General features: G+C 32.5%; 1 protein-coding gene and 1 long non-coding RNA gene across 2 annotated transcripts in view; one reads left to right on the forward strand and one right to left on the reverse strand.

The window, feature by feature from the left end:
* Nucleotides 1-29,938: 29,938 nt before the first annotated feature.
* LOC140442933 (uncharacterized) lies at nucleotides 29,939-33,292 on the reverse strand. The gene is made up of 2 exons (XR_011951177.1): nucleotides 33,097-33,292; nucleotides 29,939-30,195 (listed from the first exon to the last, which is right to left on the reverse strand). It is a non-coding gene; the product is annotated as an uncharacterized lncRNA (long non-coding RNA).
* Nucleotides 33,293-52,608: 19,316 nt separating this feature from the next.
* The window catches only part of LOC140444201 (juvenile hormone esterase-like), a 24,444-nt gene continuing 4,963 nt past the window's right edge, over nucleotides 52,609-72,089 (forward strand). The window contains exons 1-8 of the mRNA XM_072535933.1: nucleotides 52,609-52,680; nucleotides 53,767-53,907; nucleotides 59,493-59,624; nucleotides 60,815-60,968; nucleotides 62,518-62,703; nucleotides 64,222-64,421; nucleotides 68,290-68,431; nucleotides 71,962-72,089. The exon at nucleotides 71,962-72,089 is cut by the window's right edge and continues 42 nt beyond it. Coding sequence (XP_072392034.1) covers nucleotides 52,627-52,680; nucleotides 53,767-53,907; nucleotides 59,493-59,624; nucleotides 60,815-60,968; nucleotides 62,518-62,703; nucleotides 64,222-64,421; nucleotides 68,290-68,431; nucleotides 71,962-72,089 — 1,137 coding nt within the window. The 5' untranslated portion in view covers nucleotides 52,609-52,626. The remainder of the gene's footprint in view (nucleotides 52,681-53,766; nucleotides 53,908-59,492; nucleotides 59,625-60,814; nucleotides 60,969-62,517; nucleotides 62,704-64,221; nucleotides 64,422-68,289; nucleotides 68,432-71,961) is intronic.

Genomic DNA, 72,089 nt, shown 5'->3' on the forward strand with positions numbered 1-72,089 from the left:
TATATTTTATATTCGGGATACTTGCTTATAATTTTTTGTTAAAAATATTTTAAATAAATTATTTAAAATCCGAGATTACACAATCTTGCATTTTGTTTTGGTCCCCTAGATTTTGTTTATGTGTGTATTATAAATTATTCATATAACTTCAGAAATTATCCCCAATATTAAACAAGATTGTCTCTGTCGGCTCAATTACTGCCAAGAGGCAGGTGGATGGATTTGAGTACTTATCTTAAGCAAAAATCAATTTTTGTTGTACAAATAAACATTTTTTTTTTAATTTTCTGACAGCAGTAAAATGTATTTTGTAATAAATAAATTACATATATATAGATATATATATATATATATATATATATATATATATATATATATATATATATATATATATATATATATATAAATATACTTCTTGTTTTATAAATTAATTTAATTCAAAAATTAAATAATTGTTTGGCTACCCTGTAGAAATAATTATATTAATGCTTATATCGCTAAATAGAGAATTGACTAACCTTTCAACTGAGCTAGTATACCATCCCAATTATCATTAAAAAAAAATAATTTGTTCCATAATTGTGCTCCTCTCTTTATTATTACTTTTTAGAAATACACTTTTTATTTGGAATCACCTGTAGTACATAAAAAGTTATTTTTAAAGTTAGGAGACGAAACCATTGTTCGGTTACTTGTTGTTGTTTATAACTCTTGGGAGTTATACAGGTACTTATATGACTTTGACATTGTGCAAAAGTTGTTGAAAGGCATCTTAATATTCCCGTTTTTGCGTATCCCCAAATGATTTTAAAGTTGTTGGCTAACTGCTGGGATTTCCTCGAACTTGACCGAACTCCCGGTGGGGATAAAAGTTTGGCGGATCACTTGTTTTCGGCGTATTGAAAAAAGTTTAGCCTTTTCCCCGTTTTACCATACATCAACCTCATATCAATATAAGAGGGTTTGCGGGTTTGGAACTTTTGTCGTTTATAATTGATTATTTCTGACAATATTCGATCACTAATTTAAGAAGTTGCTTTAAAGTTTCTGCAAAAATACATAAATATGAAGTAATGAGATAAAGGTAAAGGTAAAGGTAAAGAGCCGAAAAAAATAATAAATGATTATTATTCCTTATTCCTTACAAATAGAGTATTAAAGGGGGGGGAATATAACCAAAAGTCGTTTTGACTTTATGAGTTACATACTGATCAATAACGAAATTTTAAATTAGAATTATGGCAAGAATTGACAATTATATAGAGTATTAAGAAAACTCGGACTATGCCTCCTTATTTGCAATTAGATGGATTGTTTTCGACAGACATAATGGAATTTACTTTGATCAAATAAAAGGCATATATCGAGCACAGTTTAATTTCATCTTGCCCAAGTACTTTCGATCCCTAGATCATCTTCAGGGGCATCTGAAATAAGCCAAGAAACTCTAGTTTCAGAACATTTGAAAAGACCAAATTCTTCAAGTTTTGGTCAACACTTATTATCCAGTAAACACAATTTTAACATCAACACTGGTTCATCTATTTTACATGACATTAGTAGAAAGAAAAACTATATGGAGTTGAATTTATTGGAAGATTTGGAGATTACAAGGGAAACAAATGGAAACTCTTACTGTCTTAATACTCAAATTAATTTAAATTGTACTAAATTTAAACCTATTTTTAAAAACTTTATTACAGCTTCACCTCGTAGGGGACCCAGCTCGACTGTTTAGACTTCCTGCACTGAGCACATCCATAAGAATTTTATAGTTCTACCATTGACTGTGGGTTCAACTGAACTACTTGGATTACACACCATTTATATACTTTGCTTTCAATTTTGATTTTTAATTTTAGTATTTTAATTACATAGTCAGATTTCTTCCTTTCTACATTACAGATAGTGTTTGGTAGACCATTTTATTGTAGTCAACTACCCACTGTCTAATATATTGTTTAGTCTTTTTCTTGCATTCTTACTTTACGTCGACTTCAGTTGCTCTCAAACTAACACCCTAATTATTATAGACAGGTTTGAGTGTGAGATCTGGATTATTCAATCTACTTAAAAAATATTCTATATAATTTTATATTTCATCAGTGACCTCCTATAGAAGTGTCAGTTGGACTTTTGGTCAATACTTAGTTTCATAGAATTTTTAAAAGGTGCAGATCACATATCTATGATTGTGACTGCTCATCCAAGCTGTCATTTGTCACATGTCACCCCAACATTTCCGTTAGATCGGGAGCCATTCTGTATCCGGCTTCGGCACGCAATGTAGCTTTTCTTTAATAATTTTAAAGTGTTTGTTTGTCCTTTTGTAGTGTAGTGTAATGTACAATTATATGTTTATGGCATTTTGTTCTTGTCAGATAGGCCGCAATTGACGAAGTAAGTCTATATACGTTAATCACATAAAAACTCTTTATCAACCATAAACTTCGAGTTTTTATCGAAGTTAATCAATTTCTTTAGTTGTAAAAAAAACGTTTCTTGGCTTATTTCAGATGCCCTGAAGATGATCTAGGAATCGAAAGTACTTGGGCAAGATTAAATTAAACTGTGCTCGATATATGCCTTTTATTTGATCAAAGTTCATTTATTCGAGCATTCAACCTTATATTTATTTATAATGGAATTTGTTTTCAATACCTTAAGATGTTCATCGTTAATAATCAAAAAGATTGAAATAATAGAATTCCTTAATTCCAGCTAGCCTATAGAAGTTTCGAACACAAAACGACCTTTTATTCTTCATGACTGGAAGAGAAATAAAGCTTCCTTACGATCTTGCTTTTAAAATATTGACTCCTTGCAAAGAATAACGTTCATTCCTGACGTAAATTAAAATTTTGAAAGAAAAATGGAAAAGTCTACGAATTTGCTCTCAAAACTTTAAAGCTTCAAGGCCAGGTTTGACATGCATGCTACCAGAACAACTTTCGCAAGAGGTGATCCAGTATAGTTTTCAACGTAAGAAAGGACTTTGTACGAAACTTTAATGAAACTGGAACAGTCCTTATACCATCCTGCATAAAATGAACGATCTAATGTACCTCATGCAGTTTTCGGCTAGAAGTAAATCCAAGCTAGTTCATGTTCTTTAACCTGTTGGCTTTAGTAGGTCTCTAATAGACCAGTTATTCGAGGCAAATAATAACTATAAAGGAATAAGCAGTGTTACGACACTGCTAATAAATAAGAATTAAAAATCTAGAATGTTCTAGACGTCATCGAAATGTCCACAAATTTCTTGTAATGCTTGGAACGTCATAAAATGTATATAAACAGGTATATAACAGTTTTTGAATAGTTCTCTAATTCAGTAACTGTTGCTATATTCTATTCTCTTGAGCTAGATAGCATTTTATTATAAAATCAAAAATGTCCACGAAACACTAAAGGGTCGTTCAAAAAATTAAAGCGATCCGTAAGCATTTCTTCATGAGAAATGCATCTTAATACTAAGAGATTCAGGTAGCTGACACAATGGGTTCGAGGGTTAATATAAAACGAAAACGAAGGATTTGGTGATGAAGAATTTGGAAGCATTTAATTGTTCTTAGATATTCTCTTTTGCCACAAACAATATAATCTTTGTCAATAATCAAAGCTCTTTTATTACATTTAACTTACGAAAAACCTATTTACTTAAGACACCTCCACAATTTTGTTCACCCAAAAACCAGTCTGTCGTCTTCTGTAATACTATTCCAAATCTTGTCGATGGTAGGTATTTCTTTATGTAAATAAAAAGAATGAACTTTACGAAGTATGGGAGTTTTAAAGAAGTCATCAGTTTCCATTAGTTGCTTTCTGATGGCTTTTATGACTCGTCACTTCCACCAGCTTTCTGTTCTTATAAAAATCGATAAATTGTTGATTCCTTAACTCCTTTCATAACTAAACTACAACCAACGATTTCCGAACAGTAATGTTTGGAGTTTTGTGAACTAACGCATTATGCACATTTAATATAATACTTTTATCTCGTTAGGAATAGAAACTTCTACTGACTAGTTTCTGTGGATAAAAAGTTGAAATGTTTGCCATCGTGGAATATAAATTTCACAATAATATCCCCAATACAAATGACGTAAAATAACTATTTTACAAATTATACCAAAAACCTGATTGTAATTACCGATTACACATAAATATCAAAACCCACTGACTTTAAATCAAAGACTTTTTCATTTTTCTACCAGAATGTACCTATAGATTTTGTACCTTTAAAAATCTGGATTAACCCAGATAATCCTGACATAAGAAATAGTATTAAAACTGCAATTTTTTGTTATTAATATGTTTTATTTGGAACACTTGAATACATTACTGTAATAATATTGCAAAAAATCGCAATGTACACAAAAAAAAATTAGCGTCCTACATCTAGGACGTCAGGATCAAGCACTACCATTTGTGTGGTAACTCACAAAGCAGCGTCCATGGATACCAACATCACATTTTTGACATCTTGTAGTTGTTTTTTTATGGCAGTAGCGACATCTAGTTTGTTTTTCTTGATCAATCACATAATGATGCATTCCATCGAAACGAGAATCGGCATTTTCTCTTCGACTTGGCCGTCCACAAGAAGATGAAGTCGCTTTTGTATAAAGCTGAAGAAGTGAAGTTGCAATGCGTCGTCGAAAAGCTAATTGATCCAAAGTGCCCTGATTGCTTCGATGTAGTTGCCAAGCATTCTTTATAGCCAAATCGATAGAGTGAGTAAACAAACAGAAGTACCACTTTTTTCCTCTAATACCAGTTCTATATAAACTTACGTTTTGATCGCATCGATCTACGCCGCCCATATTTCGATTATATAATTTTACCATAAATGGTTGAGGAACAAGTATCGTTTTTTTTTCTTGTCGCGAATATCGCTTTACTTGATGAATAGGATTCGTACCAACTGCGTTCGAGCAGAGCGATACAACACTATTATCGTGCCAGCTGACAATTGTCAATTTCTTATTACCGTCAAACTTAGCATCGTACGAACCTCTTTTGTCTTTTTGTAACTCCTTTGCCGATTTCAGCGGATTTTTTGGTATTCTGTTACTTCTTATGGTTCCTGTTCCTCTGATATTTTTTTCTGTCAGCATTTCAAATAAAGGCATTGTACTAAAAAAATTATCAAAAAATAAATGAAATTTTTTCAGCTCCCACTTTGATCTAAGAATGTCAACATAACTGAGTACCACACCTACACCGACACCAAAATCCTTGTATTTAGGCGATACGTGTGTTGATGCTCTCTGGTATGGCTCAAACCACGTTACGTACCCATTTTTGTTACATCCAACCCAAAGTTTATATCCCCATCTTATCGGTTTACCCTTTATAAACTGTTTACAGCCGTGACGCCCGAAATAAGGAACCATGGCTTTATCAACACTGTGGTTGTCTTCTAAAACTGCATGTTTTAAAAAATTTTGATTTAGTAACCTAAAGAGAGGTCTAACTTTACTGAATTTATCAGAATGATCCAAATTATTATTATCGGCTATATGCAGAACGCTCATTATAAAATCAAACCTATCCCTAGCAAGTGTCCCAGAAACTAAGGAATTACAGACGTCTCTATCCTTTTCCCAATACATCTTCTTCCTTGGGTATTGAGCATAACCACTAAGAATAAGAATTCCTACGAATGCTTTGATTTCTTCGATACATATAGGCTTATTTTTCTTATTTTTTATACTTGCATATCTATTGGATTCGACAACCAGTAAATCAAAAATTTCTTCATCGAACAACTTCATGAACCAGTCTATGGGAGTATCTTCTGTATCAATATTGAGATCATTATCCTTTGACCAATCAAGTATTTCTGCTTCCTCTGAGGTGGTTGCTACTTCAGACCAGTGGTATTGCCGTTGAATTTTCAAAACTTTCTCAGATTTAACAGAATTTGATAATGGAATATCATCATCCGTTTCGAAAGTGATGTAAAATACTATGTGATTCCTTTAAAATTACCAATGTTTTTTGACTTTTAGTTCATTCTACTTATGAACATTATCAAAATGAATCATTTTTATATATTTTAAATATTATTAAAAAATTAAACTTTTAACAAAATTTTCCGTTTTTGGATTCGTGAATTATTCTCCGCCTATGGTTTATGGAGGACAATGATATACGTTAGAGGATTCGTGCTATCATTTTTGAGAGGACAATGTACAACAAGTATTGTAATACCGTTTGCTATTTTATTAAAAGTGATTTTAAGGAAGTTTAACAATAATCTTCCCCTATTAATAACTACCAGTAGTTAATGCAGAGTTATGATTTTTCCAAATAATAATTTAAAAAAAATTAATTTTAATACCTTTAAAAAATTGTTAAAAGGGAATAAAAGTTAGTACAATATGCTGATTTTAATTTAGGTTGAAATTATATGCAAACCACAGCAATGAGTGTCCGAGATTAGCCGCTTACACAAGTACATATCTTTCTAAACAAATAAAGGGAATTCTAAATTAAATCCAAAAGCCCTTCCCTCATTCTATTCACTTGGGGCCAGGTGTAGCTCTGTACAATAAATGACTGATCCTCAGGCAATTTCCGGAAAAATAGGGCAAGTGTCAGTAAGACGACACAAGCACAAAAACGTAACATTTCCACGTTGGATTTCTTTGAAGTGCCGCTGTAATGTAAATTTGAATGTGTGGAAACCCGGCGATATTGCAAAGCTGAAACTCTCGTACGAGTCGCTGTGAAGTGGCTTTTTACATATATAACAAAACGGTAATGTTCGCTCTATCTGACAAGGTGGTGGTGAAAAGTGGAATTAGTGTCCATTAGGAATATGAGGTTTTTTTTATTTCCACGACTGTTGGAAGGCATAGACTGCATGTAATCTTTTAACGCTCTCTACAAACAGCCAATATTTTTGTTTTATTTGGAATTATACGTATTTAGTTCTTTCGGTGTTTGCAATAATAAAACGGTTTTCATTCAAAACAACGAAATAATTTTTCTAATTATAAGTGATACTCGGATTATGAGAATTTAACTTTTATGTTTTTATTTTTTTGCCTAAAATTTATGATTTTTAGTAAAAATATTTTCAATAACCTTTTTTGAAAGAGATATAGGTTTAGCTATTGCTTTACAGAAAAAAACTTCTATCTTTTCACGTTAAAACGACGTTTGATAGAAGTCTTATAGGATTTACAGTATTCGTGATACGATTTTTTGAATTTTTATACTCACACCATTTTTGGATCATTTTCCTTATTTTTTTATAAACGTTGTTCTATAACTTTTTTCTACACAGTGAAAGGTATATATTAGTCCACTGAATAAAAAAATAATAAGTTTTAAAATGGTCTACCGTTGAAGGATCTAGGACTAATTTTAAGCAAAATACGGTTCTTCAAAATCTACTTTTAACGATAGTATACAAAGCTGCTCCACAGATTTATTAAAAAGCATTTATTCCGATGACATTAAATCTTGTATTCAGTATACAGTGGGTATTCAGCTAGGAGTCTCAATGACTCCACTTCACCGTTAAGGTAAGTTTTGTAATTGTTATAAAATTAAAGATTTTTGTATAAAACACTGTTATTTTTAGATGAATTTGATTCCTAGTACATCAAAAAATGTTAATCCTTTAGACTTTAGATTTGAAATATAGAGATATTACTGAAATACGAGCTTTGATTGTGCTTACTAATATATACCGCAATCTATAAATCTAATGATGAAGATATTGACGATATATTTATCGTTAATATGAGATTTTTAGGACTGTTATAAGCGGAAAACGATTAAGTGTTTTGATAAATTGCTTAAGGTTTGATGATGCCACATCTAGGAATGAAAGACTGAAAGAAACACCTGCAGCTCATATTATTGACATTTTTGAAAATTGTCAAGGTGTATTTACCATTGGGGAAAATGCGATGTTAATAGGGTTTAGGGACCGTATTAAAAACAATGAATGAAGAGTGGGAAAAGCCCTGGACCTAACATGCTTCCTATAGAAATCCTAAAAATTCTAGATGAGAAGCACATTGATGTTTTAGTGACACTCTTGAACCAAATTTATAGTTCAGGTGTATAGCCCAAAGAGTGGTTAACGTCGATTTTTATTTATCTCCCCAAATAAAGGTAAATGGAGTTCGCATTAACAACATTAGATATGCGAACGACACTGTGATCTTAGCCGAAAATATTAAAGATCTTAAGAGACGTGACCAGAATAGCAAAGTATAGAAAAGAGTACGGTCTAACAATGAACGTCAAGAAGATGAAAGTTATTAGAATATCGAAAACTCAAAGAAATAACGAGAATCTTCTAATAAACGAAACCAACGTCGAACAAGTGGTCAAATATGCATATCTGGGAACAATGATTAACTCCACAAATGATTATATTCAGGAGATCAAAATTAGAATAGAAAAGGCTAGAGCAAATTTCAACAAAATGAGAAGAGTGATATGTACAAGAGATTTAAAATTGGAACTAAGAGTTAGGTTGGCGAGGTGAGATGTTTTTTCGACTTTGTTGTATGGAATGGAATCTTGGACCTTGAATGCGACATCAATGAAAAAACTGGAATCATTCGAGCTATGGGTGTATAGAAGAATTCTGAAAATATCGTGGACAGAACACATCACAAACTAAGAGGTTCTGAGAAGGATGAATAAAGAAATAGAAATTTTAAATATAATTAAAACAAGAAAATTTGAATATCTCGGACATATTACACGTGGAGAGAAATACACCTTGCTCCAACTGATTATGCAGGGAAAGATCCAAGGAAAAAGAAGCATAGGAAGGTTCGGATAGAATTGGTCTTTCAAATTCAGAAAAAAATTAACCAAACCCACACAATCGGTAATTCGTCTACCAAAACCTCTTTTTGACAGTAATAGGAACATTGCTTCAGATAATTAGTTTTCTTCTCTTCAGCTAGTTAAAAAAGGTACAGTCCAGAGGCCTTACCTATGTCGGAATCACGAGAAAATCAAAAAGGAAAAAGCCTGCAGAATTTAAGGCAAACAAACAAAAAATTGGTTTTCGATTATATGAATTTTTAATACATGAAACGCTAGTTTCACATATTCCCAAGAGAAACAAGGCTGAAATCCCCGTTTCCTCTAACAAACCTGAAATAATATCATTCTCTAATTCAGCAAAAGAAGCCGTTGATGCATCATTTACAGCTCATGAAGGAGAACTCGACGTTGGTCAATAACAATTTTTTATTAAATATTGGACATAAGTTGTGTCAATGCATTTGTCATGTTTAATTGTTTCTAAAATAATGAATATACATCTCAAATCGAATTCATGAAGGCATTAGTGAAAAGCCTGAGAGAACCTTTTATGAGGAAACAATTTGAAAATCGCAGGATTTTCGATTCGGAAATTTTGTCATTTATGCCCATCTATACTTCATAAAAAGACATTTTACTTATGCTGTAATTGTAAAAACTTTATATGTATATTATGTAGTAAGAAAATATGTACAAAATGTGCTTCAAAATAGTCGTAACGGAAATAAATATCGTTTAAAATTAGTGTAGTTCACCTGTTGTCAGAATTTTGTTACTGAATAAATTTGTTTATTTTTTGGATAAAAACTAATGATTAGTATTTCCTTAAACCTCATATAAATTCTAATTTTCGCAAAAAAATTCTTTTTATTTTAATTGTTGAAATTTTTACTTGAACCTGATCTATGTTTTAAACTTCGTAAAAAGAACACTTTTTTTTTAATTGGTGAAATTGTGGTGGCTTGTTATAATAAGAAGAAATTTCAGTGCTATGGTAAAATAAAGGTATTTTAATAACTTTTTTTTATACAATACTTATAGCGAATGAAGTTCTTTCAGTTGTAACTTACTTCAGTGAAATTTTTTCAAATACCTAAATCTGTTTTTTAAAGCTGTCCTTGGGACTCCACATAAAGCTCAATGTAACTGAAATTGCACCTTACCAGTTATGGATTAATATAATAATGTATTTTGTATGTAAAAATTAAAGATAATGCGTTTCTTCTGTCTAGGAATTTACTACTTTCTAAATTCAACTACCACCAAAAACAAAAAATGTATAGGCCAAACCTTCAAAATACTCACGTCCAATAAATTCTTAATGAATCATAAGGTTGTAACTTTTTACAAAGTATGTCAAATCAAATCTAAAAGTAAAAAGGAGGTACTTAAAAATCAATTAGTAGAAAACCAGTTCCGTCTTCTTCACACAAACGAATTATAATCACAGTACAGTACTTCTGGTGGGATGATACTATTAGTACCGCCTTTAATATTGTTTTTGTGTATTACTAAGGTATAGGTAAAACAAACACTCCTGACCATGGAGCTGCGCGAAGGCGGAGTCAAATTCACGTAAAGGCAGAAAGGTTCTATTGTAAGTAGAATTATACAGTGCACAGTACAATGCGTTTTGGATGGAAGTGGGGACTAAACCAAATTTCGTCTACTGCGCCGTGGTCAGGAGTGCTTGCACTATCTCTAAATTCAACAAGATATGGACGATGAAAAGAAATGCTTGCTGGAAACAGGCGTTTGTTTAGGACCGGACTAGTAAATTAAAGATACAATATAAAACAGACAAGATACAGATTAAAGTACACTAAACTTTTTTTTATATAATACTTATATACCTATAAGCGAATAAAGTTCATACAGTTTTCAAATTCATAAATCTTTTCTTTTTATTATTATTTTTTAAAAAGGAGTCCGTGGAACTCCACATCACGCTCAATGTAACTGAAATTGCACCACAGCGATTACGGGTTAAAAAACCAAAATATTAGTAATCAGTTATTCAAGGGTTCGGGGCAGGAAAGTGGGTAATTAAGAATGAAGTGCAAGTAAAGTGATGATACATGCTAATATTTGTGCAATAAATTATCAAAACTAAATTTAGGCTAGAAAAAAAGTTGTTAATTTGCTTCAGCACTAAACAAGTAATAAAAATCATTTATTTTGGGACTACACTCGCGACATATGGAGAGCTGAAGCGAATTGATAGGTCTTCTTCTTCTTCTTCTTCCTCTTTATAACAATTCTGCTTGTTCTTTGGCAGATTAAGACATGTATGGAAGGTTGTCCCTCCATCTTTTGCACGGTCTTCCGATACTTCCTCTGCCAATTAGTGACTTATCTCTTGCTATTTTGAAAACACGGATCTTCTTCATTCTGCTTATGTAGTTATTCCATTCCTTTTTTCTATTTTGTGTCCATTTATTTAGACACTGAACGTAACATTTTCTTCTAATAGCTTTACTTCTCTTGCCATCTCTCAGTGTGTTTCATGTAATTCTTTTCAGTACTCTCATTTCTAATGTTTCCAGTAGCCTTTGCGTTGTGGGTGTTTATTTCCATTACTTGTTTAATACTAATGTCATCAATTTCTATTTTACATCTGATTGTCATATTAAATTCGTTTGCTCTTATGTTAAATCTGTGGACCAGTCTTTGCAGACTATCTTCCTCTTGGGCTATCAATATTGCGTCGTCTGCCTAACAGAGTATTTTGATTTTTTAGTTTCCCATTCTGTATCCTCTTCCTTTGTATTCTGTGGTATTTCTTTTGTTTAGTGACAGGAGCTCTTCTCGTTGTTTCAGCATATTCTTCGATTCTGCACTTATTTTGGATTTTTTGTTGTTATGGCGGGTTGCTACTTCTGAGCTAGCATTCAATAGTTCTTTTGTTATAACTGAGTTAATTTTTACCTCTGCGAGACCAATTATGTCCCACTTTAGGTCCTTTATTTCTTCTTCTAGCTCATAGATTTTTTCATCTCTATTTAAGGACCTTACATTGAGTGTTGCTATATTCAAGTTTGTTGTTTTTAGCGATTTCTTGCTTCTCCCAGATTCCATGAAGCTGTCCCTTTTTATAAAGGAGTGGGACTTGCCAATACTGTATGATCTACCCACCAGGGGACTTATTCCTATCGTTTTAGAATTCGCCATCATTTTGGGGAGGTTATTAGCCTTAAAACACCGCGCTGGCCGGACGTGTTGGTGAGTGTGTATTCAGCCGTCCATTCTGGATCAGACGCTGTTCGTAGCCGTCCACTCTGGATCAGACGCTACAGTTTGTGATCTTATACTATCCCTAAAATCAAGGGTTGCCAGCTCCGCCATCTTCGCCGTATCGAAAGTATTCTTCGTCGCCTTGGGTGCCGTTCTGGACTTCATCCGTGACCCTGGACAAGGGTATACACAGAATACAAAGAACTTAATCGAGCCATACGAAAACAGATAAAAGACGATATTAAAAAACATCAACAAGAACATGTAGAAAGAGTGATAGAGAAAAATTAAAGTCTGAAATATACCAAACCGAAATTAGGAAAGAAAAATATTATAACTATGAAAAATCAACAAGGTCAACTAGAAACAAGCAAAGCTCAGATATCAAACATAGTTGAAAACTTCTATACTGAGTTATACCGCTCAAGAAACGATCCCCCCGACTCTTCAAAGCAAAATCTGAAAAGACAAATAACAAACGTAAATTCTGAAGTAATGCCCGAAATAAGCGAAGTAGAAATAGAAAATGCAATTAAAGAACTGAAAAGAAATAAAGCACCGGGTAGTGATGGAATTCTGGCAGAAATGTTGAAAGAAGGAGGAGAAGAAGTCATCAGGTACCTAAAAATACTTTTTAATAAATGCCTATTTAAAGGAAACATACCAAGGGAATGGAATACGGCTAACACAATATTAATACACAAAAAAGGGGACAATACAGATCTGAAAAATTATCGTCCAATATCACTACTATTACAACTTTATAAAACATTCACAAAAATAATTACAAATAGATTGACAACAAAGTTCGATGTATATCAACCAGTAGAGCAAGCCGGATTTAGAAAAGGGTTCAGTCCATGTGACCATCTTCACACACTAAAGGTCCTAATAGAAAAAGTTAACGAATACAATTTACCAATCTGTTTAGCATTTATAGACTACGAGAAAGCTTTTGACAGCATAGAATTATGGGCTATTGAGGAAGCACTGGTCAACAGCAGAATAGATTCTAGATATAGGATATTAATACATAATATATACCAACACGCTGAAATGGTAGTCACGATGGATAACGGAATGAAAACGAGGCCAATAAAAATCAACCGAGGAGTAAGACAGGGAGACACCATATCTCCAAAACTATTTACTGCCGCACTTGAAGACATCTTTAAATCACTAAATTGGGAAACGAAGGGACTGTCGATAAACGGAAAGTATTTAAACCATCTAAGATATGCAGATGACGTAGTACTAATAGCCGACAGCTGGAAAGAACTGAAGACGATGATCGATGAGCTTCATACGGAATCCATAAAAAAAGGACTGAAAATGAATCTGAGTAAAACTAAGCAAATGTCAAATAAAGATGATCAACCGACGATAACTATCCAAGGAACAAAAGTGGAACATGTAGAAGAATACATATATCTGGGTCAGAATATCAAGGTAAACAAAGAAAACCAAACTACCGAAATAAGCAGACGAGTAAGAATGGGATGGGCTGCATTTGGAAAACTCTCATACATACTGAAAAACAAAAAGATACCCCAAAACCTTCGAACCAAAGTGTTCGATTCTTGTATCCTTCCCGTTCTCACTTACGGAGCTCAAACCTGGACATTCACAAAAAAGAACATGGACAAGATTCGAAAAACTTAGCGAGCCATGGAACGACAGATGCTTGGTATCTCACTAATAGATCGGCAAACGAACGAAGCAATCCGGAACAAAACAAAAATAAAGGACGCCGCGAAACAAGCAGCTAAATTAAAATGGAAATGGGCTGGACACAAAGAACGTCTCGAAGATGGTAGATGGAACAAAGAAGTCGGAAACTGGCGACCGTACGATGCGAAGAGACCAAGAGGAAGACCTCAAATGCGCTGGAGCGACGATATCAAAAGAGTCGCAGGACCAATGTGGAAACGCCTAGCACACAACAGGGATGAATGGCGAGAAATGGGACAGGCCTTTATTCGACAATTCGGATAGAAAAAGGGCTAAAAAAAATAAAATCCTCTTCCTTAGTTAATGCTTTTGATGATTTCATTCATGATCAAATTGAAGATCATGGGGCTCAATGAATCTCCTTATCGTATTCTGCTGCCTATTTCTATACGTTGTGTTGTCCATATATTCTGATTTCCATTTTGTTGTTTTGATACATGTTTTCGATAGTTTTTATATTTAGTTGAGCTTATCTATTGATTTAATAGGTTAAATATAAAAAGAAAATCGATGGGTAGGATGTCTATAGGTTTGCATCTGCAAATGGACTAGCAAAATTTATTATAGAGAGAAAGAAGAATGCATGTTTCTTTTACTATTGCTAATGTTTCTCTTTTTTATTATTTTATACCGCTTATATTTTTTTCAATGTCTTTATTTATTATAGTGTATTGATTTTAAAATGCCGTGCTTTTATTTTCTTACATTAATTTATAATATATGATTTATAATGCTAATTAATACTTAATATATTTTTGTATTGAATTCTCCCGTCATCTCCATTGCGTAGACAAAGGATTAGCGACTTAGAGAGAATCTAATATCCCCAGGTTGCTAATATATTGTGTACCGCTCACTATTAATAATACATGTAATATCCTGTGGAATAACAGAGAGGTCACGACACTAAATACCTCTTAAAGCTGTTGATTATCCCTTTGTGTTCGAACAGCCCTCTGTACTGTGTGGTAGAGATCATCTGGAATATTTCTAAGAAGGCCACCTACGCGATGAGTAAATTAATAGATGGAATATATAAAGGAAAATTTATTATATAATCATATAATTTGCTTCGCAGAATATATATCTATATAAAAAGATAGGACAAGTTATACTGTTTGTCCAGTATAACTTGACTAGTATAACTCCGCCGTTCAGCAAAGAAATCTGAACTACCAACTGACATGAACAAACTTATAATGACTGATAAAATGTAAAATATTTATTTGCCAAATAAAAAGTTATGTTTATTGTAGTCTGTTATGTTGTAGGTTATAGCGAAATTAAAAATATATCCTATATCTTGTTGTTTATTGTGGGTGAGAGACATAGATCTGGTATTAGAAGATTTAATGAAATTCAAAAGTATGATGTTGAATGTTTATAACCTTAGTGCTAGAATATATTATTTGAGACAAAATCGACCATTTTAATTTTTGTAATGATAGAGACCTTTTAAGAAGTTTAGATTAAGTAAACCGACAGTGCTCTATATTTTGAGAATATATTGTAAATGGATGTTAATAAAACATTATAAAAGTGGATATTCTACCTCTTTTTCTTCACTAAGTTTAGGCATTTAATAATTATAATCTTGATAATAAAAAAAAGTTCAAGTGAAGATAATAGAAATTATTGTTACTTGGAGATTCTGATTGTACATTAAAGTCATTTTTAAAGGGTCAACTAAATAATAAAAATTTCTAAAATAATTTCCATATTAAAACCAGATGTATAACATAACTTTTTATGTATGAAAGAGAAGATTTAGGTACTATTTTATCCAATGGAAGTGGCTGTACAATTGAGAAGATTTAACCGTTCTAATCTACAGAAACATTCTATAATCTAGCGAGAGATCAAAATAAAAACAATGTTATACATATATGTACATCATTTTTTCGTTTTAGCTATACTGGAGGGATGAACATGGCTAAGAAATAAATATAGAGCAAAATTTATCAAAATTATTAAGAAAATGAGAAATAAAATGCAAACAGACAAAAATAAACACATGGAAGAGCCATATAGGCAAATTACAGCGCTGGAAAGAAAATTATGATACTTTTAACCTCCATAAAAAGACAAAAGAAGCAGCTGACAATTGGATAAATAAACACCTAGAAGCAATACATATCAGCAGTGCAATGCAATGTAATCAGTAATAGAAAAAGAAACCTTTATAGCTATAAAACAGCTAAAAGAGGGTGAAGCCTTAGGTACCAATGAGATTTACGCAAAACTGCGGATGCTTTTTGACGATGAAACAATTTTTATTTCAATAATATATACATTATTTCAAATATCCTTCAATATTGGCTCAAATCAACATTTACAGATTTGATTAAAAATCTAATTGCAAAAACATGTATGAACTGCTGAATAGTTAGTCTCATTAGTAATTTCCTTAAGGTATTCTTGAAAATCACATTCAGAAGATCATATATAAACTAATAGAAACATAACTGAGCCGATCGCAGTTAAGTTTTAGAAAATTATTAGGTATAAAGGATGCACTATTCGTTTTTCAAGTATTGTTTCAACGCTGCAAGGATGTCAATACAGACATAAATGCACGCTTTATAGGTTACAAAAAGGCGTTTGACTGCATTAGACATGAAAATTTTAAAATAATTCTAAAAAGAGTACGCGTACCAGATCCACATTCTAGAATCATTATAAATCTGTATGGTAATCAGTTTTAGAAATAAATGTAGACGGGGAATAGTTGAAAAATACGAAAATTAAATGCAAAGTATGAGAAGGGTGTATTTTGTGGATATTCTTAATTAATATATACTCTTAAGAAATCTTCGGAGGCACTACATGAGATGGATGAAGGTATTTTAGTAAACTAAGAACGACTAAATAACATCCCCTAAGCAGATCATACCGTCAAATTAGCTAGTCTAAAAGACTTACAACATATAGTTAATAAAGTTGCAGAAGTGAGTCAGAGTTATGGACTGAATCTTAACCTTCCAGTAGTCGAGCACAATCTAGCAGTCCGAGTCAATCTTCAATTTCTGATATTGGCGATAGTGGGGAAGGTAAGAAACTCGGGCGCGCAGTTAAGTATGTACCTTCCCAACTATCTTAAAGAAACGTTTTGCATTAGTGTGACAAATTTTACACCGGGTTGACTACTAGTGTACTGTTTTTTCTTTTTTAATTTATTTATAAAGGTATTTATTATTAAATACAGTTTTTTACCTGATATATTGATTTATAATTTAATACAGACATAAGCTCTTCCAAAAAAACGCAGGCGACGATGAAAAATATGATGAAAAAGGTGATGACGAATAGTGAAGAAGCTGCCTATGATCAGTCCGATGCTGAAGAATCAGACAATGAAGTAGATTTGAAAGAAAATGAATCTGAAAATTATATTTTTGATAGACGATGGAAGATGGAAGAAAATAGTCAGTTACTAAGGCTATAAGAACCAGAGCACATAACAATATAAACATTTTTCTTTTCCCAAAATAAATTACTAAGCCTTTGAAAAGGATTAGAGAAATATATAAATGCTTTATTAAAGATGATATAATTGGGTCATGTGTTAAGAGATTAAAGATATGAATTACTCCAAATCGTATTAAAAGGGCAAAAGATTAGATAAAGACGTCAAAACTCGTGGCTGAAAGACTTAAGGAGATGATTTAACCGCTCATCCGCAAAAATCTTTCGCGCAACAGTTTCCAAAGCTACAATTATTACTATTCAGATTGCCAACGTTCAAAAAGAGACGGCGAAGTAAGAAGAAGATGGTATGATTAATTTGACTGTTTAGTTTACAAACTAATATATCAAGTCTTTTTGCCAAAATTTTTTTCAACCTCCAGGTGTTACACCTTGAAATGCGATTGAGATTCTTGCTCTACTGAGGCCAATATACTTAGACAAAGTTTATCACGTAAACCTTATGAACGATGAAGATATGTGAAAAACTGATGGGTCAGGCATAGATTTATTTCGTCTTCGCATGTCGTGAGTTAGATTTCTCCTAAGGTGTTTTTGTTTTGGTAACATGAATTCTCGGAAAGAAAAAAGATCACTCTAGATCAGCTAGCACTTCTACAAACTTTTTTCGGCAATTTTGTAACTAATTGTCAAGATGGTTACTACGCATGTTCTGAAAATCTACACGACTACTGGAAGATTCATATTATGAAAACTATTTTGATGATTGGCATAAATAACGCACAAGCATGGGCACGGACAGGTGTATCAATTAAAAATTCAGGCATTTAAAATGTGGACAGATAGACAAAATATTTTGTTTGGAATGTATTTCAAAAGTGACGCAGACTGATTTTCTGATCTAAGAATTCACGCAGATGATTTTCTATGACAACTATACGATTTTTTGGAGCAGCGGTATAGAAGATACGAGTGGCCATGATGAGCACTAATATCCGAAACTAATAGGCACTAAAACAAAAAACATAACACCACCTAAAATAACAAAACAATAACATTATTGTTTCATATAAAAATAGAAACAATGACAAATGATATCAACGTTGGATAATCAAAAACATCAAATATATAATTTTCAAAATTCAAGCCTAGTATCAAGACAGTCAATTAAATGTAGTTTATGAAGTAATATATATTTAACGTATATTGGACAAACGCCTCAATACCCACATAAAAGAATTATTGCTCATAAAAACAGAATAAGAAACAATAAATTAAATACTTCAGCTTTAGGTAGGCTTTCTTTGAAAAATACATTTTGGAAATAAAGTCTTATTATGATAAAAGATGTATCTTGAAGAAATTCGACATTAAAAACAATAAACCTTTATTTAAAATAAACACTACGTTACTGATTGTGTTAGATTATTAAAAATATTTTTATTTTAAATGTTTGATACATTAACTGTAATGTAGAGTAGTGAAAAATGTATGTTTTTTTTTAACTTTGAATATTTCATCAAAGGAAAATCATGTTACAGTAAAATTACTTTTGGTTTATTGCTGAATAATCATAAATTATAACGGTATGTGATTTTTTTAAAATCCAATTAAAATTGAAGCAATAAGGGGACAGGAAAAAAATTGCGTTCTTTAAATATTTTTACAAATACAGATACAAAGAGGCTCAAACATAAATAACATACATATCTTTGTTTGTGCGCAATGATTTTCGGACGACTTTCATATTTTCATATTTTTAATTTATGACTACTTCTTTTATGTTTCAGATCATATTTGATTCATATTTTTGTTTACGGTACAACTTAGTATAACAAATTCCTCTACAAACATATACCCATTTATTGCAAATACATGCTGTTGCGTACAAAAAAACCTTAACAATCCATCGAAAAGGTCGTATAATTCTAACACTAATTAATGCCGCTCTAAACACAGCACTAGATCCATTCAAAGTGATTACAAGAGGTACTTTTAGTAATTACCACCGGTGCTTTAGCTATTCACATAGAATTTTTACGCCCCCGGCACATGTTTCCCTTACTCTCGCTCAATTCAAGTGGTGATTAAAAAACGATTTTAGTTTGGCTAGTTACAGAGAACACGTCGAAAACGCCACGAGTGACACGTGCAAAGATGAATGACTGGGTGGAGGAAAAAGATTATATTGTGCTCTTCGCCACATTCTGTAAAGGAAATACTATATAATATACAGGGTGAGTCATGAGGAACTTTACATACTTCTACCATATGTAGAGTCCCTCAGGGAGCATATCATGTGGCCACTAAAAAATGTCAACTCCTCCTCTTTATTAATTAACAGGGTGATTTGTGTAATTGACCACTTATTTCATTTTACTGTAGTGTTTATACGGCTCATTTGATTTTTTTAATTTTTGCATGATACAGTACACTACTATCAAGCATTCGACTGGTATTACCTAAACTAAAAAATTCCAGGACTGGCTTTGGAAAAATTAATTTAGGGATTCGTATTAAATATTACACCCTGTATAAATTTATTTTAAAATGCAATAAGTACAAAAATAGAACAACCATAATGAAGTATCAAATTATAAGGTATTAATTTAAACAAATGTTATTAATTTCAAACATTTTAATTAAAATGAGTTCCTACAACATAATCTAATATGTAGAAAATTAACATCTTTACTGTCACTTTGTATTACCTCTACGATAGAATCAATTGTTTTTCAATTTTAAATTTTTACTCATAGATCGTATTGGGGCATTATTTTCGATAAATAATAAATTAAATTGATTAAAAAGTCAAACCTCTTGTATGTGTTAGTTTTTGTTGATTGTAAATGATTAAAATATAATGTCAAATAATAATACATTGCATCAACTGTACTAAATAAAAATAAATCTAAAAAAGTTTAAAATGAAGGTTGGCGTTGACCGTTTGACATTTCTTGATATTTTATACCCATTGTCATTATTGTCATTATCAATTGTTATTTATGTGTACAAAAATACATATTTCTTCTGTCATATCTACGTTAAGTACATTGTGTTAGTTTTGGTAGAGCTTTTGTTACTTTCGTTCAACATGCCACATCAGTTTTCGACCACAGAATATGCAGACATAATATTTGTTTATGGATTCTGTAATAAGAATGGTAGGGCTGCTAGTAGAGAATATCGCAGGAGATTTCCTAATCGTCGAACTTCCAGTCATCCAACATTTGGGACAGTTTTTAATTATTTGCGAGAAAATGGCACTTTTCCTAGTGGAACAACAGAGCGACATGTAGATGAAGCGCAGGAAGATGACATTATGGACGCCGTTACTATGAACCCTACAATAAGCACTAGACAAGTAAGTCGAGAACTCAATGTTACTCAATCAAAAGTAAGTAGAGTCTTACAAAAAAATAATCTATACCCATATCACATTCAAATGGTTCAGCGACTACATGCTGGAGATGAGATCGATAGGTTGGAATTTTGTAGATGGATTAACAATAATCGACCAACGCTATACAGGAGACTATTTACAGATGACGCCCAATTTACCAGAGACGGGATAAATAATTCACGAAATTCACATGTGTGGGCAGAAGAAAATCCCCATGCTATTCGAGAACGTCGTTCTCAGTTAAGGTTTTCGGTTAACGTGTGGATTGGTGTCATAAATAACCAATTAGTAGGTCCTCACTTTTTTTATGGTCCTTTAACAGGGCAGGTCTATTTGAACTTTCTACAAAATATTTTGCCGAATTTGCTTGCCAACGCGAACGTTGCTATCCGAGGGATGTATTTTCAGCATGATGGGGCACCCCTACACTTTTACTGGCAGTGAGACAACATCTCAATAATGTTTATGACAACAGGTGGAAAAGACGTGCAGGTCCTATTTCGTGGCCTTTAAGATCCCCTGATTTCAATCCATTTTCCAGTTCTAATTTATGGGTTTATCATAACTATGTACATATTTTTAGTTTTTTTTTAAATTGTTCTTCGTTATTGTTAGTAGTTACTGTTTTTTGTTGTGCAGTGACTCAGTTTATCATTTCAATTAAAATGTTTGAAATTTATAACATTTGTTTAAATTAATTACCTTATAATTTGATACTTCATTATGGTTGTTCTATTTTTGTTAAGATTTGATCGTTCACTAAAAATTTAATAAAAGTGCGACAACATTGTCGCATATGTCGTTTTCATTGGCTATTTATGTATTTTGAAAATCACCTATTGCATTTTAAAAAAAAATATAAACAGGGTGTAATATTTAATACGAATCCCTAAATTAATTTTTCCAAAGCCAGTCCTGGAATTTTTTAGTTTAGCTAATACCAGTCGAATGCTTGATAGTAGTGTACTGTATCATGCAAAAATTAAAAAAATTAAATAAGCCGTATAAACACTACAGTAAAATGAAATAAATGGTCAATTACACAAATCACCCTGTTAATTAATAAAGAAGAGGAGTTGACATTTTTTAGTGGCCACATGATATGCTCCCTGAGGAACTCTACATATGGTAGAAGTATGTAAAGTTCCTCATGACTGACCCTGTATACTATATAAAAATATGTATTTTATAAATAAAGCTCGAAGGATAGGCAAAATGCATTGAAATTTGCTTTATTTTAGGCGCTTTTTTTGTATATTTATCTTTTTTCATAAATTCCGCCTAAAGTGGCCTTTTACTAATGCCACTAGCTATGATATTATCCGTACCTTTTGCTAAGTATTGTCTATTGTGTGAGTCTGTGTGAAGAGAGAGACACACTCACTCATTAAATAAAGAATCTTTTTGCCACAGAAAATTGTTATAAGGGTGTTTAAATTTCAATCTTAGAATCGTTTATAAACTTGATTAGAATATTATATATAGATTTGCCAGAATAACCTAACAGATTGCTGTTGTTAACTGGTAGGCTAATGTTGAGATCGATTAAACCTAAGTATAGGCTCCTAGTCTGTTCCCTATAATTAAGATTATCGAAAAATAAGTGGTTCAAATCTCAGATAGATTTATTATTACACGAACCGAAGGGAGTTTCATAGATTCCAATTCTATAAAAATGCTCTGAAAAGAAACCATAGTTAAGTTTTAGCCGGACTACCAACGAAGAATGTACTTTAGTATAGTTAAAAATAAAATGGGGAATATTTTTGGTAAGCATGGATGAATACAAAAGTAATGGTTTCCTGAAGTCTTCTTAACCTTTTTATATTTTGCCGTCCATCTTTCCCTGCCAATACTCCTGATAATAGAAAAGAGATCTTTAAAGTAGTAAACGTTTGTGATTTCAGATATGTCAGATGTATTTTTGCCAAACTGTCTACTAATTCGTTTTCAATTACTCAATTGTGTCCTTTAACTTAGAGTAAAGTAATTCTTTTTTTATGTGAATTTTAGTTCATGTAATAATTTTTTGATATATTATCAACTATAATGGAATTTTAAAAACTATCTAATGGATGGTTACGAATAGCTTGTAATACTGCCTGAGAATCTGAAACTATTACAATATTGTCACAATAATCAGTAACACACAAAGTTAGTGTTTTCTGTATAGCAGCAGCCTCGGCTGTAAAAATAGAACAACATTCAGAAATTCTATATTTCTCAATATAATTGCAGTTTTAAACAAAAAATTCGAAACCATCACTTTCATATGATAGCGTAGAAAGAAGCCAAGTATGGAATGCCATGGCGGAGTTCTCAATACCAAAGAAACTCATTTGAATGACCAAAGTCTGTATGGAGGATGGAATATCTAAAGTACGTGTAAATAATAAATTGTCTGGCAGCTTTGAAATCAACAGTGGACTCAAACAGGATGATGCGTTATCTCCACTACTTTTTAACCTTGTATTAGAGAAAGCCATGAGGTCGGCCGAAATAAAAACAGAATTGCTATCTTTTCAAGGTCCCAAGCTATTACTCGCATATGCAGATGACATAGACCTCGTTGGAGACTCCATCCTATCCACGAAAGACATCTTCAACAAGGTGGAAGGAGCAACAAGTGAAGTAGGGCTGAAGATTAATGAAGAGAAGACGAAATATATGTGTATAAATAGAACGATACGAAGAGACAGAATAGGACAAAATGTGACGGTCAACATCTTCAATTTCGAAAGAGTACAACGTTTTAAGTATCTGGAGGCCATAATCACAGCTAACAACTATGTTACTGAAGAAATTAAAGACAGAATCCAATCTGCAAACCGCTGTCTATTCGCACTGGATAAGCTCACAAAATCAAAAAATCTTACAAAAAGTTCAAAGATAAAAATCTATAAATCCATCGTCAGACCTGTAATAACATACTTATGCGAAACGTGGATTATGAACAAAGCAAACGAAGAAAAAAGCTCAGACGCTTTGAACGAAAAATACTTAGAAAAATTTTCGGACCTCACCATGACATCACCACAAATCAGTATAAGATCAGAACCAATATCGAATTAAAAGCACTCTACAATGACGCCGATATTGTCCAAGAAATTAAATCACAGCGACTAAGATGGGCAGGCCACGTGCACAGACTGCATAACGTGATTTGTAAAACTGGTATGGGAGGAGATTCCCACAGGCAAAAGACCAGCCGGACGTCCCAGAATGCGATCGAGAGATAACATCCAAGCAGGTCTCCGGAAAATGAACATTCCATTTGACCCTAGGTTGATGGAAGACCGAACAAATTGGAAAAAAGTTGTACACTCAGCCAAGACCCACCCAGGGTTGTAGCGCTACGTGATGATGATGATCATTTTCAGCGGTTTTTGATCCATCTGTATAAATTATTGTTAAATCTTCCCCGAATTTGCTTAGTATGGATTTAAATATCAGATTAGTTAAAATTGGCAAGTGTGAATAAGAGGGCAATATAATTGTTGGTTCTTCTATCAGAACTTCAAGGTGTTGTTCGAAAAAAGACAATGTTGGTAGTTGCAATATATAAGATTGAAATGAATTCGTATCAATAAAAGATTTTGCAAGAGGAGGAGAATTTTTTATTCTACAGTAAGAATTTGTTAAATTTTCTGTCAAAAGTAAACCTATTTTGTAAACCATAGTTGTATTAAACGATCTGTATGTTAATAGACGTTTGTTGGCTAACATTTGCCTACGTATGTGTAAAGGTGGTTCTTGGGCTTCTGCTAGAACTGCTTGCTTGGTGAAGACATCGTAGCTCCTAGACAATTTTTTATTGATTTAAATTGTATTCTGTCACGTGGTAATAGATTTGTTTTGCATGTTAAACCGTAAAGAATACAATCATATTCCAGAATGGATCGTATGTAGGATCAAAAAAACATTAGTCAGTTAGAAAAAAAAATTAAGTCATAATTTCGTAGTTGTTTTATGACGAAATATAGTAGAATGAGAATACTATTCCTAAATATTTTATCACAATCATAATATTACGATTTATACTTCCCAGTAGTGCATTTTTTAACCACTGTGAAGAATCGTGTAGCTGTTGCTGGTTGACTGAAGGTCACTAAACCCTTTCGTTTTCGGACTTTCAATCTCAATCTGGTTTTTGTTTTACTATGGACTCTATTACAGTACTCTTAAGCGGTTCTGGAATTTTAGATACATATTTTTTTGGAATTTCCAATTGAACTGAGAATGATCCTTTTATTAAGGCATTTATCTATTTTTGGTATGCCTTTACACTTTATACTCTTTAAATGAATAGGTGGAGGAGGGGAGAACTGTTTTTCTCAAGTTGGTCATTCAGAATTATGTCAATTTGATAATTTATATAGATTCTATTAAATATAGCTTAAGGCTTTATTTTGGATGTGAAGAATTTGAAATTCGTCATTTGAAGAATGATTATGATCTAGATGGTGAAGTGCCTACGTAGAGTCTGTTTTTCTATTATTGAAAGCCATTTTATGTTCTGCTATACGTTTGATAAAAGTTCTATCAGTTTGACCGATGTAAGTTTTTGGGCAGTCGCCACATTTAAGTTTGTATATACTACTATGGAAGTGCTTTTTATTTTGACTCTTGATGTTTTCTGTGATATACATATTTACCTAAGTTGTTGTTCTAAAAGCTGGTGTCATTCGTTTCTGTTTTAGGTTTGGATATTTTTGTTCCTCTCTGTATATGGAATCGATCAAAAGGTACTGGATTTTTTTCTGCTGGTGGAAATACTAATTTAAGTAATTTAAGGGCTTTAAGGTCTTTATTTGTTATGGCTTAAGCTTAAAATCAAATCATACTTTTTGAAATATTGTTTCTATTCAAAAATGTAGTACCTAAGTACAGCTTTTACACAACAGTGCTAGTTTGGTCAGGGTGTTTGTTTATTATGATGATATTTCATGTTGTTGTATGTTTATTTAGTTTGTTTGTCGTTTATTAAATTGTTAATAATAAATATCTGTTTGTAATCTTTAAATTCGTAAAAATTTTATATGTATGTATATAAAAATGTTCACTATTCCTTTAAATTGTCCAAAACAAAACTATTTTTGTATATTGACTAAATAAATTACATTCTATTCTATTATATACCAATCCTGAATAGACCAGACCTTCACGGAATACTGCAGGGACTTTGGAGGAGTACAGAAGTACAATTCCTTCAACTGATTATAACTCATCAAACGAAGAGTCTTTTTAATCTAAAACACAGCATCTATTATCTAAATTAAGAAAGAATTCACGACGTTCGAGGTGACTGGTATAGAGGACAAAAGAAGCAATTAAATATACTTATGCACCGATTTTGGGATGATGTCTAAAACAAGAAAACGTTACATGATTTTGCTAGAAAAATACTGCTCACACCAGTGATCTGCGGCTTACTATGGTTGAAGATGCTATTGATATTCTTGTAACTGTTAAGCTAGAAACTCACGCCGATGTAAAAAAATTTAATCGTGCAGGAAAATCTTTTACATTTCCTGCAGGACCATGCTTCCTATCCCATACGCTTCCCATATAGTAATTAAGGAGGTTTTAAAACAGTTTTCTTGTGGTATGTTTCGGTAAAAATTATTTTCTGTGACGTTACACCACAATTCTTTGTAATGAAAATTACATTTTCCATAACGTTTCGATTTTCTTTCCGGGAATCATTATTTTAAAAAAATCATTAGATTTAACCTGTAGATAGTTATAAATTGGCCCTAAGTGGCAAAACCAATTCACTATATAAGCACACAAAGATCAGAATTTGATATTAATCCCAAGGTACAACACATCTTAAAAGTCTACTCAAAATATAGCTATTTGTCTACAAGACTAAGGGCCAAATAACCCAAGTGTCACATTGGTTTTACAACCCAACAAAATCTAATAATATTTAATTTACAAATTATTTTGAAAGCGATTACCAGATTTCACACAAAAAAAATTCCAAACATCACATAAAATTTAATTCTCATTACAATTTATTATGGTTTAATTCCAAATAAAATAATATTTAACGGCAGTAATTAAACGAACGGTTTCCGAATAGATGGATCGTCAGAAAAGGAGCAATCGAATGGCCTCCGAGATCACCGGAGTTAAATCTATTGGACTATTTTTTTTTATAGCCTAAATGCGTTGTTTATAAAACAAAATCTGACAATACTTATGAACGTAAAAGACGAATTACAACAACATACCATTTAATTTAACCAGAAGTATGTCAAAATTATAGAGATGGGTTTCCAAACTTTTTTTATTACTCAGAACTAAGACATTTTGGAAAATATTTATTACAATATAATTGCTTTACAATTATTATACTTATTGCAGAAAGTTCTTATTAGTTCTATAGCTTTCGAACGCGATTTTTTGTCAACTGCGGTATAAAAAGTATTAAATGAGGTCACCGTTGGAGTAAAAATTAATATCTTTTAAAATTATGTTCTTACTATTCCTTTTATTATTTACTATGGGATAAATATTAACAGTGGCTTAATTGTAAATTGTCACCTTGTATATTGTTTCTATTAAATTCGTATACAGTTTTGGGTATTAAGTGCTTCATTTCTTTTTAAACACAGATAATGTTTTTATTGTTTCGTGATGTATAACCAAAGATTAAATTTTTCAGAAAAAAGATTGATCAACCTGTTGTTTGTCTACTTATACCTATATAAACATATCTATGACTAAATGACATATGTCAACGCTGTGTTACCAATAAGAATGTACAAGATAATTACATTCGCAGAAATCTAGGACGCATCTCCTGAAGACGGGGCACATATCCACAAGAAAATACACATCAGTAACAAAAAGCATCACCCACTTAATCACCAAGTCACCAATACGAATCCAGCGGGAGAAATCAGTCACCGGTTAAACCCTTTCATGCTAAAGACAATGCAGCACATATATTGGAGGTTATATCTGAGCGCGGCGTGTTTTTCGTCGGCTTTTGCGTGATTTTTCCGATAATTTTCCGCAAGTTGGTTGTCAGAAGGCGCGACTGATACTGTAAGGGCTAACGGCTGCGCCCGGGTGTAGCCCCCCACCATTTGTTCCGGGCGTGCGTGATGAGGGCGTCGGGATCAGGACACAGGACGAGAAGGAACGTTCCACAGGATGCAGCTGATCCGAGATGGCAAAGGCGTTTGATGCGATGTTATTGCTTTACGGATCGCTTGCTGGTGCATTTATGGATTGAGGGGGATTTCTTATTTTTAACTGTTTTATTTGTTCTCAATTTTTATTATTTTGTAGGATTTGTCAAAAGGTTACATAATAATCAAGGGTTGGGTGCAAAGTAAATGTGTTGGAAACTGGGTCACGCAAGGCGGGAATGTGATTTATGAGCATTTTAAATTGTAAGTCTTCAAATAATTTGTTCTAATTTTTGAACCCAATGATTGGAAAATATGATTAAAAGAACAGTCATTTTATTTATTATTTCAGACAATACAAATTTATTACCTGTTCTGATATAGAACTTTGTAATTTACCATTTGTTACGTTAGTTTTTATTTTGTTTTTCATTTTTTAGTTTATTATTTTTTAAGTAAATTTTACATAACTAATAAATACACTAATTCCTCTGAGTGGTATTAAACTTTTCGTCTTCTTCCATCGACTCAATATTCGAATTATTTCGTACACTATAATTCACTTTTTGGGTAATCTTCCTCGAAGAAAATGTTCTTTTCGATTAGTCAATCCTTGATTTGCCTTATCATTTGATAATGAGTAAGAGAGAGACAGAAGATATATTTTCTCTTTCTTCCTCTCTCGAATATAAAAATGTTATATATCCTTTTGTATATATATTTAATATTATATCTAATATATATATATATATATATATATATATATATAAATATAATATTATATATATAATAAAATATTTATTAATATTATTATTTATGTGATATGTTTTGTATTATTTATTAAATGTTATAATTATATTAGTCTTTTGTATTTCAAAATAATAATCTCAATAAATCACTGTATGACCCAGAACTGTCAATTTTGAAACACGTTTTTGTCATGTCCTCGGTAGTATAGTAGCCAGTATCCCAGCCTGTCACTCGGGAGACCGGGGTTCGATTTCCAGTAGGGGAGGACTTTTTTATTAATATTATTACATGGTAAATTAAACACATGCGTAAGTAGACAAGTTATGTATATTATTTGTCATTTTTAAATACTTATGAATATTGCATTTTAATTTGCATTGTATTATTATATTGAATTATGTTGCAGTATATTGTATTGTATTTTTATATTAATAACAAACTAAACAATGAATTTTACTGCAGAGTATGTGTAAAAAAATTTTTGCATTCAACTCCTTTCATACATATATGAAAATAAAAATATACATTTTCATCAAAATATTGATTCAATCCTTCATTTACTATACTCCTATTACAGGTAAAATGTTGTTTATTAATTGTTAGTAAGTTGTTATTAATTCTGTTTCTCTTTCTGCTGTCTTACTTATAGCATTACATATGTAATGATTGTGCAGATTGACTCCCAAATAAATTTGTAACGGCGAATGCGTGTATGGAAGTGTAACTTCTACCGGCAGTCCCACTGGACTGCCACACCTGTTTTTTTTTTAGGAAATCAAATTTGCGAGAGGGTATGTCGCGTTATCCAAAACGACAAGGTTTTCTTAGTTTTTTGGCAAGTTTGGAATTAAAGTCTTCTTAATTAACGTCATCTTCTTCATATAAATCCTAGTCCATTTTGTCGTTGTAATCACGGTTCCTTTCTTGACAGGGAAAGTTATTTCGCCACATGCCACAAAACCTGTTTTGATTTCTACATAAAGAAGAACAAAGCGAGGACGTCTTTGCGTTGGAGCTTTTAGTCCAGTAAAGAGCCCTTTTATGAAGGCATCTTGTGGATTTCTGATCATTGTGTCCCCTCCATTTCTTTTTGACTGAAGTACCGACGTTAGTTTAAAACTCATCGGTATAAATAAGGTTTACTTTTTCCTTTTGTTTTTACAAAATACAAACATTATTAAAAAAAAATGTTTTTATTTTGAGAACGATTTCCGAAGTGAAAATTGAAACGTCAATAAACGTACTTTAACCGTTAATTGTGGATTATTCCCATTAAAATAGTAATTACTTTAAAATGTCACAAGAAAATAGCTTCAGAACAATATATGTTTTCTGTATTATTGTAAACATTTACACAAAACAATAATCATACCGTAAACTACTAATTTAATAGGTAATTGGAGAGAGAATAAATAAATAATTTAATAAAACGAAAATGTCTTATTTTATTTCTGTTTATTTTTAATAAAGATTCTTAAAATATAACAGCAACAAATACCAATACATTCGGAGAATCGGTTGACGTGACGGCGGCAGATTATCAGTTGCATTCGCAGTTCTTGTCCGGAGTGCATCCGCCTCCCGCCTTCCCTTGCAGCTTGCACAAATTGGCACAAAGTGCTTCACCCACGTTTAAATCCAACACTTGAATGGGGTTGAGAATGTCACAAGCCAATCTCTTTGCCCGGCTATGATCTGGAACAAGACGGTGGTGGTGAGAGAAAAAAGAAGTTATGAATCACTTGTAATACGAGAGATGTTTCTGGATATATATTGTATAAATACTATATAAAAACGTTAATACGATTTTGGTGCATTTACAGACATTTCTTGCTCTTGTCTTTAAAGATAAGAAAATGATAATATTAAATATATAAAAAAGATAGACAAGGCGGTTTGTGTTTTGGGGCAGGTAAATCGGATATGATCTTTTATTTTTACTTTAATCGCTTAATAATATTATTAGAAAAGAGACTTTTACTATGCGAGAACATTAAAAGATAGACTAAATTTTTTATTAAATAATTTGTGAAAAAAATTCAATTTTTTTCTCCTTTCCATTGTTATGTCTCGGCAGCTTTGCTATATTTCATAAAAATTTTGTGAAAATAAACAACTTTTCAATTCATTACCTAAAATTATTATTATTGCAAAATTAGCAAAAATCGTTAAAAATAGGGCAAAAATCACTTTTGTTTTAATAATCTTCTTCAGGAATTTAAAAGTCTCATAAAACAACATTCAAAATGTACCCAAAAAATCTTTTTAATACAAAAAAACAAAAACCAAACTTCAGCACAATCGATTAAACAGTTTTTGCTAAATACCTTTGCAATCCTAACTAAAAAAATTATTAAATTTTAAAATTAGGCAGAGTATAATATATTCTGTCAATATATTCATTGTTTACGAGCCATTAAGTATAAATATAAAATCAAGTATCGTGCAGTGATTGAATTTTTCTTTTAGAGGGTTTAACAGTAAAGAAAGTTTTTGAACGAATTTTGAAAGTGTATAAGAACCCTTCGCCTTTAATTAGTATAGTAGAAAGATGGGTTGCTCAATTTAAACGCAGTCGTAGAAGCCTTGGAGACGATTCACATTTAAAATAAAAAAAAACACCAGAAATCGAAGAAAAAATACAGGATATCGTATTGGAAAATCGTCGAGTGACTAAAGGAGAATTCAGAGAATACCTAGGCATCTTATTGGACAGTGTAAGTAATATTTTGACTAAAGTATTGGGTTTCAGAAAGCTGTGTTCACAATGAGTGCGGCATTCTCTAACAATGGAACAAAAACCTATTTCAATGGACTTTTTCAGTAACATTTAGAGCATTTTCGAAAAGAGCAAGTGGAATGTGTGAATCTATTTATCACTATAGATAAAACTTGGGTCTGTCACTATGATTTTAAATTAAAACAAGAGCTTGAAGAGTGGTGTGAACCTGGTTCTTTGGCTCCGAAACGAGTTCGTGTCCAAAAATCGTCCAAGAAGGTGTTCTCGTCAGTTTTTTGTGATACAAAAGAAATTTTGTTAGTGAATTACCTGCAAAATGGTAAAAGAATATATTCTGAATAATATTGTAATCTTTGAGATTAGCTCAGGGTAAAAATTCGTAAAAAAAAGCCCAATTTGCAGAAGAAAAAGATAATTTTTCATCAAAATAATGTGTCATATAAACATTTTGACTATGGCTAAAATTCTTGAAATGAAGTTCAAATTATTAAACCATCCATCGTATTTACCCGATTTGATCCCAAATGACTTACATTTGTTTTAATACCTAAAAACACTTATGCATGGAAAGTTTTTTTTCTCAAATAATGAGGTCATAGCAGCTGCGAAAGCGTATTTTGCAGGTTCCTTACTTCTGGGATCAAATTTGTTAGTAGTAATCTTATTGGAATAAGTGTATTGATATCCATGGAGACTATACTGAAGAATAAAATGTATTTTAAACCATAAAATTGTGTTTTTTTTATCGGTTATTTATATTAACAGAGTAAAAGAAGAAACAGATGCTATAGTCTCACTAGTAAAAGCAAATACAGAAATGAACATCGAGAAGGTATACAATATTAATTTAAAAAGAAACAAAAAAAGATAAATCAACCGAGGATGTTTTAAGAAGGTTATAATAATAAGCATATAGATAGTAAGTTTATTTATTTATGACATTTCATATTTGAGTTCGTCTCAGAACCATGATTTTGGTTTTTAAAGGCGGCTAGTTTTTTTTGTAACACTTTTACAACAGTTTTTTGTTAATTGTAATTAATAACATCTGCAACAGAACAGGGTCGAGTGCCTTGCTGAGGTGTACAGATATAAAAGTGGTGAGAAGATCTACGTGGAATAAGACAATAGGTACTATACATTGAGCCCTTTAATTTTTAAAGTGTACTCTAAGAATATATAAAGGCTCCGATAACGGCAGCTTTTATTTTCTGAATGTAGCACTTTTAATTAACTTGATAAGTAAATAAGAAGATTGTGGAGCTTTATTATTCTATAAATATTTTCATGTCTCTACACACCTTAAACGCAATCAAAAATAGAACTTAGTTTTGACCTAATTACAGACCACAGTGCCATAATAATAACATTATACACAGTTATAATATACAATCAACAGCCATTAAGACTATCTAACAAAAAAACAAACTGGTAACCTATGACGGAACGAAGACTTAAGAGAACTTGGACAGAACACCTGGTTACTTAGGTGAAAATGGGGAACTGTCGATGAACGGTACCCAAATTAAGATAATATTGTTATATTGTTATTACATTTATTAATTACTCAATGTACATTTAGAAATAAACCAAAAAAAATGTCTCTATACAATTTACCACTGTTTTTAAAGTTTAAAAAATCTATTAGCTGTGAAAAATGAGAAAACAAAGATAAAAACATAAAGAAAATGACAAAATCATTACAGGAAATGAAAAAATATGTAAAAAACAAAACATAACTAAAAATAAAAATTAGAAAAGCGTTGTCAAAAAAATTTTTTTAACTCAACGTTCAAAATGGCGTAAAAGATTGAGTAGAGAAACATCAAAAAAATTAATATGATTTGACTACTTACCTTCTATATCCTCTACTCCACTAAGACTGGGAGTCGGCGTGCCAAAAACTTGAAAAATGATAGCCATTACTATTAACAACACACCAAAAAATTTCATTTTAATACTTTTTTATGTATAAATTTGATTCAAACAGTTAAATCAATATCAGGAGTCTGATACCTCTGTGCTTTTCTGTCGAATCCATCAGCTTTTTATACAACTAAATATTGGTCGTGTGCGTGCAGATAATAATTTCGAAATTATCTAAATTTGAAGACCCAACCGTTTAATTTTTATTTAATTCAAATAAAATACAAATACGCATCCGAAATTTATTGCGATTATTAAACTGTAACGAGGTATTATATTGATATGATTATGATTTTTAACATAATAAAGTCGTTCATGTATCTTACAATTAGTTGAGGTAATTGAGGCTTGTTTAAGAGGGAATCTCATGATGTGTATTGTATTTTTTAACAATATATTGGTAAAAAATGTAACATAATAGCAAAATATTGTAATTATGTCTTTAGTTATTTAATAATAGTTTTTCAAATTAATATTAATTTTGATTTTTTTTAAATATCAAAAAATCATGGTGAAGCTTTAGTTTACTAAATATAGCATACTGTATATGCACTTGTGGTAATTATTGGAAAAACGTGTGTCTTTTTGGTACATAATAGTAATATTTATATTTAAAAAATTATAATTAAATTCTACATGTATATTGTGTTCAACTTCAGTTTCGTGATATTATTTTAAAGCTATTTTCTTATAGCATCTTAATGTAATTACTATTTTTATCGGGAATAAGCTTCGATTTAGGTTTAAAATAAGTTTATTTTTGTTTTGATTTTCACCTCGGAAATCGTTTTAGTTCCGTATTTAGAAATGTATTTTCCTTATTGTTTTTTATCTAAGACTAACGTGTCTCGACAACTTATAGTCATTAACACGGGTACAGTTTACAATTATTATACATATTTTATATACAAGCATTTAATATGAACAATTTTTTTTGTGGAGAAGTTGAACAATAAACCTTATCACTGTTCGTTGTTTATATTAGCTAAATTAAACACGTTTCTTTTAAAAATTTAAGAACACTGTCAAAACAATTTGAAACACTTACAAACGTCTTCTAAACTTCCTTTTAGGTTGTGCTTGTTTCCAGAAGAATTATACTGGCAGCAATCCATTATCACGTGTTTGATGAAAAGAAGGTATAACAGTAGTAGCATACTGCAGGGTTTTCTGATGCCATAAGGTATATATACCAAATAACTGATTTTTCTTTCCTATTTATAGAGGACATATTAACTTATTAAGATAAGTTGGATTAAACGTCATGCAGCTTAGTTTTTGTTTTATTACACAGGTCTACTCATGAGCTGAGGATTTTTTGTTTTATCAATATCTTAAGATTCGTATAAGTTTGGACCTATTTGAAGGCTAAGTCGGAAGAACATGCTGCTTTAGCGGCCTAGTCTGCTTTTTCGTTTCCCAAAATACTAACATGAGTCCAGAGCATTATGACTTTTATTGTGTGTATTTCCTGGACTAGTGGTTTTTGGAAAAGATGCATCTTATGGAATGAATCGAGAAAAGAGAATCAGTACAAATGGCAATTGTTCTGCTTTCATTTGAAGTAGGATGTAATAAAGTCTTTAATACTTGCAGTACTCCATATAATTATGAGGTGTAAATACTACAACTTTTAGATAGTCGCACAAAGCTTATTGTCGTCGTTATTATTGACACATTCCAGTCACTACAGTCTTCTTTCTTGGACGCATCGCTGTACAAAATTTCATTAAACTGTGTTAAGTTGAGGATGTTTCGGAAGGATTTTCTAAGAATTAGGTTTGTGGTTTCTGTTTTCTCAAATCTGTATAAATCTTAATTGAATATTGGGAGATTGTGCATCCATGGAGCTGTCTTGGGGGTATAAATAGATGTAATGTAAAAAGTTCATGAAATCTAATAAAGAAAATAATATTTTCCTTATTTGCTGAATATATAAAACACTAATACCTTCAGGAATGGTAACAATACCGTTTTCTTGGTTTTTTTTTATTCTTTTTCTTAAATATTTAGTAGTCCTGCTGTTTTCTTGCAGGACCTTCTGCTCTCAATCTTTCCTTCCATTATCAACTTTAGAAAGTAATATCTATCGTGTCTGAGAAAGTATCCATAAAAATCTGTTCCATATCCATGATATTTTATAATTCTTTCTACGAGCGTAAGTTTGAGATCTTAAAGAGCGGTTAATAAAACTATGATAGTCTTAATGCTTGTTGGATTACATAAGGAGTTAAAGAAGAAGTTTGAGATCATTTATAACAAAAAAACGTTCGTTTTTTTACGAAAGCGTTTAATGAGTGTTATATTCTGCTTTGCATCTCTTGATCTGATAATTATTGGTTTTCTTTCTGTCACAATCTATCTGTCAAAGTTTGATAATCTTAAAAATAAAAAAGACGGTTTAGGTTTGATTTCGTTTCAGCCTTCTACCATTCGCTGATATGGATATTTCTGCCTTTTGGCTTCTTTAGAGTGAACTCATGGTAAGCTATAATGAAATAAAACCTTCTTCGACTATAAAAGTAAATATTTGAAAAATACTTACAAACAGACGCTCCAGTGACATCTACTAATGAGAAATGTCGCAGTGTCGCCGGCATATCAGATGTTATTAATGATTTTTTTAATAACTTTTAGACCTTTATGTATCTGATATAAGGCCATTGTAAAAAATTTTTTTAATATACAGTTGTGGTAATCTAAAACCTGCAAATAGCAGGCATAATTAGTACGAAAAAAACAGTATGAGGATGTTCTGTTAATAGAGAGAGACCGAATATAGTATCAAATAAGTACCGACACTAGCGGACCAACTCGACATCGAGTTTTTTAAATGAAATTTTTATTTTGCGACAAAAATTAAGAGATCAATACAAACAATATAAGCAAGAATATACATAACATTCATCAATAATAATGCAAATAAAAAGTGTATTAAATATCACGAAATATTTCGTCGAAAACAATGTTTTTTGTTACAATGTTATCATTTAGCAGTTAATTTTGCATGCTGATCACGAATCCGGTGTCAGATTTGCTCTATCTTGACGTTTTATGCGCGTTTCGGGTCACTTCCGGTGTCGGATCGCAACCGGAAGTACATATTTAGATTCGTCTCGACAAGACCTTTCGATCCATATATACATTGTGGGGTCTAAAACTTAAAGTAAATTTTAACTTCCGGTCATCTCAAAACCGGAAGTGAATTTTTGTACCAAAAGTATATCGTGGCAATCTCATACGTAATACTAATAATATCCCGAAAAAATATTTTAATTATCAATATGGTTTTTGAGTAAAGTGGTGGACAAGAAAAGGGCTTAGCGTTTTAGTATATAAGATACGAGCTTGTTCTTAAGACCCGTTAGATAGAATTCTAGTTTTGTCAAAATGACATTCAGTTTTGATAACGGAAAAGTCAAATATACGTTTATTTTTTCATTGTAATAATTCTAATTTTATTGGCAAAAAAACAGAATAAAGAAATTGATATTTTAAGTTGGGAAAATGGTTTACAACTGAACATAAAATTTAAATTATTTAAGAGTATTACTTTGGAAGTAGTACTGACGACATTATAATCGGTAAGTTTTTGTTTTTATTCGAATGCCCTTTACCAATAAAAACTACAATTCACATTATTTTTAAATTTGAAAAAACTGGTTGTATCAATAATTGTAGAAAATGCGATAGTAACGAAGATGAAAATCAACCAGCTTGTGCAATCAATAGAGAACGGTAACAGCGTGAAACTGCCGTATGTAGTCTACTAGCTGAAATGAAATCAATTTTTTTTATTATGACAGCACTCCAGTTTCAAGAGAAACTGGTATTATTGTCAGAACTCTACGAAGTTTAATACCATTGCTACAAATTGCAACAAATTCAGTTCATTTTTCCTGCTGAATATGAACGACAATTAATATTTTGTGAGGACACGATGGAACGTACTACTCGTGACAAAGATTTCATGAAAACACTCTTGTTTAGAGATGAGTCTTCTTTTTCTTTTACTGGCCATCACAATCCATCTGTTACCGTAGGGTACTCTACAGAAAAAAAGGCACATAAGTGTTCTGTGTATCAAAAGGTACCATAAAAATGCCACCTCGTTGTCCTGATCTTGCACCATTGGACTTTTTCATATGGGGTTATATAAAGCAACAAATTTACATAAACGTTGCATCCTCGATAGTTTACTGACTTATTAATAGTGGTGTTTTCCTTTAATTAACTCTCTCTCTTAATATAGGTAACCAGATCATATTAACATAGTAATATATGTTTTTCTTTTAATAACAAACATATAAAATTAGAATTTGGTGTTTATGGATAGTAAACTAAATGTAACACCATACTTACCATTTTATGGTTTTTCCTGGTTTTTTCCTCATTATTTACTATGGAATCACTAGCAGGAGAATTTTACTGTCATCATGGCATTTGGTTGTCTTTTTAAAGACGAATTACATGCTATGATTTTTTCGGATGGATATTCTCAATTTAAAGTCGATTTCATGTAATCGAATGAACTGTCTTACATAAAGTCGTCTCAGGAACGCAACTCAGCAGTATTATCAATATCATTTTAAAGTCGTGAACTTGAAAATGTATTATATATGCCTGAATGTCAGTATAAATGAGTCAGATAAAATTAAATTATTAGAAGAATTTTTTCACAGTAACAAAAAAACAAAATTTGTTTAATTTACTAATGTTTGTATTTTGAGAGCGATTTCCGAAGAGGAGATTGAAACGTCAATAAACTTATTTTAACCTTCAATTGTTGCTTATTCCATCAAAATAGTAATAACAGATTGAGTTGGTTACACTAAGCCCTTGGCAGTTCGTACAATGCTTTCTGTGGCCTTTATGTTTGTATAGATTGTGGATATATGCAGTTTTGCATTCTGCTCATCGTCATTTAAGAATAAATTAGAGGTATAAGCCAAGAGCTGAAATATTTTGTAGGGCCATATTTAATCAGTTTTATGGATACTCCCCCTGGTCCCCGAGCCTTCCTATTTTTCCTTCCTAAATCTTATCTGATATCTATTCGAATAATCGTGACTTCGGCATTACAGTTTTCTAGTCAAGTAACAAAGAATCTTGTTAGTTAGTTTCTATTAAATTTGTGGTTAAATTAACTGTCAAAGCATTTTTTTCATCGCAGTTTGTCATTCTTTTCAAAAACTAATATTTTTATCATTTTTAAAAGATATTTTTGTCGATTTCAGAGCGACAGTACTTAAAAATCGGGTGGGGACATTCTACTGGTAAAAAAGAACAAAAAGTGAATATAGATCCATGTAGCCAAACAATCTGTCGACAAAAGTTACTCACACTGTATTTGATGTATATACACAGAGAAAATTTGCTTCCAGAATGATTTTGGTATTAGCAATCAATATATTACGAATCCGGTATGAGTAAAGTAATTAACAGCTATTTTAAACATTATTAATACCACTTTCATTAAGGCTTCAAAAAGATTTGAATCAATACATTTGCCCCAACTCCAATTCTACAATTCCAAATTCGACGGTACTCCAATCAAAATCCAAAACAAACAAACAATCGGGGAACGGAAAGTGATCGCTCGCGATCATTCCATCCAGCCCTAAAATCGCATGTTTTACACCTCCACTCACCGGCAATTGTTTTCCCAACTTCTCTCTAAGCCTACTGCTACTCAACCGAATAATCTATATAATCTAGTATGCGAGGGATAATTGCAGCTAATTAAACCTGATGAGATGTAATTAAAAGTGAATATTAAGATCAAAACGGCGATGTATTGTGTTAGTGGAAATGAAAATCGATAGATGTGTGTTAAATAACTAAATTTCCCTGCAGAAATACATTATATGGCAGAAGAGAAGGTAGGGTAATAAGTGGGTTAATAAAATAAGAAGCACTAACCTTCATTCGAATGAAAATTAAAATATAGTCCATTGTTACTAATATGGTGTAGATAATCTATATTGTTCAGTAGGGTCGTCAACCAGCAAAATCCCTGTGAAGTACTAAATACCACTCCTAAAAAAAATAGAAAAACACCCAAGAGAGTATTAAAAATTGGTACATGGAATGTTAGGAGTATGTATGATCCAGGCAAAATGCATAATATAATACAAGAAATGCAAAGATTAAATGTCGACATTCTAGGCATTAGTGAGGCAAGGTGGCCAAATTCTGGCAGTTTTTCGACAACAAATGGCATTGTATATTACTCCGGAAACAGTAGTACCCAGCACAGACACGGCGTAGCAGTTTTCGTATCTAAGTCTATGATGCAGTCGGTCATTAATTTTACTCCAGTATCAGATCGGCTCTTATTTCTTCAATTACAAACAAACACAAGTAAACTAAATATTATACAGATCTATGCACCTACTGCAGATAAATCCGAGGACGAAATTGAACAATTCTACGAAGAAATCAATCAAGTATTAAAATCGACGAAACCACGAGACATCACCGTAATTCTAGGTGATTTTAACTCAAAAATTGGTAAAGGAAAAAGTGGAAAACATGTAGGAGAATACGGACTCGGTAAAAGAAATGAACGAGGTGACAGACTACTTCAATTCTGCCAGGAGAATAACATGATTGTATCTAATACATTCTTCAACTTACCAAAGAGAAGACTTTATACGTGGAAATCACCCCAGGACAATGGCGAAAGAATAATTCGAAACCAGATTGATTTTTTACTGATAAACGAACGATACAGAAACTCCTTAAAATCCGTTAAAGCTTACCCAGGCGCAGATGTCTTTTCAGACCATAACCCTCTAATAGCGCAAATGAGTATTAAACTAAAAATATTGGAGCAGAAAAGAAGAGCAAATCAGATAGATGTCAGTCATTTATGTAACCTGGAGGTAAAAGAGAAACTGCAAAAATGTATTAATAATAATTTCAAAATACTTCATGAAAAAGAAACATCTCAACCAACGAACAACATAGATAAAAAATGGCAAAACGTAAAAATGGCGATAACAGATCCTGTGAAGAAAATTCTGACTAAAGAAAAACCAAAAATAAAGCAAAGGTGGATGACTGATAAGATCCTTCTTCTCATGGACAATCGGAGAATAATGAAAGGAAAAAACGAACAAAGGTATAAACAAATACAGAAAGAAATCAAAATAGAAATCAGAATAGCAAAAGAAGATTTTTATAAAAGAAAATGTGAAGAAATAGAGCAATTGCAGGCAAAACATGATATTTTTAATGTACATAAAAAAGTGAAAGAACTTGCAGGTACACAAAAACGTAAGCAGCCAAATACCCTGTATAATGTCAACGGAATCATAATAACAGAACTAGAAGAACAGTTGAAGACATGGAAAAACTATATTGAAGAACTCTTTGCAGATGATAGACAACAATCTGAGCTAAGTAACATACAAGGAGACGAAGGTCCAGAAATAACGGAAGAAGAAGTAATGTACGCACTAAAAAGAATGAAAAATGGTAAAGCCCCAGGTCCAGATGAAATACCAACGGAAATCCTTAAACTAATAGAAAAAGACTCGATTCACATTTTAGTTGAACTTTTCAATAGCATTTATACATCAGGAAAAATACCACAAGAATGGCTTTTATCCACCTTTGTTACTATACCAAAAAAGATAAATGCCAAACAATGTAGTGATTACCGTACAATCAGTCTGATGAGCCATGTACTGAAAATATTTCTGAAAATTATACACTCTAGAGTACACAGAAAACTGGAAATGGACATCAATAATACCCAGTTTGGATTCCGAAATGGACTTGGAACAAGAGAGGCGTTGTTTGCACTGAACGTTATGTCTCAAAGATGTCTTGACATAAATCAAGATGTATTCATGTGTTTCATAGATTACAACAAGGCCTTTGATAAAGTGCGGCATGATCACCTAATCAGACTCCTGACAGAAAAGAATTTAGATAAACGAGACATCCGACTAATAGCAAATATGTACTACAATCAGAAAGCAGTAGTGAGAGTAAAGAATAATACCACTGAAGAAATTGAAATAAAGCGAGGTGTGAGACAAGGGTGTATACTGTCACCAACCCTGTTTAATCTCTATTCCGAAGACGTAATGAATAGAACACTTTCTGAGCAATCCGTAGGTATTAAAATAAATGGTGTTAGATTAAACAATCTGAGATTTGCCGACGACACCGTTCTGATCGCAGAAACACTTGAAGAGCTACAGACATTGGTGAATAAGATAGCAGACTGCAGCGAAGAATATGGACTATCTTTGAACATAAAGAAAACTAAATTTATGGTAATATCGAAATCAACACAAAATGTCCAAAATTTATATTTACACAATGAAATTATCGATCGAGTTAGCAAATACAAATATTTAGGCACTTTTATAAATGAAGACAACGATAGCTCAGCAGAAATCAAAATAAGAATAGAAAAAGCCAGATCCATATTCACTAAAATGAAGAGAGTGTTCTGCGGAAGAGATTTGAGCCTTGAAATGAAACTTCGCCTGATGAGATGTTACGTACTTTCTGTGCTGTTCTACGGAATGGAGTCATGGACATTGAAAAAGATTGATACCAAAAAATTAGAGGCATTTGAACTGTGGATGTATCGCAGAATCCTGAGAATATCATGGACCGAGAGAGTCACAAATGTCGAGGTCTTGAGAAGAATGAATAAAGAAAAGGAAGTCATATTTACGATCAAAAAACGAAAACTGCAATACTTGGGACACATTACAAGAGGCGAAAGATATGAACTGCTTCGAATAATTATGCAAGGAAAAATAGCAGGAAAAAGGTCCATAGGAAGAAGACGAAACTCCTGGCTAAAGAATCTACGGGAATGGTATAGCTGTAGCAGCAACGAATTGTTTCGGTCAGCAGTTTCGAAAATACGTATAGCCCTGATGATCGCCAACCTTCGGAACGAAGATGGCACTTGAAGAAGAAGAATCTATATTGCGGTATTTTAATGGTATTAGAAAATTTTAAATGCATTTTGTAAAACTAATATTTTGTTTTGTTGTTCAAACAAAATCAGAAATCAAAGAAGCCCTAAAAAAAATGAAAAATAATCGAACCCCGGGTGAAAACGAAATAGTATCAGAAGCACTAAAAATTGGAGGGGATGTATTACTTGAAAAAATTAAACAACTTTTCAATATCTGCCTTCACAGCGCCAATATTCAAACAGACTGGAACAACGCTACTATGATTCTATTACACAAAGCAGGAGACCAAGCAAATTTAGAGAATTTCAGACCGATTAGCCTCCTCAGCCATATATATATATATATAAGTTGTTTACGCGAATACTAGTTAAGAGAATGGAAAGAAAATTAGAGACTTATCAACCAAGGGAACAGGCAGGATTCCGAAAAAGTTACAGAACAAATGACCATCTACAAGTTATAAAAACCCTAATAGAGAAAGTGGGGGAATACAATAAACCTCTAGTTCTAATATTTATCGATTTTCACAAAACCTTTGACACAGTTGAGCTAAGCAAAATATTACAGGTGCTTAAAGAATGCAGGCTAGATTATAGATATACTAAATTATTATACAAAACATACCTGCAGGCAACAACCAGTATCAGATTACATACTAACAGTAATCGCATAAAAATAGAACGGGGGGTTAGACAAGGAGACCCAATGTCACCTAAACTTTTTAATACGGTACGAGAACATGCTTTTAAGAATTTGGATTGGATGACAAAGGGAATAAAAATAGATGGAGCATATCTAAACAACTTACGTTTCGTTGATGATATACTTATAATAGCTGAAGATCTAGGTATGGCAAGAGAGATGGTACAGGAACTCGTTGTGGCTACAGAAAGTGTAGGTTTAAATATAAATATCTCGAAAACAAGAATCATGACCAATTTGGTACCCAACCAGAACATCAGTATTGGTGGGAAAGAAATAGAACTCGTAGATAGATATAAATACCTAGCATAAGAAATTATTATTGGCAGGGATAACCAGACTCATGAACTGAAGAGAAGAATTGGCCTTGGGTGGGCAGCATTTGGAAAACTGAGAGAAACTTTTAAAAGTGAGCTGCCCACATGCCTAAAGAGAAAGGTATTTGATCAGTGCGTCCTCCCCGTCTTGACGTACGGAGCAGAAACACTTTCCTTAACAAAAGCAGCAGCTACCAAACTGAGAGTCACGCAGAGAAGAATGGAGCGGTCTATGTTAGGAATAACTCTGCGAGACAGAATAACCAACGAAAACATCAGAAGAAGAACCGGAGTGACTGACATCATCTAGAAGATCATCATCATCATCATTCAATCTTCACTTATCCACTGCTGGACATAGATCTCCCTCATAATTCTCCATCTATTTCGATCTTGTGCCTCTTGCATCCAATTCCTATGACAACGTTTTAGATCGTCAGTCCAACGTGTTGGTGGACGACCTCTGCTTCGGTAGGCATCATCTCTTGGTCTCCATTCCAGTATCCGCTTTGTCCATCTATTATCTGTCATTCGAGCCACGTGACCTGCCCAGTTCCATTTTAGTGTTGCTACTCTCTCTACTGCATCAGCCACTCCTGTTCTTTGTCGTAGCTGACGATTTGGGATCTTGTCTCGTAGTGAAACGCCCAACATAGCACGCTCCATCGCCCTTTGACACACACGGATCTTTTGAACTGTTTAGAAGATAGCCATACTAAAATGGATATGGGCAGGACACATAGCCAGAATGACAGATGGGCGATGGACAAAGAGGTTATTGGAATGGAGGCCAAGGAAAGACAAGAGAAGCGTCGCTCGACCACCTACAAGATGGACTGACGATTTAAGAAGACTCAATAAAAACTGGATGAGAGCGGCGCAAGATAGACGGGGTTGGAAACATGAGGAAGAGGCCTATGTTCAGCAGTGGACTCTTGAGGCTGGATGATGATAAATATTTTGTTAAAATACGTTTATTAAAGTTTCAATTTCCACCTCGGAAATCGTTCTCAAAATACAAACATTAGTAAATTTACTAATGCTTTTAAAGACTTATTAATTATACACTTATACTATTAGTTGCTTTACTTAGTACTGTGCTCATTAGTTATACTTTCTTGCAATTTGCGATCAAGTCATTTTTTTCAAAAATCAAAAAACAGTTTAAAATCGGCACGTGATATGCTTAAGATGTTTTAAAGATTTAGATTACAGGTAAATTCTATGCACTATTGACAAGAAACAAGGAACAAGAATAAACCGCGAAATGCTATAATTATTTTTAAAGACAAAAACAGTTAGTGACGGCTACAAAAGCATTAACAATAAAATCAACTGCTAATACCAAAATTATTTACATATATACCAGTTGGGCAAAACACGATAATTATAAATTTATATATGTATATCTAGAAAGTTGAATATTCCAGTAGCTAGCGGCGATTCTACCTTTCCACCTGGCATCGATGTCCTTTCCGTGCGATTCAGTCCACGGCTCCATAAAGTGTTTCGCGAACACAGATACGATCTCTCAAAATACGTTAAATATTTAATGAATATAAAGTAAGTTAGTATCAGGCGATTTAAATTGCAAAGTGGCCCTAAGAAGGATCTAAATTGATTTTTATTCTTGGGGTAAAGTCTCCCGCGAGATATTCCCGTCGAGTGACTTGCTGAAATTTTTGATAAATTAGCCGAGGTGGCTTTGGCTCTGGCGGCGGCAAATATTTTGCTGTCTGCGGCACTACGTTACGAAAGGTTAGGGCCTCCCAGGGTAGAGAAACCGAAATAAAAATAATATGTTAGGGTATAATAATATATTTATTTAAAAAACTTCGAAATAATTCCTGAAGACATGGTTTTGTTAGGGTTCATAAAAATTTTCTACTTTTTAAATATAAAAAAAGTTGAAAAAATCTTGTACATGTTTTTTAAAGGTTCCAAAAAGTAAGCTAATGACAAATCCTTGAAGAGCTGCAGCTGATTGGGCTTTGTTTTCTTTTAATCCTTTAAGCCGAAAGTTTATTATGATGAACTTTTTTAAAGTTTTTTCCGATAATTGTTTGGAATACTATAGTTAGTACATCAGTTACTAGATTTTGAATATATTTTTGTTTTTTCTATAAAAAAGATGTTGCTCAACCATTTTACCAGAGTTCAATCAAGGAATAATTTTCATGCTAGTTTGTCTGGTGCATATGGTATACCTAATGATAAAAAGCGTATTAATAATGGGTATAGGTCTTTAAATAATACCAAAATACTGCACAATATTGTAATGATTAAACAAAAATATAATAATAAAGATAATAGTTCAGGTATTTAAATGATATGGTTTAAAACAATCCAAGCACAAAGCCACTTTACAGTCTAAGCACTCTATAATACTGCGTTTCTCTAATCCCGTTTTTGAGCACTGCTGGCATCGTCTTCGCGTAGTTTTTTGCGGCAAATGACCAACATTTTGAAAATACTTCATGTTCAATGGCCGTTTAAATTTTTTTTTTGCAGAAAAATCTTTTATATGACTGGTAACCAATTCAGATCTATATTCAAGGTGAGATATTGCTTATTTTTTACTGTTACTTTGTTACTAAGGGATTCTTTACAAAGTATGTAAGAATTTACTATGGATGCGTCAAAAAGGTAATAAAATAACTTCTTCCACCATCGATGACTTTTCCAAGCTACTGAGTATGTTTTCTCGTTCTCCAATGTTTGATGTTCTACTCCATCAATGTCACTCCATTTTTATTTTTCTGTCATCTACTAAATGTGCTTTTGGAAGTTATTTTCATGTTTGTCTTACTGTTCCACAACCAAAATGATGTAGTTATGATAATTTATCCATGCGAGGAAGTGTGGTAAAAAAATTGTCAAGGTACAAGAAATGCCGCCTTTATTCCAACACTTTAATTAAATTCAGTATAACTCTTTCCCCTAGAGTATTTTTATTAATCTGTTCAGATTCTTTACCCTGATATACCTCAAAATTAATGAAGTAACTTGTTTCAGCACATGCTCCTCTTGCTGGGTTTCATTAGCATTGGCAACCATACTTTCATCAATTGAGTATTTCTGCTCGGAGAAAAAAATTCCATAAAGGTTTTTTTATTTTTGAATAAGAGGTGTCCTTTTGTACAACACATCCAAAATGGATATATCTTAATATTTTAAGAAATCTCTTTAGAGGAAAATATTAGTAACACTTTTATTATGAAAATTTGGATTTGCATACCAGTATTTTTTGATAAAGGGTAAACAATTAAATTCCTAGGAAAGCTTTCAATTTTTCAAAGAATAAATCTAAATTTTTGTTGGCTTTAATAGCATATAAATTTGACTGTTCTACAATGTATTGTTGTAAGTTCTCATTGAAAGTAAGTCCCCTTTAATCTCAGAATGTACAGCTTGTTTATCCCTTATTTCATGTAATAGTTTGGCTGACTGTTCAGTTGTAAGAACCCAGTCTTCCAATACTGTATATCAGACTTGTTTTTGGACATCTGAAAAAAGCATGCAAGTTGGGGTATTGTGGAAAATATTTGCTCAGAGCAAATAGATTGGTTCGTAATGTATGACGAAAATAATTTTCTTCACTTTTGATATATATTTTTTATTTTAAAACTATTATATATACAGTGATGAGTGTCTTACCACCCGGCAAAATAGCGGAAAGGATATAAGACAGATTAAGTTGTGAGATAGTACAAGATAAAGCTAATTCTTAGACGAGGCTATTTTACTTCAGTCATAATTATACGGATGACCTCGAAAATATTTTATTTAAATAATTTTTGATGTTAGAATAAATGATTGAATAAATTAAGATATATTATAGTAAAAAACATTAATTAGTAGCGATTTTAAATTATAAATCTTTAAGTTTATTTAATAATAAAAATAACTCAACTGAAATATTTGACTAAACTAAAGGTCAGTATGTTTTGTCCGAAAACAATTATTGTATGTGGAATTGGTGTAATAGTTAGAGACGTGGTCTATTGACAAGAATATTGGGGTTCAATTCACAGCAAGGATAAAATTTTTGTTTTACTCAGTCAAAAAATAATAGAAAATATGATACATATTAGGTAACAAGTTTTCGAAAAACTCATTATTTACAATTTATTCTTATTCCAATGTTATAAAATAGAAATACAAAATAATTCAAATTCAATTCCAGTTTTACAGTCTTCAGTTGTGAATGCAAAATAATCCGGTGAATCTCGGTGCTAATATCAATTCCTCTGTACAGGTAGATTTATAGCCCTCTGTCCTCTGTACAGTTTATTTTTGTAGAATTTTTACTTATTTAAACATTCTTTAAACGTTCTTTTAATTTTGAAGAATTTTTACTTTGTTTTCAAAGTACAACGATACTGATTTTTCAATAAGATATTTATGTTTAACTTTAAACACTTTAAATAATCACTATTAATTTAATTATTTTATTCACATTTTTACTTTATTGTGGTCAATAAGTTTTTACTTTATGCCAAATTAAAAATGGAAATACGTCACACAAACGACGTTACACATAATAATTATGACCGAGGTGATTTAGCTCGAAGCTAACGTCTAAAGGTGTCTAAAGGTGACTATCCATAGTGGTAATGTAATGTAATGTAAATTATAGGTTTCTACCGATTATTTCCCACCTCTACGAGTTTCATCTCTTTTTATTTCACAAGATAACTGTGTTTTCTATCTCTTACGTTAAAAAGCCGGGTGGTAAGACCATCGAGCAAAAAGACAAAAGAGGGAATCTAATCGTTATGAAAAGGAGACCAAAAAAGTGTCCTCTGATGGCGGACATATCCGGAAATGCGAATGCGCCAAATTTAAATTTCATGACACTTCACAATAATCATACAAAGGTGTAGGGGTTCTAATTTATCTATTTATTTGTTATATTACATAATAGTAGTATTACATAATATTAATACATAATACACTTTCTTTAACACTAGAACATAATAAAGTTTTAATTAAATAGTAACAATAATAGTCTAAAATGTGAAACAATTGTTAAAAAACTTCAACAGAAAATAGAAATAATCTTTCATGTGACAGTTGGGATAAACAATAACATCAGCAATAACATAACCCAACTAAATTTGATTTCTTGAACAAGGAAAGAGTCTCTCTTTCCTTGTTTAATGTGGCCTCTCAAGATGGCACTTCCTGTCTAACAATATTTTTGCCCCCACTACCTTTACATTCCCTCTTTTGTCTTTTTGCTCGATGGGTAAGACACTCATCACTGTATAGAAATATATTATATATATATATATATATATATATATATATATATACATATATAAATCTAACATATAAGCCCCTGGCTTCTAAAAACTTGGTTATTTATCTCCATTTTTTTCGGTCCCTTGCTATCTCTCTCCAATTTCTCACTCCTATTTCTGACAAGTCTTTACTGCTTCCAACCATTCCTTCTTTGGAAGTCTTTTTTTTTTCAAATTTCTTTCTCCTTCAGTATTGTTTCAACATTTTGATTCTCTGGCATTCGTATAATGTGACCAAGCCATCTAGCTCTTTGGGCTCGTATTTTTGCCATAATTACTGGTTTTCCATACATCCTCATTATTTCTTTATTTGTTCGTCTTTTTCTGCCGTCTTTATTCCTCTTAAGATTTTTTTTAGCACCTATCTTTCCCAGATCTCTACTTTTCTTCTCTCCCTGCTTGTTTATAATCCACTTTTCACTGGCGTATACCACTGTGGCTCTGATTACTATCTCGTAGACTCGCAGTTTATCTGTTCTTGGGAAATTGTTTGCTTTTAGTAATGTATTTAATGACCCCATCGCTCTGCTTCCCTTTATTAATCTTTTGTCTATCTCTTTTCTTCTTTTCCCGTGTTCGTTATGGTTACTCCTCAGTATTCAAATTCTAACACGTTTTCAAAACTCTAGACACTCTCTGCTCCTTTCATTTTGATATATTTGTTATGTCTTCTCTCATTTTCATATATTGCATTTTTGTTTGGTTTATTATTAATCTGCATTTTTCGCTTTTTCTTCAAATTTTTGGAAAACTTTTTCTAAATGTTTATTAAGGCACTGTTCAATGCTATTGAAAATAGTCCTGTTTGTACTTATATTTGACCTTCTTACGATTAGTTCTAATACTAGGTTAAATACATTTGTTAATAGCGGACCCCCTTGTTTTAAACCTATATTCACTGTGAACTGTCTGGAAAAGCTTCTTTCATTGTTACCCTATTTATCGTGTTATCGATATCGTTTATTTATCGTGTTCCTAAGCGTCATTCTCACTAGCCTTATAAGCTTTTCTGGTATTTCTAATGTTCTCATGGTCTCATATAGCATCTTCCTGGTCTAAAACCTTCCTGGTATCCTTCAATCACTTTGTACTTATATTTTATTCATCTTTTCCTAATAATTTTTGCAAGTATTTTATAGACTACTTCTACTATACCTCTATTGGGGAAACCATTGTATAGTATTCTTATATTGGTAATAAAAACACTTTTCTTTTATAGTACTCCTCAATGGTCAAATTTTGAAGAAAAAATAACAAAACACATTCAACCAATTAAAATACAGGTATAGATGTAAATAGGTAGAAATATGATTTGTACTGCTCATTTACTGTGGCGAAAATGTGTGGTATAAGCGTAATACCAGAGATAAAGGGTTAAACAATCCTACATCCAACAATCAATTGACCATTTTGGAAAATACATGGGTAATACAAATAGCAATTACAGCCATACCTGCTTTTTGTTATACAAGCGATCAATACATACAATACAAAATCTTCTACATTTTAAAACTAATGTAATGTAATAACAATTCAAATTTGTTGATTTTTCCTCTATTTGGATTTCGGGATCTAAACAAACAATCCGAAATTTATGGGTTTCGTCAAAAAGCAAACACATTTGCGGGCGTTTTGCGATTTGGCCAACATGTTTTTGTAACGGCCCTTCTAAAAAACAATTTTCGCTACAGTTTTAATTATTTTACAAAACACATGGACGTTTGTCGAAGTGATTTATAACCGAATAAAAGTATAAAGGAGCGCAGTCTATTATTGCCAACCCCATAAAAATATTGCACACTGTTTGTGCAGCTATTTCCAATTTATTTGTACAACATAATGAATTTTCATGAACTCATGGCGTTTTTTATATAGTTGGCGCTACTCGCAAAAAATCTTCTTTTTTGTGCTGTTTATATTGGACGAAGCTCGATTGCTATGAAATTGTTGCTATTTATTACATATTTCTACTGTATAATATTTTTCGATATATTGTTATGAATTTAATTGTAACATTTGATTTTGATATAAAAATAATTGTATTTAATCCTTTTTTGTTAGAAAATAGTCAATATTAACGCAAACCTAAAAGTTGAGTGGCTAAAAAAATTTCTAAAAATCACTAAACATTGGCATAGACTTAAAGCGAACAAAAAAGTAGTAAAACGAATCGGTGCAAATATCGAGTATCTCGAATAATTTGTTGGTTCCGTTTTTTATTAACTCTGCATATATCCCCTCTGGACCCGGAGCACGTCCATTTTTCAAAAATGATACACCTTTTTTAGTTTCTTCGATGTTAATTCTTGGTGGCTCTCCGTGAATCAGGACTTCATGTTGTTCTATGTTTTTGTATTCCAGTCTTTCTTTCTTCTACTAACAGTGTTTTATAGTGTTTTTCTCATTTTTCGGGCTCTATGGAGTGTATGGCTATTTGTTCTATTTTGGTCAGATGTTTTTTATAAACCTATAAACCAGGATTCTAATGATTTGCGGCCGCCAATGTACGTATCTAATTCCTGACATTTTCTCTCCCAGCTTTGATTTTTTAACTCTATTATCGTGGATTTACCATTTCTCTATATTCTCTTTTGTGTTCTTGATCGTTTGTTCCCAGCCATCTGTGATATAATTTTTGATTTTGTTCTTTCATTTCCTATAATTCATCATTCCACCAATTATTTGTCTTTCTGAGTTTGTTTACTCTTATACCTAATGCTTCTTTGGCCGCTTGATGTATTCCTTTTCTTATTATTCTAAGTAAATCTTCTGTTGTTTTATGTTTGAATTCCTGTGCTAGTTGTTGCTCCAATCTTTTTTTATGGTTAGGAATTTAATATTATTGGAGAATTTACGGGCCGAATTGAATACAACAGCATTTTTTCCAAAACAAATCAAGGCGGTTTGAAAAGTTTGGCAAGCAGCAAATGGCTGGTAAGACATTCATCAAATAAAAATGTATGCAGAGTTAGAATATTTTTGAAATTAATGGAAAAATGGAGACCAAAGATTTTTTCAGACAGACTCTTTCTTACAGTTCAACACAACTGGAAGGATGGATGAATCAAAAATTGTCCACTTGGAACCAACACCATATCTAAGTGGACAAAAATGTTATCGGAAAAAATTGGAATAGACACAAAAAAAACATAAAATAACAAACCATTCTCATCGATTTTCAGCTGTGTTAGTCTTGTTCAAGCAAGGTGTATCTGAACAGGAGTTAATTAAATTAACGGGTCACTCAAATGCAAGCTCTCTAAAATCATATATGCAGCTGGATTCACCACCAGTTGATCTAAAATCTCAGAACAACAAATGAAGCTGGACCTTTGAGTTCCCAAATGCTATAGGTCAATAATACACAAAATCATGCTTTGGTAGAAAAAAATGGCCAAACTACTATAGCTTTTAATATTTGTACATTTACATTTAATGCAAAATCACTCGACTGATGTCTCGTTATTTAACTGTCAAAATTTAATTCACGAAAATTGACAGGCAACAAATATTGCCGGCAAAATTGTCTCTCTTATGATATTATATACGATTATTGATCTCATGAGAATTGTAAAACTTAGCAAAAATAGCGCAACGTTTATTTATTTAACAGCTTCGTGATAACCGACTTTATTTGAGGAAAAATGCAAAAATTGTATACAGAAGCTGCTCTCTTTACCTTTAAAACGTATTTTGAGTTTGTCGATTTGATTAAAAGATATTGAATTTTTACCGTCGAGTTGCTACACATTTTATTTAAAATTGAAAATCACCGGTCGCTCCAAGCGTTGTTTCTGAGAGAACGATTTATTCTACACAAAAAGTGCTAAAAAACGTTTTCGTTGAAAGTCATTTCATATTTGAAACACTTTTTTCTACGACGTAGAGATTCCTGGTAACTCGATGATTTCAGTTTCACGTCTACGATGGGGATTTTAGGGAAAAATCCGCGGATATTACTGGCAAATAAAATTTAAATTTTAAAGGAGTGAAAAATTGTTTTAAAATAATTATCAAGCTAGCGAATAAAACCACATATTAATAAATATTTCAAAAATCCTTTGCTAAGTGGATACCAGCACTACCGATGTGATAACATCATCTCTATCAGATAACAAACGAAAATAAGTACTTTAAAATCTATTTTAGATTCGTTTGAAATCAGTAAGTAATCAACAACCATGATTTATGTACACCTGATATTAATATTGTTGAATACTTTTATAATTATCACTGTAAGTACAGGAAATAATGTTTTGGTGATATTAAAACCAATTTGATCTGTAATTTCCTTGTTAATTTTGTAAGGTGTGCTTTTTGTTTACCAATATTCCTCCAGACCGCTTTGTGATTGTTTACTTTAATTTATTTTACAATGTTACGCCACACATTTTAAATATGTTTGTTGTGGTTGATTAATTAAAGTTGCTCTAGGTATAATAGGATGGAACCTATACAAATAGATTCACTAACTTACGCAGACAACTTATTTCTTTTAGAATGCAGTTACGAAAAACTGAAAACTCTAGCAGAGACTTATACGAAAAAGATAAACACTATAAAGTTACAAATAAATGAAAAAAATGGCAAGATATTGATAGTAAATACTAGATGTCGCAAAAATACGTAAAAAGGCAATATATATCATGTAATAAATAAAATTATATTCGACAAAAAATAACAAATCTGGGAGGTAAAACTTGAAAGATGGACAGTACAGAAAAACATCAAACAAATATAATAGATATGACATTGAAATATTTTGGAACGACTACTGGAAAGACCTAAATAGATAAAAATATAAATGGCGTATTAAACAACAGATAAATCAGAAACCTTTACTAGAAATAGCAGAAAGAAAATAAGGAATTGGGATGGTACTGCTACCTATTATTAAAAACCAAAAAAAAATCTACTAAGATGAAAAACAAAGCGAGGGAAAAAATAGAATTAAACAAAAAAGAAAAAAGTTAATCGAAATGCTGAAAGGCATAAACATTCAGGCGAAGAAAAAGATCCAGTTTTTTGCTTATCCGGTGGTCCAGAATCTCAATTGTAAAATAAAAATTATCACTTATATTTACTTTATTTTTATTACAAATAGTAAAAAGAGATGAAACAGCTGGACTGATACTGTCATCTAACGATAAAAACTAAAACAATTTTATTAAGACGATAGAAGAAGCAAAAAGAACAAAAAGTGATACAAAGCAGCAGAAGCAAGTGTCCAGTTACCTAGTTTTTCATGTTCTTAGTTATGTAATTAAATTGTAACCCATTTCTAATTCGTATTTATAAGTAACATTTGTTTGTATTTGTAGAAATGTGAAGATCCAGTAGTAACATTACCCTATGGACAAATACGAGGAGTTTATACCAAAACGATACGATACCGGAAACCATTTTATGCTTTTTTGCAAGTTCCCTATGCTGCACCTCCTGTGGGTAACCTCAGGTTTATGGTAAGTAAAACAAGTTGGTTAACAAAAGAAATAACATTAACAATTCTGTGGCAAATGGTCGCTAATAGTATATGCAGTATCTGTTCTAAAGCACCTCATTTGAGCAAATCGTATATAATCATATTTTTTCGCTGTAATCGTTTCAAAATATTATTAGAAATGATAATTTTATTATGCGAACACACTTCTAAAGGTGGGATAAAAAAAATGAAAAAAAAAGATGAGAATAAATAATATTTTTAAAATTCAATAAAGTAATTTTATTATTTAATTATTATTTATATTTTAAACAAATTAAATTATAATAAAATAATTTATCATTCCTGTTCTTATCGAGGCATAGTTCCTGTTTCTATGAGCTGTATGGTTTTAAAGTCTATCAGTAGGGTGCTAACCTGACTGTAGACGCCCTTTATCCGGGCTTGGGACCGGTGATCCACCTAACAAAACTGCAGGTGGAGTTTTATAGAGTATAATAGATCAGCGTGTTTGTGTCTGATTGACCTAAAGAAAGCGTTTGACCGAGTAAGACTTAAAAATGTAATCCATAATAGATTAATCTCATCTCAGAATAATAAAACAATAGGAGTCAGCAAAGAACCAACCGGATGTACAATAGAAATTGATGGCATCAGTATTAAACAAGTAATGGAAATAAAATACCTGGGAACTACGCTGTCTAGCTATGGAGACCTGGACAAAGAAGTGAGAGATCAAGTACAAAGAGCGAATAAGCTGGCAGGATGCCTTAATAACACTATATGGCGAAACAGACACATTAACACTGAGATGAAGTCAAGAATTTATAAAGCCAGTGTTAGACCAAAAATGACATATGCCTCAGAAACAAGACCCGACACAGCCACAATGCAAAGGCTACTAGAAACGGCAGAAATGAGAGTACTGAGAAGAATTGCTTATAAAGAGGAAGAAGAAGAAAAAGAAGAACATTTTTAATGAATTGAGCAATTAGAAGCCGTATTTTTAAAGATGAAGAAATTTCTGAGTAACCAAACACTCAATCTGCAAATCCGATATTCTATGGTAAAATGTTATATCCACTATATTATTTTTTATGACGCCAAAGCTTGTACTACTAATGTTGACTTAATAAGAAAGCTGCTTTTAAGATGTGGCTTTTTAAAACTATTTTAAAAATACGATGGACCGATCATATAACAAACAAAATAATGTTGGACAGAATGGAGACAAAAAATTTATGGCCACCATTAAAAGGGAAATGACAGAATATTTGGGGCACATACCTACTTAGAAATGAGAATGACTCCTTGCAGCTGTAGTTCCTGTAGCATAAGTATTTGCGACTGGACTGGGTTAAACACACAAACCTTTTTAAGAAAAGAAGAAGATAGAAAAAAAATTAAATTGGTAAATATACAGGACAAAGAATGGAAGGACTATTACAAGGAACTGTTAAGAGAACGAAGACCACAATTCATTGGAAAAGAAACAGGTGAAGACGAAGCAGATCCCAACAAAAAGAAATAGAAATAACAGATTGGGAAATGAGAAAGACCGTAAAAGCAATTAAAAATAAGAAAGCACCGGGATCTGGAGCCATCTCACCTGAGCTTATAAAGTACGGCTAAAAAAAAATTACAAATAAGGATAAAATGGATATTTCAGAAAGCCATAAATGGAGAAGAGCTCCCAAAGGAATGGACAGAGGCATATATGACATCTATATTTTAGAAATGAGATAGAAAAGGATCAGACAGGTCTCACGGCAGGAAGATCATGCATAGACCACAAATACACACTGGAACAACTGTTGGACAAGAAAAAAGCAAAAAATAGAGATATACATTTGGCATTTGTGGACCTGAGAAAGGCGTATGACTCTACCAAGGTCAGAACTATGGGAGGCAATGTACAAATTAGAAATAGAGACGGAGCTCATAGAAGCTACAAAAGCTCTGTATAAAGAAAATAAAGTGTCCATTAAAATGGGAACAAGAATCATAGAAGACTTCACCACAACAAAAGGGCTCCTGCAGGGTTGTTCCATATCTTCAACCCTATTCGTGATCTTACTAATTGTCTTTCTATTGGGAAACCGATTCTTGTCATCTTTACTACTCTATTTATTGTCATTCGGCTTATATAATCATTTCATTTTACTCTTCTATTCCTTACCCAGTTCTTGATGTTCTCCACTTGATGTCGTATATCTGTACTTCTAGCTATATCCCATAGTGCCTTACCATCAATTTTTCTAAGTGTTTTCATCTCTGTTGTTTCTAACATCCTTTTTGTCCACTTAGTCAGGTCGTGTTTCTTCCGCGTATGTTATTATTGATCTAATGATTGTTTTGTAAATTCTGCCTTTCATTTCTTTCCCGATATTTTTATTTCTCCATATTGTTTTATTCAGGCAACCTGGGGCTTTGTTTGCTCTATTTACTTGATCTTCCACTTCGTTTCGAGCTTTCCGTAGCTAGATAATGTAATTCCTAAATATTTAAATTCCATCACTTACATCATTAACTGACCTTTCAGCTCCAATTTACATCTTAGTAAATTTGCAGATTATTGTAAGTTATTTTTTTCTTATTTGGTATCCTGTTTTGATTCTTGAATCAATATCTTTGAATCAATTAAAGTTTATGTTAAATACTGTAAGATGGGATTGCAAAAGTACTATGATTTTAAGGTCAGGAGATATCTGTTTAAAATAACGATTTTTGGGTGTGAAGCAATTAATCGCAGTTTTTTGCATAAATTGTCGAAAATATCACTTTAAATAAAAATTTTACTATAAGTGATTTTTATTAAACAAAATATGAAAAGAATTTAAAAAATTTGATATTTTTCTTTCTTTTTTCGCATACATCTCAAGATGATAACATACATCTCTTAAATTTTACATGAGGCAATATTAGCTTCAAATCTTAAGAATGATTAATATCGAAAAAATATTAAACACCACAAAAAACATTTTTGTAAGTTTGTTTTTCTTTTTTTTTTCTTCATTCTTGTATGTAGGCTTTAAAGCCTCTTCATTCTTTAATAGTAGCCTCCTAAATTGTTTAAATTATCGCACAATTTTTTTCTTGGTCTGCCAATACTTCTTCGTCCATTTGGTGACTTATCTCGTGCCATTCGTACTATCCTATCCTCTGCCATTCTACTAATGTGTTAGTTCCACTCCTGTTTCCGTTTTGTGGCCCATCCATTTATGTTTTCTATATTGCATGCTCGTCTTATGTTTTCGCTTCTCTCCCTATCCAACAGACTTTTCCCTGATATTCGTCGAAGTATTTTTATCTCTATAGTTTCTTCTGGTCATCTCATTTTAGATGTGTCAGGTCTTGTCTCCGCTGTGTATGTTACAGTAGGTCTAATTGCTGCTTGACAGATTCTTGTGTTTATGTCTTGTCTTTGGTGTTTGTTCTTTCAGATTGTGTCATTAAGAGATCTCGCCAATTTACTTATTTTTAAACTTTGTTGTACTTCTTTTTCAACATCTCCGTAACTAGTTATATTTATTCCCAGATATTCAAACCTTGCTTCCTGCTTTATTATTTTCCCACTATTTGTTTTTTTCTGCTCATATTATCATATTGTATTTCTTGGCTGTGTTATTAAAGATGTGTGTTATTCTGTGAAGCTCGTCTTCTGTCTCGGCGATTAATGCGGCGTCGTCTGCATAACATAATATTTAGGTTTCTTTGTTCCCCATTCTGTAACCATGATTTTCACGTACTGCTTGTATTATTTAATCCATTATTATATTAAAGAGAAGTGGGCTTAACGATTCATCCTGTCTGACTCCGCTTTGTACTGGTATACACTCTGCCTGGGGGTTTTGAGCGCGAGGACAGGGTGGATTAAGTAGCTTCATGTCCACAGCCGGTCCCAAGCCCGGAAAAAAGAGAAGGGTTCATGCGCTAGGCTAGCATCCTACCCATTATAAAAGAAAACAAGGCTTAAAGAACCGATATAAAGCTTCGGAACCAGACGGAACCTAAGTTGACATACCACGCAAAGAAAAGGAAAACAAGAAGGAAAAATAAGCCCACAATCAGATTAGCAACATGGAACATTAATTCTTACAACAACAAAGCCCAAAAGATAATGAAAGAACTGATAAATGAAAACGGACACATTTGTGCAATCTAAGAAACTAAGAACAAAGGTAAAGGCCAAAGAGACTATAACCAATATTTTCTAGCATACAGTGGAGGCATGAAAGATGAACGAGCACGAGCAGGCGAAGGTATACTTGTTTATACAAAATTTAAAGACAACATAAATACCTGCTGTTATATCTCCAAAAGAATAATACATATAAACATCATAATGGAATACGAAAAATTAAATGTCATATCTATCTATAGCCCCGAGGCCATTTTTTGACCATAAGCTCCAGTATAAATATAATTTTAAAAACTCCAGGACACAAATCTATGATTGATTTTATAGTCACTAATAGAAAAATCCACGCAAAGCAGACTCTAGATATCCGAACTTTAAACTCAGAAGTGAAAACAAACTAGTACTTGCAAAAATAGGAACAAAAATAACACCAAAACATTTTCTTCGGGAAATTACCGAGGAAAAATCCAATATAGAATTACTGTGAAATGACTATAAGAGAAATGTACCAGAGGAGACTAGCACAGAAGATACAGCTGAAACAAATAGACGAGATCGAAGATATAAACGCGAGCTCGGAGAAAATTAAAAACAACATTAAATAACAGCAAAACAAAACAAAGAAACAACAACAGTACAGCATGGTTTAGAAAAGAAATAAAAGAGAAATGTAAAGAGAAACGAGAGGTCTCCACAAAGTACAAAACATCAAAACTTCAGAATCCCGAGACACCTATAGAAGTTTATTTTCCAATCAAACTTATTTAGACTAAAGTCAAACTAAGGACGTTTATATTCCGAAAAATGAAACTCTTTAATATGTTTTGAGTTTTCCATCTTTACGTTGTCTTTTTGTTACATGTGTCGTCAAGTGTTTCACCAAATAGAAATGGTCCAAATCAATTCCTATTCCGGTCGTTTTTTGTTTCTTTTTTAATTGTCTTTTTTATGGCACCGTATTTTGTTTCGATTAAATATTGTCCTAGTTAATTGTTTACCTCTTTATTTTTGTCAAGATTTACGTCTGATTGTATTTTTTTTTAAGGACGTGTTAGTCATTTTCAATATGTTCTCAATGGAGAAGTATCCAAGTCTTGTTTTTTAATACAGCTAATATAGATTTTTGAAAATATAAATCAAATTTATTTGTAATAAAGCTTATGTTTTTTATTTTAAACCATGTATACTAAATTAAGCTACATAGTGCAATATTTTTTTCTACTTTTACTAGTTTTTATGGTAATGCTTCCTAAAGCAATCGCTTATTTCAAATCTGCTTCTGGTCTTTAGTTGGGCAGTAGTATTAGAGTTTTATATTTATCTTACTTTATTGTAATCTTGTGTTAGCTTGTTATAAGATGATCAAACTAAATTAATTGTAGCCAAAAATTGCCACTAATCATTAATTTATTTAAAGAAATTTCTATAACTTCAGTTGTATATAAATATCATTTCTTTTTTTTTAGCCTCCTCAAACTGTACAACCATGGACTGGTATCTTAGATACTAAACAAAATAACAAAGAATGCCATCAAGTAGGAAAAACGTCACCTCACATAAGTGAAGATTGTTTGTATCTTAACGTATATACACCAGTGGTAAGTACAGTTTTTTCTGTCTTATTCGCGAAATATTTTATTTATTTAATTAACAAACCCAAAATACTCTAAGTTATCTGAATTTCACAATTTATCACAAGATCTACAATATCTTTAATAGGTATACTTGGTATATTTATATAGAATGTGTACTTGTGATTATTGTTGTATTGTTGCTCTATGTATTTTTTTTTTCATGGTGCTCATCCAAATGTCTGATGTTTCATGTTATTCTTCGTTTTTCTTTTTGTGACCATCTTGTTTATCTCATCTAAATCGTTGTAGACAAACCTTGTTTTTCCCTCTGCCTTTCTTCATGTACTTTTCTTGCTAGTCTTTAGTCATTCGTTCTGGGAATGTGAGATCGCTTCTCACTTATAACTGTATCTATGGGTTTTACTTTTTCCTAATTTAAATTTACTTGCAAGTGCAATTTTGTACTGTCGTGACAATTTGCTCATTTTAAGCTTATTTATTTATCCGTAATTTTGTTCATTTGTATTCCTCGTTTATCTTCTTTATATTAACCTTATTTTTATTGCATTTTTTCCTTGGATTCCTCTGTAAATTGGCTTAGTATTGGTTTCAACAATTGTGGAAAATTTATTTTTTTGTAGTAAGTATGTAACCTCTTTTGCCTTGAGATTTTATCTTTCTTTTTCTCCCTCTACTTGTTTCCTACTTACTAAGTGTTCTGATATCCTACCTTAAAAGTAAATGTCTTTTTTCATTGATTTGTTTGCCAGATTACTTTGTTTGACTCAGAAAATATGTTACTACTGGCTTTCTGCAATTAATTTTTTGGATCAATCATCAAAAGTTATAACAGAGAAAGAAGACACAGAATAGTAAACCAGCAAATAACCAAATGTAAAATAGAAATTGATGACATCAGTGTTGAACAAGCAATGGAAATAAAAATGGAAATAAAATACCTGGGAATTACACTGTCTAGCTATGGAGACCTGGAAAAAGAAGTGAGAGATCAAGTACAAATGCAAATAGACTAGCAGGATGCCTTAATAACACTATAGGGCAAAACAAAAACAGGCAGAATCACTTATAAAGAGGGAAAAGGAGAAGAAGAAGAAGAACGTCTGGGTCAGCAACCTTTAACTTTTCAAGAAATTATATAGAAACCAAAACCTCTCAATTATGCTATTTTGTACTATTAGTCCATGTGTTTTTAGGCCCCAGGCACAAATTCTAATTTACCTGTATTGGTTTACATCTATGGTGGAGCCTTCATACATGGATCCCTTTGGTTCGGAACATTACAACCACAAAACCCTATCGAAAAAGACGTTGTAGTGGTACTATTTAATTACAGAATAGGGCCCTTAGGTAAGTACTGACTTATTAACAAGTTTTATTTTATATTTAACGATTTGTGATTTTTGACCACAAAATTTAGATTTTCTTTTAGAGGCTATTCAATTTTCAGCTCGTAATGCTAATAAACAAAGGAAATATGATTTTAAGAAAAAAATTGTCATCTTAGTTCTTATCGGTCATAGGAAATTATTTTTTGTTAAGATTGCATATTTTTACTACATTTCCAGTGGGCTTACTTACAAGAGGTTGGCATAAAAAATTATAAGCTATAGTTAGTTTATTAACATTATTATAAATGTTTATAATATGAAAAGTCAGCACTTTTTTAAACGGTTGTTTAATTGAACCTAATTTAAATGACTTATTATTTTTTGACGTGACAACGTCTTAAATTAGGTTGTGGCTCGGAGTCACTCATGAAAAAGTGTAACGCCCGCTCACGTCTGTTACGATGAGTCACCGAACGAGAGAGAGGCCCGCCGGACCGGCGAATGCCTTGCGTCTCTCTCCCACTCAAACATGATCAGTCCGCTGCGCGCGCATATATATTTCTCCTATCATCGTCCTATCCTCAACAAAATCACTCAAATAGAAATTAGTTAAGTTTAAGTTTACATGTACAATGTTTTAGTAAACAAAATATATTTCTATACTTAGTTAAAATTTGTGCAATTCTTATTTTCATTCAATTCCTTGTTCCTATTGTGCAATTTAATAATATTCATATCAATAAATATGTTTCGAAAGAAAAATACTAAGGCGCATCTATGGAGCGGTAAATGAAAATGGTGTCTGGAGAAGACGATACAACTTCGAACTCTATAGGATATACCAGGAACCAGATATCGTAAAACACATAAAGATAGGACGTCTAAGGTGGGTAGGCCATGTTATGCGGATGGAGCAAACCGACCCAGCTAGAAAAACGCTCCTTGATAGACCTATTGGTCAAAGAAGAAGAGGAAGACCCAGAACAAGATTCCTAGATAACATCGATGAAGACATGAGAAATATGGAAATACGTGCTTGGCGGAGGAAGGCGATGGATAGGGACGACTGGAGAAAAATTCTTGGGGAGGCTAGGACCCACACAGGGTTGTAAAGCCAAAATGATGATGATATCAATAAATATTCTACCGAGAAAAAGACGTTGTCACGTAAAATCTTCGCCCGTAAAACCGACTTTACAGGCAACCGATTTTTTTTTTATATTAATAAATAGTTTAAATTTCGTACTAATTTCTGTTACTTTATGCACTAGGCTCTCGAGACTTTTGCAATTATAAGAGAATATCACCATATCATCCCCACAGCTGAAAATATTTAAATTATCCCTGTTTGTACACATACCTTCATCTGATTCTGATTTAATTCTGATACAGTTTTAATGTGTTTGTTATATATGCAATTTTTTTAAGGACTTCTATTCAATTTTTATATTATGCACTCTAGACAAAAATTTTATATTATGCACTCTCGAAAACTTTATTTTGACTGATACTGATATTCTATGAAACAAACATTTGAAAACATTCAAATTTAAATATTTGCATTTAAGGATTTCTGTCAACTGAAGATGATGTTATAGAAGGAAACATGGGATTAAAGGACCAATTGTTTGTTTTAAAATGGGTCAATGAAAATATACACCTATTTGGTGGAGATTCTAATAAAGTAACTATAATGGGACAGAGTGCAGGAGCAGCTTCAGTAACCTACCATATTTTAAGTCCGCAATCTAAAGGTAAAGTACACAGGTTCTTTTTCTAGAACACAAACTGCTTTTAAGCTGCACTTTAATAAAAAAATCGATAAAGGGAAGTTATTAAGTAGATTTATACTGCATTTTAAATTAAACCATCAAAACTTTAAGATCACTACAATAAACTAGATTTCCTGCTTATGTCCTACTCTCGCCGTACTATAGGTATGCCACTTTTCTTTTTATTTTTCTTTGAAGGTTTTTCACACATCTTTTTCAAACTTTATGAGGAGCCTAAACTTTGTCTTGATCATTAAGTTTTAGTCAAAAGTATACAAAATATGCTTTCTTCGCAAAGTCTGTTATAATAAGTGATTGCTTGTAACACTTTTTATTCGCCATAGATCAAACAAAAAGTGGGAAGTGAATTTCTGCACGTTAACGAGGCCATATTACAAAATTATTGTGTCAACAAAATTTTAATAATATTAACTTAGTAAGCCTTATTTTACATAAACTAGAATATATCTATCTATCTATAGCCCAAAATCTATTCATGTGTTGAATATAGGCCTCTCCCATTTGTCTACATTTGTCTCTGTCTTCTGTTTGTCTTTTCCACATTGAACCTGCGCTTTGCTCAATGTCATTTTTCCATCTCATTTGCGGTCGACCTCTTGACTTTTTGCAGTATATGGTCTCCAGCGGCTAATTTCTTTATTCTATCTTCCATCCTGATATCTTTCGTTATGCCCAGCCCATTTCGTTGCGCCGAGCTTTCGACATCCTCTTTAATGTCTTCTTCAGGGTTTTCGAGGTCTCAGTCTCCCGAGCCACCAGACACTACGACACTGATCACTAATCAATGCATAACTGGTGCTGGGAATAGAGGACTGGTCATTTATACCTTCGATGGTGACGTGGCTTGGGTGAATGATGGCGTGAGGGCCAACGTGGAATTGGCGCCGGGAATGGCGCGAGGATTGGCGCGGGAGTTGGCGCGAATATTTTTGACAGTAGGATTTTAATTGACGGGTGACCCGTGACCGTTTGCAGTGTTTTACAATATTTCAAAATAAAAATCTAATTGTTATCTGATTCATATAATCACCTAATATAATGAATATTGAATTTACATAATCTTACTTAGATTGTTGTCTTAAAATAAAATCTTTTATTTCAAATGTAGAGGGTTAGGAGATTTATAAGTAGATAGATTAAACTAAAAATTTAATTCAAATGAATAATTTACAATGCGTTAAAGAATACGCAAAAAAAGGATTGAAGAGAAATAGAACCAATATGGTACAAATAATACTGAGGGTGATATTTCTACACAGTGAAAAGAACCAATCAATAAAGTAAAATGTAAACAAATGCAGGGTTAGATAATTAATTTACAGCATACTTTCACATACAAAAACTGCTTATAAATAAAAATTACAGAAAGCAGATTTGATGACTATAAAAAACAGTCTTTCATATCTTTTATTGTGCCATATATTTATTTATCTTCAGAGAAGTTTGTTTAAGTAGTTTTCCAATCTTTTCAAATTGCAGGTTTATTTAGAGCAGCTGTAGCTGAAAGTGCTTCGGCACTATGTACCTGGGCCTACCAAAGAAACGCGAAACAAACAGCTTATGGGCTAGCTTCAGAGATAGATCCCAATTTTGGAATGAATCGATCATCTGCTGACCTGCTTGAGTTCTTGCAAAGTGTTGATGTTAGTAAGATAGATAGTACTGCAGATAAATACAAGGTAAATAAGTATATTGTTTATTTTTGTCAACTTTAAAGACAAATAGTTTTTAATATAATATTTTTTTGTTAGTATAACAAGAATTTGGCTGTTTACATAGTTTTCAAACTACTTGATTGCAGCACTTCTATATTATGTACCATATTTATTGAAAATAAACCATAATTTTATTTTGAACATTACTGTTTATTTTTATTATTGAAGTTAATGAGTTAGAGTAGATCTTAGATTATTCAGTTATTTAAGTTACTTCTCTCTAAAAACGATAAATAAAAGTGTATTAGTGACTACCTCGCTATTAGGTAATGGAAAATTCTATATCGCTCTCCATATGTACAAACGAGCCTAAGACTTAATGCATAAATTTGAGTGGTTTTTAGATATGTCCTACATGATGAGCTAGCCAAAACTAACTTCCACGCTAGTACTGAAGAAAGATCAAACATTTCTAAAAGGAATTATTTATTTTATAACTTAATCCAAGTATTTCGATCGACAAACCGGCAAATCCATAACAGTAAATCCACGAAGAAGTTCTCTGACAGACCACCAGGAGTCGATCTACGATTGGCTCCACCTCATCTTGGACCCTTACTTCTTAGGCAGTACCCTAAAGCAAGGCTCTCTCTTCCTAATTAAAATCTTTTTTAACTCATTCTAGAGAAAAACAACTAAAATAGACAGTCATCGCTCTTGGTCGTCTCAGACCTTCACGGGTTCACCTAGAGTTCTCTACATTCGGGAAGCTCATTCACCTACCCTTGCTTCCCTAGACTCTGTCATTATTGTCATCACCCAGTCCTTTACGTTTACTGCTGGACATAGGCTTCCTCATTTTTGTCCATTGTGCTCCATCATGAGCATCTTTCATCCAATTTCTTGACATTTTCTTGAGATCGTCAGTTTAACGAGTAGGGGGTCTTCATCTACTTCTTTTGTCTAATCTCGGCCTTCACCCAAGCAATCTCTTTGTCTACCAGTAACTCCTGTTCTTCGTCTTAAGTCTTCATCTCTAACTCGATCACGAAGCGATATACTCAGAATTGACCTTTTCACTTTTCTCTGAGCTATTTGCAGCGTTTTACAAGTTGTCATAGTTTCAGCACCATAGGTCATCATAGGTAACACACATTGGTCAAATGTTTCACTTTTTAAAGTAATTGGTATATCATCATCATCATCCAGCCCCGTTTTCACATCCATTGTTGGATATAGGCCTCCTCCAAACCTCTCCAGTTCTCTCTATCTCTAGCTGCTGCAACCCAGTTTGTTTCTATTCTCCTTAGGTCGTCGGTCCATCGGGTGGGTGGTCTGCCTCGACTTCGCTTGTCGGCTCTTGGTCTCCACTCCAATAATCTCTTCGTCCATCTTCCGTCTTCCATTCTAGCAACATGTCCAGCCCACCTCCACTTTTGTTTATTGATTCGCAGTATAATATCGTCAACGCCAGTTCGCCGGCGTATCTCCTCATTTCTCACGCGATCTTTCAAGGTCAGACCCAGCATTGATCTCTCCATTCGCCTTTGTGTTACCCTCAGTTTTTCGGCAGTAGCTTTCGTTAAAGTTAGGGTCTCTGCTCCGTAGGTCAAGACTGGTAGGATGCATTGGTTAAATGCCTTCCTTTTCAGGTGAATTGGAGTATTTGTTTTAAAATGTCTCTCATCCTTCCATATGCCGCCCATCCCAACGTGATTCGTCGATTTAGCTCGCAGGTTTGGTTGTCTCTGGTTATTCTGATTTCATGACCCAAGTATGTGTATTTATCGATTAATTCTACCTTGTTGTTATTGATCTGTATCTCTTCGCTGGGAACCATATTGGTCATCATTTTGGTTTTCTCGAAATTTATCTCCAGCCCAGTTTCTTGTAGTACGTAATTCAGTTCTTGGAGCATGTCTTTGATCTCTCCCAGATTATCTGACAGAAGCACGATATCGTCCGCAAAACGTAGATGGTTTAATCTTTCTCCATCGATGGATATTCCTTTCTGTTGCCATGTTAGTCTTTTAAATGCATACTCCAGGACGGTAATGAACAGCTTTGGTGACATGGTATCACCTTGCCTGACTCCCCTTTTTATCTTTATCTTATTAGTTGCTGAATGTAGACTTATGGTTGTTGTGGCATTTTCATATATATTTTTAACTATATTACAATATCTGTGGTCGACCCTGCAATCTTGTAGTGCTCTTAAGATGGACGGTAATTCCACTGTATCAAACGCCTTTTTAAAGTCTACAAATATCAATGCCAAGGGACGGTTATATTCGTTAGTTTTTTCTATCAGGGTTTTTAGGCACTGCAGGTGATCGTTTGTGCCGTAATTAGGGTGGAAACCGGCTTGTTCCCGAGGTTGGTAAAAATCCAGCTTTGTCTCTAATCTGTTCGTTATTATTCGGGTGTATAATTTATAAAGATGGTTAAGGAGACTGATTGGTCTGTATCTTTCCAGGTCTGCTATATCTCCCTTCTTGTGTAAGAGTACAGTTATTGAATTATTCCACTTTGTTGGGATATTTTGATTCCATAGACATAGATTAAAGAGCTTTTGAATTTTGGTTATCAGTACTGAGCCTCCTATCTTTATTGGAGAAATTGGTATATCACTTTTAAAGATATTCTTGAATTTTCCATAGGCTGTCCACGCTAGGTTTATTCTTTTTTGTAGTTCGCATGTTTAGTTGTCTCTTGTGATCTTTATTTTGTGTCCAAGGTATATGTATTTTTCCACCAGTTCTACTTCGTTATTTCCAATATTGATATTGTCGCTAGTTACTGGGTGTATTATAAATTTTTTTTTGGAGATACTTATTTTAAGACACACACTGGCACACACTAACTGAAGTTAATGTAGCATTGTACATAATATCTTCTTGAGGTTGTCCGAGAACAAAACTATGTCGTCTGTGAATTTTAAATTTGTTAATCTTCTACAGTCAATGTTCAGGCCTTTCTCTTCCCAGTTAAGTTTTTACAAGCATATTTTAGTACTTTGGTAAACAGTGTAAGCGATAAGATATTACCTTTTCGGACCCCTCTGCCGATTGGGATATGATCCATGTTTTTATGTAGTTTCACAGACATAGTTGCTTTCTTGAATGTATTGTAAATTAACCTTGTATATCGATAGTCACTGAGGCATACTTGTAGTGCTTACAGTATTTTGTCAAATTCTCCCATGTCAAAGGCTTTATGGAAATCTACAAAAGCCAGAACGAGTGGTCGATTGTATTTGATAGTCTTTTCTATTACCGTTTTAATGCTCTGTAGGTGATCATTTGTTCCAAATCAGGTACGAAATCCCGCTTGCTCTATTGGCTGGAAGAAATCAAGTTTTTTCTAAAGACAATCCGTTAGTATTCTTGTAGTAGGTGACTAAGAAGACTTAGTTTATATAGGTCTTTAGTTTTCTCAATCATGGGGGTCTATTTTTTGTACAATATCATTACCTCAGAATTGTGCCATTGGTGTTTATTTCTACACCTTAAGAAGCCCCACGAAGAAGAGAGCTTGGTTGATAAAAACATATATTATAAAATCATATAATCATATATGATTCATAAAAAATAAACTTTATATTTAAGTAAACTAATTAAACTTAACTAGTTGTTAGTTAACTGATGTTATTATTTATCCCTCAACAACTTTACTTTTCGAATTCATGTCTCTAGTTTCTTATTAAAACCAACTTTAATAACAAAAAAGGAACAATCTACAAATTTAAACTTTACTACTCGTTAATGAGTGAAATGTCTTGCCGGCACATTGTTTCAAACCTTGTTTGAATTTAGCTTTTCTAAATTTGGATTAATTAAAAAATAAAAGTCTTTGGTAATATTTAAAAATACACAATGTTTTTTTGTTCTAGGAATTCGCACCTGTAATAGAAACCCTTCATCCCGATGCTTTTATCACAGAACCAATGTATGAAACGATCAAACGCGGTAATATTAATAAGGTTCCACTGTTAATTGGATATTGTTCGGAAGAGCAGATTCTCCACGCGAACGGTAATGTATTTTTTTTAATTCTAATAATTTGCGTAAAAATAGCAGGTTTTTGAATAAAAAAAATGAAACTATATTTGCTAATATCAAAAAGTTATTCAATTGATTTATTATATTAAAAATACCAAAATTCTGCATCGTAGCATCTTTATAGCAAACTAATTTTAGATTATATTTTATAATTTGTTTATATGTATTTTAATACAATGGCTGTCACCATAAGAGTGTTAGGGAAGTTCCCCAGGTGCCAAAGTAAAAAATGCTTTTAAAACAATATTTATTCATACAAATGGTTAATAATAAAAAGTAAGTTTACATTCTTACAAATTTTTTTGAAAAAAATAGCAAGATCACGGGTGATCCTAATGGCACTGCAGTAACATATTACACATGTATGTGCCACTAGTATCACCAGTGATCGTAAACAACTTAATGCTTTTTAGTAAAACATGTCACACAGTAAAGTTTTTCACAAACATTACAAAATGTAGAAATAAGTTTGGGTTTCTTTTGAGCTTCTTTACTGCCTTTTGTTGCAACTTTTTAGTGTCACTTTGATTACAACGTTTTCTCTTTTTCCTATTGTTTGTAGTTTTAGCATTAACTGTAACAAGCATATACTTTACAGTAGTAAAAGGTTCAGGCATCGTACTTTAATTCACTAAACTAAAGATTCCTTTGTTGTAGTCTATAATTGCTTCGGGTTTAATTTTAGCTACACCATTTTTCTTATGCTTACCTGTCTCTTTCATGTCGATTCCATGTTTGGTCGTCAAAAAGAGGACATTAAGTTTATCGTGTCATTTGCCTATAACAGTGCAATCACGATGTTCCTTTCCAATTATCTTTCCTTTTTTAATTTTGCGAAAAGTATATATTCTGGAATATATTTTTTGTTTTTACGTAGTGTCCCTAATAAGTGACTATTAGTTCTAATAATTGTTTTGCTAAAGGCACAGACATGTAGTAATTATTATCGGGTATTACAACTCCTCCTTTTTGTAGATAGTCTTTTGCTAAATCTAGTACAATTTTTCCCGATAAATCCTTCCCCTTCTTAGCCATTTTGCCGGTAAACATAATTATTTTTAGAGTCTAACCTGCAGGATTACATAATTTAAACAGTTTCAAGCCAATCATAGTGGTGACGCTTTAAATTTATATCATCATCATCATCAGTAGCTCGTCAACCCTTTCTGGGTCCTGGCTTGTTCTAGGATTTTCCGCCATTCTGTTCTGTTCCTTGCTTTGTTTTTCCAGTTGGTAATCTTAAGTGTTTTCAGTTGTTCCATTTGTTCCATGTATCTTAGTTTGGGTCTTCTCTTTGACCTTCTCCCTACCGGTGTTTGCCTCATTATATGTTTTGGTATTTCAGTCTCCAACATCCGTTCAACATGGCCCATCCAGCGCAGACGTCCGATCTTTAGGTATGTTAAGACCTCGGGTTCATTGTATGCTGTGTATAGTTCAAAATTTGAAGGTATATATTATTTGAAAAGGGCTTAACAATCAACGCAAAAAAAAAACAAAATGGATGGTGGTCGAAAAAATTAATATCGAAGACTCAGTGCTAAGATTAGATAACAAAATCCTGGAAAGGGTGGAACACTTTAGATATCTGGGTAGCTGGATTGACTGCAGGGTTGAAAGTGACGAGGAAATTTCGACCAGAATAGAACTCGCACGGAAAAACTTTACAACTGGCGTTCTGTATTATGCAGTAGAAGTCTGTCGTTGACCACACGTCAAAGAGTATTGAAGTGCTACGTCTGGTCCACTTTGTTTTATGGATGTGAAACCTGGACAACAAAAATAAAAAATCTCAACAAATTAGAAGCGTTTGAGTTATGGTGTTACCGTCGCATACTCAGAATCCCGTGGACAGCACACATATCTAACGAACGCGTGCTAGAGACCGTGCACAAAGAGCGAGAATTGATCAACATCATTAAAATGAGAAAGGTCCAATACTTTGGTCATATAATGAGAGGACCTAAATATCGCTTACTCCAGTTAATCATTCAGGGCAAAATCGAAGGAAAACGTTGGGTCGGAAGAAAACAACTGTCCTGGCTGCGTAACATTAGACAATGGACAGGTCGAACGGTCGAGGAACTGTTTCATCTAGCTGCCGACCGAGAATCATTTCATCAGCTTGTCAATATGACGATAGCCAACGCTTGAATACAAGCACGGCACACAAAGAAGAAGAAGATTATTTGAAAAGTAGTCTTCCTCGAAAAGAAATCATACTTTCATTAACAAAATTTGTTGGTTGGCCCATGTCCTGGCCCATAGCCAGGATTACATTGTTGGGCAAAACGTAAGTAGCCGTGTTATCAGCAAAATGTAAGAATCTCAAAAAAAGCTGAAATCTGTTTCTCCTCATTACAGAAGAAATAAAAGTAAAATTATATAATGTTGATTTACTCCAATAAATAATCAGCAATTTTGGAAAGCTTTGCAATTCCCATATACATAACACAACTCAAAAATTTTAAAATTTCTTTTTTATTGATAGGTTTCCATGCATGAATTCTGAATGATCTGCACATTGTGCATTTTTTACTCGCGCAGCATTTTTGTTAGTCTCCTCTAAAATAAGTTGTAGAATTTCATCATCGATCAGATTCCTGTATACATGAAAAGATTGATTGTTGTGCATTTTAGTCTAATAAGCTTGAATCACTGTTACATTTATCTTCTTTGTCAGATTCTTCTTCGTTACTTGATTTGTATTCTAAACCAGATAACAAAAATTCATAAGAATCCTCCTCCTCTAGCAATTGGAGCAACTCCTCCTCTGTCAACTTTTTATTTTTATTTGGCATACACTGCGTTTTACTTGTACTTGGAAAATTATCCATGATCTAAAAGACAATTTCCAATTTAAAAAAGTAACTTTACTAGCACCATTTTTCATTAATTAAATCATTCATTAAGCAAAATCAGTTGAGGATATGTAAAATAAATACTGTAATATTCAATAAATTCTATGAATTTGTGGACGGCAATAGCTCAGCGGCAAGATACTGGCTTCGTAAGTCAGAGCGCTCGAGTTCGAATCTCGGCACCAACAACGATATTTTCATATCTAAAATATGTATCGCGCCTAACAAAAGAACATAAGCAAGCTATGGGTTCCTAGTGTGCCACAGTAAAACTATTTGAGCGTCCTCACAGTGCCGACCGTTATAATAATTCTGAAACTTAAATACGCACTTAAATACGAGAGTAACACCGGTGATCCTAATGGCACAATTAATTGTAATCTGTTAGTTAGGATCGCCGGTGATCCTTGTGGCAGCTAATGTGTTAAAAACGATTTTCGAATTTGAAATGAAAACGTCAAAATAGACGTATTTTCAATTGAAATTATTGTTTTAAATTGTAATTAATTTACATCAAAATAGTAGATTACATTAGCATGCCACAGTAAAATACTATCAGGGTCATATTAAGAAGAAATCATCTTTAATCATAATTTACACGATGTTCTTTTTAATCTTCACAAAATTTTATAACTATTATAGATATGGCGAATTGGAAAAAATATATTGAGAGGAATTATCGTGATCCTAAACATCTGGTTAATCAAGATATGAACGTCCAGGATGTGAAGAAATACGAAACTATTGGAAAGCAAATTCAAAACATCTAC

The sequence above is a fragment of the Diabrotica undecimpunctata genome, chromosome 6 (genome assembly GCF_040954645.1).
Source record: "Diabrotica undecimpunctata isolate CICGRU chromosome 6, icDiaUnde3, whole genome shotgun sequence".
NCBI lineage: Eukaryota > Metazoa > Arthropoda > Insecta > Coleoptera > Chrysomelidae > Diabrotica > Diabrotica undecimpunctata.